General features: G+C 39.4%; 2 protein-coding genes across 3 annotated transcripts; one reads left to right on the forward strand and one right to left on the reverse strand.

Moving 5' to 3' along the window:
• Nucleotides 1–11,338: 11,338 nt before the first annotated feature.
• Nucleotides 11,339–57,698, reverse strand: tsc1b (TSC complex subunit 1b). Of its 2 annotated transcripts, none has more exons than XM_051938511.1 (22): nt 57,438–57,698; nt 49,611–49,826; nt 49,415–49,518; nt 47,005–47,157; nt 45,082–45,226; nt 44,668–44,822; nt 44,509–44,582; nt 44,240–44,418; nt 42,304–42,422; nt 39,230–39,395; nt 39,016–39,137; nt 37,852–37,945; nt 37,406–37,513; nt 35,785–36,424; nt 31,113–31,126; nt 24,916–25,082; nt 22,506–22,688; nt 22,234–22,344; nt 17,115–17,237; nt 15,131–15,318; nt 14,646–14,819; nt 11,339–13,640 (listed from the first exon to the last, which is right to left on the reverse strand). In XM_051938511.1, the coding sequence occupies exons 2-22, from the start codon at nt 49,717–49,719 to the stop codon at nt 12,944–12,946; spliced, it is 3,825 nt and encodes a 1,274-aa protein (XP_051794471.1). In that variant the 5' UTR covers nt 49,720–49,826; nt 57,438–57,698; the 3' UTR covers nt 11,339–12,943. The 2 variants fall into 2 exon arrangements, with proteins under 2 accessions (XP_051794471.1, XP_051794470.1); XM_051938510.1 differs by having other exon boundaries at nt 31,083–31,126; nt 57,438–57,697.
• Nucleotides 57,699–65,397: 7,699 nt separating this feature from the next.
• On the forward strand, nt 65,398–72,007 carry gfi1b (growth factor independent 1B transcription repressor). The gene is made up of 7 exons (XM_022221232.2): nt 65,398–65,719; nt 66,104–66,204; nt 66,603–66,770; nt 68,379–68,602; nt 68,737–68,874; nt 70,243–70,408; nt 70,734–72,007. Exons 2-7 carry the CDS (start codon nt 66,111–66,113, stop codon nt 70,910–70,912), a joined length of 969 nt encoding a protein of 322 aa, XP_022076924.1. The 5' UTR covers nt 65,398–65,719; nt 66,104–66,110; the 3' UTR covers nt 70,913–72,007.
• The last annotated feature ends 82 nt before the right edge of the window (nt 72,008–72,089 follow it).

Raw genomic sequence — 72,089 nt, forward strand, 5'->3', positions numbered from 1 at the left:
ATTTCCTAAATTTTAAACTAAATCTGCTTTTCGTTGTGGAATATTATTCAAATCTCCACAGGCTTCAACTTTCCCCGGAGCTCAAAAGAATCTGCTCATCTTCTTGGTGAAACCGCCCTCATCCATTGCTCATAATCAAGTCTCATGTATTTGGTTTTGAGGAGTTCGGATCCCCTGCTGTGCTCGCAGCGACAGCCGTCGTGTCATCCTCTTTATTATTCAGGTTTCTTGGAGCCAAACAGCTGTTTTGCATGGCAGATTGAATCAGAGCCTGTCATGACTCCTGACACTCAGGTGGCAGATAGAAGGACTGAGGTCGTGAATTATGGCAGAGTAAAAAGTAGATAAAGACAAGCTGCTATTGAAAAGTGATATCGGAATGCTCAGTGCACCAATGAGGAATTGCAACAGACTCTGGTTTTTAAACGTACTGCAGGGGTTGTTAGTTTGAAATCCTCGCAGTGTACATCTATACTTGTATATAAATTAAGTTTCACAATGAATAAAACATCCAAACTTCATGTGCTGGAATTTTTAACTACGAAGGCAAGCGTCAACGCACACAGAGAGAAAATTAATCGTTGCAGCCACTAACAATATTCTCCACTGTAACAAACTCCTGCAAATGGATTTCACGAGCAAGTGCGTGGTGAGGCAGCAGCCTTTATTAGACGGAGCTGAATGCATTGCTTTTGCTTGATGGCAAAGTCGGTGCACTTTATCACGGTCTGGGTAATGAGAGATAACTTCCCTGCGTCTGCGGGAAGCGAGTCCGGCACCACAACCCCCATGCATTTTTTATCAGCCGCAATTACTCAGAGCTTGTTGATATTTCCCATTCGTTTCATTTGGGAACATTTGCATCAGATAACCAGAGGCCTGCTGTAGGGCTAACTGAGCAGCACTGCAGTAAATTATAGGTCTCAGACTGTCCGACATTTGCTAATGGCCAGGCTGCAGCACGAGAGGTCATCTGCTTCCTGTTGACATGTGGTGCAGTGTCGACTCTCCTGGCAGAGGAGTTTAGTCCAAACTTGGGAATGCTGTGTTTATACGCCGCAAACTGCTCAGATGATGTGATCAGTATCAACACACAGGAGGTTCTGTCTGTCGGTCTGCTTGTTTGTTAGTATCTTAGAAAGTACTCAACAGATTTTGCGAAATTTGGTGAAGTTTGTTAAAGTTTGGGGCCAAAGAAGAACTGATTAGATTTGTGGTTCGTTTTCAGACGCATGATAAACATTTGCCTCCAGATTCTTTGGTTCTTTTGATTTGGTAAATGGACTGCACGGCGTTTTTTTTTTCATTTCAAAATACTTTACACACAGTCACACATCAGTGATTGCAGCGCTGGCAAGGCCATGCCGAGCGATCTGCGGTTGAGTACTTTGCTCAAGGATCAAAGTACCATCCTTGCATTTAATTAACTATTGAAAATCAGGAAATTGCATTCAGCATAAAGCAAATTTATCTAGTTTTCATCAAGTTTGTCCCATAAAATATGTGGATGAGCTCCCTAAAATTAATTTGTTCCACCGGTGCATCAGTTGTTTCCTATAAATTCTTGCCAAATTCATTTAGGTACAGACTATATAAACTGCCTTTACTCTCAAATGCTTCATAGATTTCTTGATGGATGTACTCTGTAATTAATCCTGCATCAATCCTGTCCTAATATTCCCAGACAATATCTAAACATTATCAAGACTCAGATTGAAAATGTGCAACTTTATGCAGAGGTTTCGGCTCTCTTAGTGTTTCTATTTTTTTTAGTCTTTTCATGGTTCTACCACTTAATAGAGCCCGTCTGCACATTTACAGGTGTTGCCTCATGCATGAATGAATTTGGGATCGATGAGACGGATCTCTGATGGTTTTGTGCGATGGATGGATTGCTGGTGTGTGTCTCAAACTATTTCCTTACAGTATATGATATGTGCAACCAGTGACAAGTGGCCACAATGCAATGACTGCAAACCACAGCTCTGTAAAAAAAAAGCGCTGTGTTGTGTTGCATTGTCTGTTTCTTTGCCGTGCAGCACTTTCTCTCATCAATTCTAATTAGCTGCAGTTCTGCTCAATTAATGCCGCAGACCTGATTCAGAGATGAAGGTCTGAATATCAATATCTCCCTGACAGGACAGGCTAAGATGAGAGCTGATTGACAGGCACACTTCTACCCTGATCAAGGTACAGAGACCAGGGTGGCTGCCTCCCGGTGTCTAAAATGTTGCTGTAATTGACAGTTGCAGAGAGACATTCGGGGGTCCTGGCGGAGCTCTGCGCCGTTTATGCAGATTAACACGTCAAAAGTACAAATGAATAAATAAACTGGTAAGCACGATTCAGGCATTTAGCCTGAGGGGATGCCATCATTAACAGATTAAACAAAGTGATTAATCACAAAAACAATCCGCTTCAGAAGTGGAGGAAGTCAAAAGACGCCAAAGTTTGAGGCTAAAAAGCTAAGCTATCTTAATTATTCAGCTATAGGCAAACAAAGACGTGAATTCCTAATAAACAGAGCACTGACAGGTGATTTTTAAGATTTTTTTTTTTAGCAGATACTGTGGTTTGATGAAAGGGAAAGCGCTCGCTCGTCTACATTATCTACATGACGGCATACATGCAGGAGAATTACATGGTTTTGACGATGAAATTTCAAAATTCAAACCAAAAATGAGCTTTGAGGACGGGATCACAGGGATGGCAACAAATTCCCAAAGCAGGCAGACAGTGTGGGTATCTGAGGTAGAGGCCTCATGGGAATGCTTTGGGTCAGTCTAAAGAAGAAGGTGGGATAACAGATGACGAACAAACGAGACCCACGCTGGGTGTTTTGACACTAAAAAGAAAATCCTGCTTCCTTTGAAACCCAAATGAGCTGACGTGAGGTCCTCATTCCAAACACACTCCCATGCCACTGCTCACAAGTCCTTGGATGTTTGAGGATGAAAACCTGATGTTTTTTCATGATAGATATGCACATATATACTGTATATACGCTGTGTTATCACCGAGTTGACCAGAGCAGCCGTAGCCTCGACTTCAACTTCCTTCATTCCTGGACACAACTCAGCTGTAAACACATCACTTCTCTTAAATTGGCCTAAAAGCGCCCCTGGTTTCCAGACTTCCCTCCACGCGCTGCGGACCCCAGCCTCCTTTGACCTTCACACCAAGCCATGGCCCGAAACCTCAGCTATTGATTTTTCTAACTATCTGTTTACTCCTCGTCTGCACACTTTCCCAGCTGCTTGGAGAGCATCGTTTGCCCCGAGGCGATCAGCAGGGCTCAGCTTGTTCCAGTCTTTGATCATCGTTCAGCCAGCGGATTAACATATGCACACTCTCTTCCTCCCTTTGTCGCTGAGCTTGATAATAAATCTACAGCCTCTTCCTCTATCTCTCTCTCCACTCTTTCTCGCTCCAATGTGGGACGAGCCATGAATCAATCACCCCGCTTTACGCCTCGTGTCCGACATGGATGCAAATCACAGAAGGATCTGCGGGTAAAGCTCTGCTTATTAAAACCCGATGCCTGACTCATTACAACCCGCTCATGCACATGCATGTCGCCAAGATGAACAGCAGGTAACACTCATGAAATACAGCAGCGCTGGTGGAGATAAAACACAGACAGTAAAGATTAACCGATTTCTAAGACTATTATCTCAACAGAGGCCAAAACTAAGCCTCACCCACTTTGCCAAAACTAAAAAGAGAATTGAAAGCTAATGAAGTTAATAACCGAGTCATTGTGGGAGGTTAGAGCGTCGTCTAAAAGAGGCTTAATCTGAGGGAAACTGCAGTGCAGAGGCTCGAGTTTGTACCTGCCCTCGCTGTGCTGTAAGTGTACTAATTAAGGTTGGTTTGAGCCTACAACCATCCCAGTTAGCTCAGTTAAAGGGCCAGGGCTTCTGGGGTTTAGAACAACACCGATAAGGACTCCGCAAGTAGGACACTGAGTAAATGTGTGTGAGCAGGAGGAAGAGAAAGTGTGTGTATTTCCAGGTAGACAGGTGACTTTTTTTTCTTAAAAAGCAACCTATGTGGTTTCTCTAATGGCCACTGTTGAGACACGCCCTCGCTCCCCGTTGCCTTTCTTATTTATTACGACCTAATTATATCAGCGTGTCAGCGAACGCACCCAGCTCCTTGCCCTAAATGCCGCAATGCTCTCGTGGCTGAGCTCGTACTCGCAGACCTTATGTTTCCGAGCCGTGTACCATTTAACCACAGCTTCCTCGAGGCTCGCAGGGTTGTTTAGCCTGCACTTTTTTCTCCCCCCAACTCAGCCCATCAAGAATGCGATGGACGAAGGCAGAGGAGCACACGCGGTGAATAAAAATACAGTAACAACATGAGCTCGGGACTGGCAGGAGGAGGAGGAGGAGGAGGAGGACTGAGTTCGGATGAGTTCCCCTCCTCATCATCAGCGTGTCGGCCTGAGCAGGCCTGCAAGGTGCCAGAGCTGGGGCCCTATTAAAAAAAAAACCACACGAAGCCCAGCTTGCTGAAAAAGATCCGTCCTCTCACCTCGGAAAACAACAACCCCACTCGCCCCGACAGCGAGACAATCAGCCGTGTGCTGCTCGGGGTGAGGCGGCGGTGACCTGGCGTGCCAAGATGAGGCCGGTTTCTACACACTGATGAGCGCTTTCACAGACATCAAACGTTGGTGCCGCAGACCTCCCCACGACCTGCCGGTGCTGCCTTGTCTCCTGCACTCCGCTTTTATTTGAGGTTGATGCGGGCAGACGGATCGGCAAATATCGATCACGGCTCGGCTCGGTAAAATTCTCCCTCCAGGTTTGAGAGGTGATTACAGGACCCAGCTGATGCAGGCTGGGTGTGAGTGTATGTGTGCACATTTAGGGTTTTTTTTCCCTCTCAGACAGGCTGAGGAGAGCAGCAGCCTCCTGTATGCTTTGGTTCGAGTGTCTCCAATCATCTGCAGAAGAAAGACATCTTTAAAAAAAACACCCAGACAGACAGGCAGGAAGGCAAGAAGGCAGGCAGGCACACTGTACAACACAGAAAATAGGTTATAAAGCACGGAGAATAATGCATGTGAATCCCAATCATCGAAATTCAAATGATTTGGATGCATCCCCAACCAGCCCTCCTCTCCTTGTCTGCCTTCTGTCGAGGCCTCAGAACTCACCAATAGGATCGGAGGGAAACAGGCTGCAGATTCAGAGGGTTTGCATTAGGAATGGCCCGTTATTAATTAAGCTCGCCGAGGAGAGTTTTTTGACAGCGGCTCCCGAGGCGGCGAGCGGTGTGGATCTTGGCGCTGACCTGGCCCAGCAGGGGTAGGAGCTGTGTCTTTGAGGTGGTGGTGGAGGGGGGCGGTGGGGATAGAATGGGTGGTGGGCGGGAGAGAAAGAGGAGGAAAGGCGGTGGGTACGGTGGGGTGGAGGGTGGAGGGCTGGCTCCATGCCGACAGCCAGGCCTGCCACGTCTGCGTGCCCGCTTTGAAGTGTCACCTTGAGGGAAGAGCCGATGGCCGGGAAGCCGGGAGGGCGGGAGCCACGGAGAGGAGTGGCACGGTTGGCATTGCCAGACATGGCGCTTTAATATTGCATGGGCTCCCGTCCATCTCTGTACACACTCAGGACATTCCTTCTGCTTGATTTAGTTTGAAAGTAGATCTTTGTTTTTTTTTTCTTCCTCTCCTTTCCCCTCCTCTCTCGCCATGCTGTGGCTCCACACCTGTGCTGGTTTTGTGCTCATTTCTGACTGAACAAATGTCAAGCTCTGCAGTCAGGGGAACTTTAACAACTGAGTGCGTTATGAAAGTTGACAGCGTCGCATTTGGCCTGCTGAGTTCTGTAAACGTGCATATTAAAAAATTATACTGCACAAAACATTACCATTTTCTTTTGAAAAATGTATTTTCCACAAAACAACAATAATCTGTTGGTGCAGAGAGAATATTCTAACATGTTTCCATTAAAAACCTATTCAGAGTGTTTATTTTGGTTTCACACTTAAAAGCACATAAGAAAATGTCTGTTTACTCCTTTCTGGGGGAGCTAAAAGAATAATGTAGAACCTGACGGATTTGACACACTTTGACACTCATGCCAACCCTCTTCTTCCACTCTATCCGTGCAGTTTGAAACAAGAAAGTAAACAGAAACCAAAATCTGGTTTAGAAAACACATGAGACGACTTCATCTGCATCTGAAACTGAGACACTTTCTTTCCTTGTTTAAAAAAAATACAATCACTTGCAAAAATCCCTTAATGAGAAGCACTTTATAACAATGTTTGGTGTCAGAATAATAAACACAGGAAGTGGTAGATTGTAATCGTTCACCTTACTGGCCGACTTTTCTGCAAAATCCACAAAAATACTTGCTTTTTTTTTTTTTTTTGCTAATTGCTAATGCCGCTTTCATCACTTCCTCAAATGCCATCTTCCTTTATGAAAACTAAACCATATCGCTGGGGACTAAACTTAAACTTTTATTATTTCTCTCCCGTCGTCGCGGCGGCGCTCGTCCTGACCTGCTGCCAGCACAGTTACAGAACGCGGCGGAGAATCAAACATGGCGTTAGTTTGAGGAGATGCATGAGAGGGAGTTTATCAACAGAGGCTGCAGGAAGGAGGTGTTTTGAAGTGAGGAAAAACGTATTTAAAAAAAACACTCACACTGCACGCACTTTCTACCCACTTTAACAACCGTCCCAGTTCACAAATAGCAGTTTTAACTCCCCTGATTAGCACTGACATCTGCAGCCTTTCATCTCTCCCTCCATCTTGTTTTTTTAATCAGATTAACCCAAACGGGCATCCTTTAATGGCCTCTTTTTTAGGAAAGCTGAAAGAGGAGAGATAATTAAAATAATTAAACCGCTGGGACCGGTCTGTGCACGCTCATCTCTGGCTCTTTTCTTTTCTTCTCGCCTTTAAGTTTTGATTCTGCCTTGCTTACTGATTCAAGCGGCACACAGAGAGAGAAAGGCTCATCATCCTCACTTAATTGCATTAAGTTGACTCTCGGAGGTCCAATTTTTCCCTCCAAAACCAAGAGCCAATGTAGGATCTGATCTTTAGGTGCATGTCAGCCATCTAAATGTGGAAGTAGAGGGGGGAGGGCACGTTTCTAAACAGCCTTTATGGAGCATATTTATTTAGTCAGTGAGTGTATTTTGCATAAGGCCGAAGATAAAAAAAAAAAATGGGGGGAAAAAAGTATCCTCTTTAATGATTATTTATTCATGGACTTTTAAGCTTTTAATGAGGACAAATGAAGCCGTTTTTCAGAGTGTCAGTATGTAGTATGCCTACCAAAAATATTCTTGTTTAGCATTTTCTTTTGCACTGTGTCCGTGAGGAATAAACACTAACATTTAAATATAACTAGGAGTTTGGAGGAAAGACTTTTAAGCAATCAGTTTATCTTGATCTTGCATGAATGTAAAATTTCCCACAAGTTTTGATCAGACTCCGTGATGCTGATGATTAATTAATTCTCTGTAATCCTCGTAATTGAAGCTAAATTGCTGAAATGTACTTGATGACCACTGCATGAAATATAGCGTGCTATAACGAATGTGGGTGTTTTTCAGAGCAGCCATATCTAATTTCTTTCCAACTACAACTCGCAAGGTAACTTTATCAATCAGCGGCCTCCTGAACTTGACAAACATATCCTCCTTTACATCAATTATTCACTCCTGTGCAATTTATTCTCATTCATACGAACACACGTGTCATAACTTCGACACTGACAGCTGCAGGAAAGAAAAAAAAACTAGGCTATACCGCACCATCCTAGTTATATTGTACATTATAGGTGTACATATCTTGAATATTATAATTACATGTCTTCAGATGAATTCAAACTTTACTTCCTGTCAAAAAGGGATCTAATGAATTCTTGCATGAGGATTTTACTGAGAGCAACGGCCCCGACATCCTCCTCGGAGCGCAGCCACGAACTTTACACAAGCTCGGATGTCTTTTTCCCCCCCTCATACACTTTCGCTTCATTCAGATCATTTTCACAGAGCTTCATTTCAAGTTGGCACAAAAAAGGGAAGGATCCCTTTGCTGGAAATACTTAAGATTTATATTTAAATTTTCATGGAATCTTTGAGAACATTGAGGAGCAATTTCACATTTGCACTGACATCTAATTTCTCAAGTAGAGTCTGAAAGCACAAATTGCCAAGGATTCCCTGTGTGCCCAATTATCCTGCATCAATTTCCTTGACCCTGTGGAATGCTGGTAAATTAATCATACCACTTTTTTTTTTTCTTTCTTTCTTTTTTTTTGGACACTCTCTCATGAAATACATATGCACGCATTTGATAAAGTAATCATACTTGGTCGGTTATACTCACAAAAAATGATTCGGTCCCGGAAGCAGGATGAGAGTTAGCAGCGAGGCCGAGGGAATTGGGAGCTGATAAAACACACACAGCAACGTATGTACATACAAAAACCACGCACACGAAAATACAAACAGAAAAAGACAAAATACTGTTGATGCAAAACTGTTGTTACTGCAATGTTCATATTTGTATTTTAAAAAAAGACACATTTAATTGTATAAATAAGTGGGCTTAAATGATTGTTGTTTTCTGCAGCCTTTGTAGATGGTTTTTCAACAGTTGTGATATGATTATGTCCTTGCAATGCATTATCAATTAAACTGAGCTCTGAAAGAAACATATATATAGTGTCAAAAAGGTGCATCAACAGCACTCCTTGTCAATAACTTCAATACTGAAACTGTATATTAACCTTAACTGCTCTGTGAACAGCCTGAGGATCTGAATCATCTTCAATCATCAACAGTGCAACACTCATATTTACCAGGCTGCCTTTTACCTGTTGATCCCAACATGGCTGCAGATCCTGGCATTAGTTTTTGGATCAACAGTGTCCTCTGGTGGAAACGGGACAACAAACAGAAGGATACAAGTAAATACAAACAACATAGAGGGACATCCAGCAGCTCTGAAAAATTGATCACAGAGATGTACTCACCTTTTGGAGTAAATAAAAAACAGGCAGAGAAGAAGGGATATTCAAGAAATGTCAATGCAACAGAGCTACAGCCTGGAAAAGAGAACATTTGAATTCATTACAACCCAATATAGAAGGTGTTCAAATTTACAATCACAATTATAAACTGCAATCAAGCTAGTAAATGCAATATTTTTTCCAAATTCTTACAGAAACATGAAAAACCCCTGACAAAATGCAGAAGACTGGCAGCTCGTTAAACCTTAATTAAATGTCTTCATGCTTGTAAATTAAATCATAAAGATGGCAGAGTGTATTTAAGTCCTAGCTTGCTGTCTGAAAACGTATCAGGACTGCAGGGGTTTACTCTTTTGCTATTTACTTTTGTTTAGCTAAATTGAAATACTAGTGCATTTGTCTTGGAGATTTAAACTTACCTCATTATTTAAAAATAACTTGCAGCTTTTGGCAAATGTGTTTTTTGTTAGCATAAATGCTAATAGCTGTGCATTAAATATGATGCTACAGCCAGAGGACAGTTAGCTTAGCACATGGAGCCATCATTTAGCTAACAAACACACAACCAAACACACTTGTTATAAAACCATAAAGTGTAATTTTTACACATTTGTAATAACTACGAAAAAGTGTAAATTACACACAAGATATTCATTAAAAGCTTTAGAACAGCTCCATCTCCCGTAGATAGACTGACCTTTGGGCAAAATAGGACGAGCTGGTTCTCCGGTCGTTTTAGCTAAACTAAGCTAACGGCTTTGAATCATGTAGCCATCTTTCGTCTAACAAATAGTTTGCCATATTACCCTTTTTAAAACCACAAAGTGTCATTTTTACACACTTGTTATGGCTGCAAAAACTATATATTATACGCAAACCATAATTGCGCTTTAGACGCTCGTAGATGGACTTACTTTTAGGCGAAATAGGGCTAGTCGTGTCTCCAGCCACTTTAGCTAAGCTAACGGTTAACCGTTCAGATGAGTCAGCCATCATTTGCGAACAAATAGTCTAACATATCAGCCCTTACACAACCACAAAGTGCTGTTTTTATGCACTTGTAATGAGTAGTGAAGTATAAATTACACATAAAATGTTAGGTGCTAGCAGTTAGACTGGCCTTTGCCTCTCGAGCCATTTTAGCTAAACTACGCTACCGGCTAACAGTATGCAGCCATCTTTTGGCTAACAAATAGTCTGCCTACCATTCCGCCCCTTATAAGACCACAATGTGCTGTTTTTACACACTTTTAATGACTACAAAATTATATATTACACATAATGTTAATCAGAAGGTTTAGAAGAGTTTTAGGTGATGGTAGGTGGACTTACCTTCAGATAAAGTCAGGCTAGCTGTTTTTAGCTAAGAAAAGCTAATGGCTAATGGTTTATCAATCTGATTGTTTTGGTTTCTCAGTCTCTGTCAATGCTTATAATTTACTAAATATTACACTACTCCCATTAACAGTAGCAAAACTGCATAAACAAATTTTCAAAATGTATATTTGCTGTAGATTTGCATTAATGTTACACAGTATATTTGTTATATTTTCCGCTTAGTGTCAGTTTCTCTTTCTTCTGTTACTAAGAGTACCAGTACTTCTATTAACAGTTGGAATAAGGTTGGTTTTGTGTCCACTAGGACCCTCAAAAACAACCATACTGGAAATATCAAGCCAATTGTACTTGGCACTAATGTGTGTATTATTGCGAGACTGTTCACACTGAAGTATAACTGGTTGGGAAAAAATGGGGCAAATTTTCTAAATTAAAAAAAGGTCATTTGACAGGTGACTGTGGACATGGAGTTTTTTGGTCCACTGAAACTGCAGTTGTGGTTCTTTCCCCATTCTTGTAGAGACTTTTTGGTCCCGTTTGCCCCAAATAATCACCCAGCGGAGTTTACCAACGGAGTTTGAGGCAAGACTTGCCTATGCATAGTTGGATTTGTGGATCATTTGTTATTGAAAAAGAGCATGCCAAACTGCTCCATGAAACTGCAGTAAGTGAGAACTTCTAACTCAACAAAATGCAGCAAATGCCAATTTTCAACATTTGTCACTGCTTCAGACACATCTTAGCTGGTGGTTTAATTACCAGCCTTCCACAAGTTGGTTTTAAAGTGCTTATTAGGTTTTGAACATTTTGTTCTCTTATAGCCCTACTTGGCTAAAATAAAGAGAATTCCCATTAGGAATTCAACGGTCGACCAGTTTTTAAGTAAATTTAAACGTGAAATTTCAGTCAGAACTCAAAGAAACAACAACAGTCCAAAAACCAAATATCGGTATCCACAAAATTCACCAGCAAAAACAATGGAGAACTCAGAATTGTAGTGCAAAACATTGAAGACGATCTTTATTGTTCACAGTTAAACACAAGCCACTGCTTTAAGAACTTCCGTTTTTGCCATTTTGTCCCAGATTCTCCAGCTCCGGTCAGAGTCCTGGTTTCTTCAGTTTGTGCCGATTGTACCTTCTGTCTTGGTTTGCTGTAGTTACTACGGTTGGCATTTAAAGTGGATTGTTGAACATGCTTTAGATAGCGAGGCAGAAGGAAATGACAGCAGGAGTTCCCAGTGGACAACAGGATTTAGACGACTCTCACAACCGGAGTTTACCTCCAACGCTTCAAAGGAAAAAAGAGGTAACTCCATGTTTATCAGACCTGCAGAAAGGAAAGCCCATCGGACGAGACATGTTTGGTTTCCCTACGCTGTACATAACAGCTGAATGTACACGCAAGTTGAGAAACAACACTTGTGTCTACATGAGTGAATTCAGCCAAATGTTTGCATGGCACTTTTCAAAATAATCAGCTGGTTGTCTTGAACAGAAAGGGATGATTTTTATTTTGGGCTTGTATCATTTGCCAGGTCTTATTTAAATTTAGGAAAATATGTACCTGTGAGCACAGTTTGTGTTTGAACAAATAGAAAAAAAAATTAATGCAGAGAATGTGATGTTTATAAAAATGCATAAAATGTTGCCAGTTTCTAAATTTCATACGCCTCGCTCTTTGCTTCTTTGTCCGAATGCAAGAATTAAACCCATTTTTGCAAACATGTTCTGTGTTTTTTTTTTGACAAAACAAAGGTTTAAATGGAAATGCTCCAGTGCAGTCCATCAATAACACTTCAAGGTCTCCCCAGAACAAACCTCTGAACTCATCATGAACTCTGACATCCAAAAATAATAAACCGGTGTCCCATTTTTCATTTCATTAATGGTGGTGACTTTTAAAGAGAGATTGAATGAGCTGTCAGTTCACCCAAATTGCAGATAATCTCATGTTTGACTAGCAGTATTGAATAAAGCGGATAATTAAGGTTATCACAGTATTGAGAATTCTATGATTTCTGCCTTGATAGCCAACACAATGGAAATAGACAGAATTTTGGTTGTGGTGCTGATAGCATTAGAAAATGCAGCAAATTGTCTTTCCGGAAAGTTTCCCTATGACTTCATATAATATATATTTCTACAGTGTAAAGTAACCCCAATGGAAAGTGAATTATCCCAAATAATTTGTTCAGGAAGAGCAAGTTGCCACCAAATAATGTCAGCACTACAAGCACCACAACCAGAATTTAATTTATTTTTTGTAATTTAGGTGAACTGACCCATTAAACTCATAGTGCAGGTTTTTGTGGGTGCTTCTTTCATTATCTTTGTCATATATCCAAACTCCTACGTCGAGCACTGGTAACGCATGGTCAAGATTCTTCATGGTAATCATTTAGTATGGAAAGAAAAGGAAGTAAAAGTAGAAAAACATTTGGGGGAATCCTGTTGTCCACTCAAGAGGACCCTCAGGGGCATGGAACAAATAACACTGAATTCCAAAGTCGCTGACATGTTTCTCTTTAGCTGATCTGTAGCTCTTCTCCATCGATAAACTTCAGTCCCTCCTTGTCTCAGGTCAGTTCTGTGTCCCTAACTGTGCTCATGATGTGTTTCGTTGTAGTCCATGATCTTTAGCTGCTGCTGCCGGGGGCGACCAGGCGCCACCTGACTCCTGCCTCCGCCCGGCCCGGCCACTGCCTTTCTGCGGGGGCTTTCCTGGCTAGAGACCCGCTGCTTGGGCTCAGAAGGGGGTTCCTTAGTGGGCACAGTGAGAGGAGCAGTGGGGGCACCGGGGGCACAGGGGGCTGTGGCTGGGGGAGGCGCAGAGTCGACGGGGGCGATATAACCTGGACAGGCCGGCGGCGGCTCCACGCAAAGCTCAGTCTTGAGGCCGTGGGCAAGGCCAGCCAGGCGGGGCGGCGGCTGTTGTTGCTGTTGCTCTTCGTCGCACTGGCTCTCGCTCTTGTTGCGGAACAGCTCGCGCGCCCTCATGCCCAGGAAGCTCTTGGCGCTGGGGTAGGAGCCCACGGTGAGCGGCGCGTCAGAGGCGGGCAGGGGCGTGAGGGGGTTGGCGTGGGGACAGGATAGGGACGGCGGCTCCACCAGCAGGGGAGGGGCCAGGTCCTGGCTGCCGTTGATGGAGTTGGCCGTCGACTTGGAAGAGTTGCTCGCCTTTGGTTGCCCTGGCGATAAAGTGCTGCCGTTGCCACGAGGGGAATCGTGAGGTGGTCTGCTGTCTGTCTCCTCGTTGGTGTGAATTTTACTTGGTCCATCTGGCACCATGACACTGTAGAAGACACCATATTTACTATAATAACACAAAAATGTTTAATTCAGAGTGCATCTAATATGTTAATAACCAATATAAGCAGTGGAAACTACAACAAGCACCATTTAAAAGTGAGTGCCACAATTTTATGTTCATCTGGGTTGACATTACTGACTAAAATGTACCTCAAAGATCCAACCTCAATATGCATTCTTGTCAAATCAAAAATTAAAATCACATTTATTTACACAGCACGTTTTAAAACGATTTATACCCAAAGTCTACATCCAGTCAGTCAGACTAAGAAGATAATTGACCCTGCTTAGCCTGAGTAGATGGTCAAATAAACTCTACTATACTGAGGTGTATAAAAGAAAAAAAAAGGACGCCAGCAATTTCACTAAACACTCAGTCATGCTAGCAGCACTTTAAGGCTAGTGTGAGGATAGCAGTGATTTGATCTAAATGAAGAAACAGCATGCTAAAATGCTCACAGTTACAATATTACCAAAGTAATGTTCAGGATTTATAATGTTCACCATCTTACTTTAGCATGTTAGCATGCTAACCTTTGCCAATTAGCCATAAACACCGAGTACAGCTGAGATTGATGGGGATGCTACTCGTTTTGCAGATATTTAGTCAGAAACCAAACAACATAAAGTGAGAAATAAAATTATTGAGCTGCAGTCGGCGACTCGCTGAATTTATTACAATTTATCTTCAGGGGGCATGAATATGCATCTTAAACTTCACGGGAATCCATTGAATAACTGTTGAGATATTTAATTTTGGACCAAAGTGGCAAACAGACAGAAAGTTTCATCCAAACCAACCACCGCTGGTTTGGTTTGAAAATTACAAAGTGCTAACAAGGTAAATACAAAATCTGCAATTCCTTGTGGACTCCTAGCAAGCAAATACACCAGACCGACTGCATACTAAGTGAAGAGTACGTCCTCCGGTAAGTATTTTCGAGAGCAACTTTTGGATTGTCGAGAAAACAACACAAAATATTCTGACCTGGAGTCAGCAGGAGTGTGTGGGTCAGCTCTGCCCCCTGGTGGAGAGCTGCTGGTGCTGCTGGCCGGAGCCTCCATCTCCACTCGGCTGTAGAGCTGCAGGAGTTCAGTCTGAAGCAGCTGAGTGATTCTCCTCTGAGCCTGATACCTGCTGTCGGAGGCCTGCAGCTCCGCCCTGCAGATAGAGATGAGACGAGGACAAGGAGAAAGAGAATATGAGAACGGATACATGAGCTGTGATGGAAACTTTTAAAGACACTTTAATTGCATGTACAGGTGATGGAGCTTTGTACCTGCTTCTATCAATACAGACTAAATTAAGCAGCGTCTGATCTACTTAGACAACTAGTTTATATCCTGCTGATTCAGATTCTGTTCCACTGATGTAGAGATGCTAACATATCTGCCTCACTCTGGTATCAAAGCACATATGTGTTCATTATTATTTAAAGGTTACGCTGAGTTCAGACTAATCCACACACTCACTTTGCTTGACACTTCACGTCTTCCAGGAACTTCTTTTGCTCGGCGATGAGGTGCTCCTTCTTGGAGAGGTGCGTCTCCAGCTCGGCGCTTCTCTGCTGCGCCGCCTCCAGCTTCTGACCCTGAACCAGCAAACTCTGCCTGAGCGCCTCCACCTCCTTCCCATAAGACAGCTGCAGCATCTGGGCCTCCTGGTCGGTGGTGTACAGGAGAAGAAAGAGCAGGAAGGAGCAGGAAAAGTATGAAAGTGTGAACAAGACAGACTTAGATCTATGGAGATCTTTATTTTACAGGAAATGCTACTTGATTTACGCTAATATTGACTGTACAGACGTAATTATACGCTGCACAGTGGTTGCTATTCCAGAGGTTTGGCTTTGTCATGTTTTTAAAATCCAGAGGAATAACTGTGCATCCAAAACTTTAAAGCATGTACTGCTAAACAACAACGACACAGAAAAATGTACTGTTCACAGGCTGAAATTTGTTTTGATCACAGAACTATACTGCGTTGTTTTACATGCAGGTAAAGACAAACATGAGGAAACATTTAAATGTCAATAAAAACATCTACAGAAAACAGAAATTAAGGATCAAAAAAACACATGAAGACATCAAACTCTACACTAAGTATAGTTTGTGAAGTGCTACTGTTTGCTAAGTTCACTAGTCTTTGGTATCAGAGTTCAGCAGCTGAAACAAATTATTGTATCAAGTGCTTTAACTTCACTTTGACACTGAAGTTTTTCCTGATAGAATTATTCAGAGAATCTGCGATGACTAAATACAAGCTATTCCATTTACAAGCTAAATAATCTGCTAACTAAACTTAACACATGCAGTTTGAGTTAGCACATATACAGCAGCTTTTTCTGCATCTTTTAGACCTTTGAATTCAGATAGTTTCCAACAACACTCAAACGCAACACAACTAGTGTCGGATAAGAAGACAGAGCAGTCCACAGGTGAAGTTCTAAACCAAGCACGGGAAAAAAATACAAAAAAAATGTGACAATACTTTTAAAATTGTTGCTAAAGATTGTTGCTCAAGAAGGTGTTTAGAAGGACCGCAATACTTACCATAAGGTAAAAGATAATTTGATTTTACAACAAATCTGATCTTACGTTTTCACTGCTACTGTCTTTGGCGTCGGCAAAAGTTGAGGTTTAAGCTTCTGCTGCTAAACATTATTAGTCATATTGTCTGCACAAAATGCACCAAATCACATCAGATTTCTTGGATGTTAAAACCTACTTGGGCATAAAACAGATTCAAATATAAATAAGATAAAATGTTATTCATTTTGAAAGCTATTCTTGTGCCAGATACTGGGGAAAGAAATGACACAACATAAGAAATGCAGTGCCTAAAAAGCAGAAAAGCAGTAAGATATAAGTGGGATACATTACAAAAATAAAATAAAGCAGCTAAACTAAGGCTAGAATAAAATGTGAGCAGCATTATGAACTGGCAAAATCCACTGATCTGTCTACTAATAGAGGAGATGAATGAACCAAGGACTTCTATCATCATACTAAGGATGTAAACATTTGTTTAACAGCTGACGTTGATGACTCATCGATATATTGGGGGAATCACAGTAGAATTCCGCAGAGAAACATTAAAATGTCACAGAATTCAGTGTAAAAAACAGGTATGGACTCTAAAATCTTCATGTGAGTCAGTTCAAATGAACATGACATTTCCAGCACTTGGCTCCACTTTTACTAAACCTTAACCTGCCACATTTAGTTGAGGTCAAAACACAGAATTCAACAAGATGCTCTTTGGATTTACTTTCACATCACACAACTTCTGCTATATTTAGTTAGAAGCTGCGGCAAAGCTGGAGAAAAAAAACGCCTCCGTGATATAGTTCGACTTGACACCCAACAAACCCAATTAGTGTCCCCTTTTTCACCTCAGTACGTCATCTCTGCAGCTCCTAAACAAACACACACAAACACACACTGCCGTCCACAGTACCTTTGTGTTGTCGGCGCCTGCATGCTGTAATTCCTGCATGGACAGCTTATGTGCCTCCCCGAGGAGCAGCAGCTGCTTGTTCAGGAAGCTCATCTGCTGCTGGGTGCTCTCGCTGTTGCTCAGCTGAAGGACAAACGAGACAAACAATGATGACGGAGGGCAAAGTAGCAATTATGCTACAAATAAACCCTGTCCAAAAGTATCTGGGAAGACATCGACGGTGAGTTAGTCATTACTGGTGTTGGAGGATTCATCGGAGATTCAACAAGGTGCTACAGATACGTCAAAAGGATTCTGGATAGCCACTCTGTTAGGTTATCTCAAGAAATGAACTCTCAGGCAACGATGTTGGGACATTGAAGTGTACATACTACGCCTATATAACCCAACAACTAAATGTAAAACTGTGTTTTCTCTCTACAGCGCTTCATGTGAAATAACATCAAGAGTAACAGTGGTTATAGTGTTTCTGACTGCAATAACAGAACTGTGTGTACATTAACCTCCATGGCAAACCTCTACATTACTACCTCTACCATTCAAAAGTTTGGGTCACTTAGAAATGTAATTATATTTGAAAGAAAAGAAGCTTTTTAAAATGAAGATAACATTAAATTAATCAGAAATCCAGTCTAGCAATTGTTATTGTGGTAAATGATTACTGATGATTTTTAATGGAATATCTCCATAGGAATACAGAGGAACATTTCCAGCAACCATCACTCCTGTGTTCTAATGCTACATTGTGTTAGCTAATGGTGCTGAAAGGATAATTAATGATTAGAAAACCCTTGTGCAGTTATGTTAGCACATGAATAAAATTGTGAGTTTTCATGGAAAACATGGAATCGTCGAGGTGATGCCAAACTTTTGAACAGTAGTTAATCAAATCACATCTGTACGTATCTTTTTTTTGTTTGTAATTTTGAATTTTTTATTTATATTTTTTATTTAGAAAGAAAAAGAAAAAGAAAAAAGAAAAAAATGTAAATTAATCAAGTCACATCTGTACGTATCTTTTCTATTATTTATAATTTAATATTTATTTTATTTATATTTTTATTTAGAAATAAAAAAAATGTAAATAATCTAGTCATATTGTATGTATCTTATTTTTATAATTTTGAATTTTTTATTTATAAATAAAAATAAAAAAATGTAAATTAATCAAGTCATATCTGTACATATCTTATTTTCATTTCTAATTTTATATTTATATGTATTTGTATTTTTATTTATAAATAAACATGAAAAATTTAAATTAATCAAGTCATATCTGTACGTATCTTATTTTTACATTTATTTGTATTTTTTATTTATAAATAAAAATAAAAATGAAAAAATGTAAATTAATCAAGTCATATCTGTACGTATTTTTTATTTTTATTTCTTTTTTATTTATACATAAAAATAAAAATGAAAAAAATGTAAATTAATTAAGTCATATCTTTACTATCTTTTATTTCTAATTTTATGTTTATTTTTAGTTTTTTTATTTATAAATAAAAATAAAAATGAAAAAATGTAAATAAATCAAGTTACATCTGTACGTATCCATATGTCAACTCAGTCTGTCATGACTGTACTTATCCATATGTCGATTCATCATGCCTGGTATATTGTCTCTGAGTTTTGTTTATACATCTTTATTCTTTTTTAGCCCTTATTGTACTTTAATAATTCCTGTCTTGCTTTTTTCATGTCTGATCCGTATCTAGCTGCTGCAACATTTCAGTTTTCCTGGTGAGGGATCAATAAAGTTTATCTTATACAGTTAAAGATTTGATAATAGCTGCTGAACAAACATGCAACAAAATCTGCCAGTAAGGACGAGAGCATGAACAAACAGACTGGGAAACAGCTTTTTCATTATTAAATACATAGAAATATATCCTTTTCACAATTTTGCATGTGTAAGATCATTATTATTGGCTTCTGCCACAACAAACATCAGTCCTGAAATTCTTCTTCAGTGCAGCTCTATTAATTCTGTCCAAATTTCACCAATAAGGACCTTTAGGTGACGCCGTCTGAGTCGAAATGCCACCTCCCTGAATCAACGGCTCGCCGTTTGCCAGGATTTGGGTTCAGTCTGGGTCAGGGGAGGGAAACAGACTTCAGACAAACCCCCAGGAGGCAGAAAAACACCCAGACCCCCCGCGTCGCTGACCCAAAAATAAAGAGGGTGACACAATGTCTCCAAGGCAACCGAGCCCTGGGACAGTGTGCAGTCTGCATGGAGGTGGCAGGGCGAGGACGGGGGCATGTTTCATGGACGCTGCCCGAGTCTGACCCAGCTGTCTGCCAGCTCCGCCACCCTCCTGCCCAGTTCTTCCATTTAGCAAAGCAAGAGAGAACGTATGTAAAATCTGTGGTGAAGAATTTAGACGAGAAATGATAATCTAGTCGTGAGTGGCTCCATGTTGGTCTTATTTTAACATCAGCCCAGGTGATGAAAGATATAAGAATGTAAGATCTTAGTGCGGTCCAACAGAATGTCTAATGCAAAAAAATAAGGTTACCCGCATTGTAAATATAAATAATAAGTAGGGTAATTCCTAACCAATCTTAGTGATTAGTATCTGCTCGATCAACTTGATTAGAGCTATTTATGGCCATGTACTTTAGTTTACTTGTATATTTTACTGCTGTCTGTTTAAAGTTATTGTATTGTTTTAAAGTTATTGTCTTGTTTTTACTGCAAAGCACTTTGATCACCCTTTGACCTGTTGTAAACACCTATATAAATAAACACTGATTGGTTTTTTGAAAAACTAAACAAACAATTCTGCACTAAATGGAACTGTTATGAGAGCTTTTTCGGAGAACATAATTTGGTTTGTTTACTTGGTTATTTAAGACAAAAAACAAAAAGAAAATGCTGCACTTAATTTAATTGTGATACGTCGGCTTGCTTTATTATTTGGTAAAATAAAAATAACATTGAGAAAGAGCTTGGACGCATTTGTTTTGTTCATGCAATGCAAAAAAAGAAAATCTCTTTTCAAGCATATGCAGTGGATTAATTTTAATAACAACAGTTTAAATAGTGTGCGCACTCTGCAAGCGTAATATTTTGGAAAATAGCATCAGTTTGGGGCTCCGTATCGGCTCCAATAATAAGACCTCATCATGTCTTTTTAATTCTTCTGGATTTTATAAAAATCGACAGGAATATTCTCTTCAATATCACTCTTAATTGCGACTTCATTGGCAAAATAAACTATAAAACGCATCAGTAATGCAGCCTGTGAGAAAACTAAACCACTACTCTTTGTTTACATTATCATTCGTCATCACAGCAGTTCACCAACAGCGACACCGTTCTTTTTGGGCTGCAGTCTCCAGGTCAAATGATTGATCAGTATACTCTCATTTCACCAAATTATCACTGGCCAGATAAACTCTGATTGTATTTTCACAAGCAGCAAAAAGCTGCATCAACAGCCTTCCAGGATTAATCTATTATTTGTGGCAGAGAGAGGAACAGACTGTCTGAGCTTACCGGAGGTTTACTCTGCGTCGGCTGCGAACTAACTGACACCATGTCAAAGAAGTCGTGGGGGAGGCTGCATTTTGTTCAAACGGATGGCCAAGAAGTCGAGTGTAAGCTTTCGCAAATCGCAGTTTACACACGACAGCTCAACAACCAACATGGCATTTCATCTAAAATCTATAGACTGACTTGTCTGTGTTGTATTTCTCAACAGTCAGAGATAACTTGCAGATTGTTTTTTTTTTACTCCCACTGATTGTTTGACGAGTCCCAATTTCAATGACGACACACCAAAATCATCTTCAGTTTGACTGGTATTTTTCTTACAGTGGTGAATATAGACAGGTAACACGAGTTTTTGAGTTAAAAAAAATCCTTTAAAAAAAAAAAGGGTGGAGTCATGTCTACTGTTGCATATTTTGTTCACACCATGGTTTTTCTTTTAGTAACATTACAGAACTCTAACCATCATACCTGCTCAATGATTGTCCTAATATTGGCCATAAATGCAGAAATCTCTTCTCTTATAAAGTTTTCCTCTGACTGGCCCCATACTCTATATTTGTGAAGCTCCTATCTGTGCCAGTCGTAGGAAAAAAAACTACCTCTTATGGTGAAAAGGGAAGGTTTTATGGTTGGTGTAGAAGACAGAAATATGGAAATTTTTGACCAAACTTCCATCATCTTATAACTGCTTATTATTCTATCAAAGCACGGTTGTACCACTGAAGACCAGATGTACATGTCAATAAGCCTGCAAAATTTCTGGACTCCAGCTACATTATTTCTCAAGTTATGACACTTCAAACGTTGTGCGACAGAAACCTATGCAATAATGGGCCCAACTCCACCTTCTTTAAGAATTATTCACTCAAAAACCAAAGTTACTGAATACCCCAGATTTTATAAATAATCAACTCAATCAATACTCAAAACTTTGAAGATTGTCTGGCATGAACCTTTTCCAAAAATTTGGTGGACTGAGGTGGAAAGACTCAAATACAAATTCAGTTGACCGCGGTTTTCTTTGGTTGATGACACTTGTTGACCATCACCTTGTAGCCAACATTAGCACCTTAGTTTAAATTGATAAAACACTAACAAATGAAATCCAGCCAACCTTTTTTGCACCATGGACCAGATTCAAGCAAGACAATTTTGCACAGACCGGTCATTGCGCACATAACAAACGATAATCTTATTTCTTTTGGTCATTATTATTTTTAAAAAAGTGTCCTAAACGAGTATAAGTACTTTTTTTTTTGCTAAATAAATATTTATTTTGTACTTACTTCTGCCTCAGCCTCTCATCCTTTTCAAAGAAGCTCTCCAGAGACATTTGTTTTTGTTAATTTTGACATTTTTTTGACATGAAAACTGACAGTCAAGTGCAGAAAACATGAACAGGCTGAAGACAATCTAGTCATTTTTCAAAATAAAACACCCTGCAGACTTGCACCATCCTGCACCAGAAAAAAAAAAAGAAAAGAAAAAGAAAGCGTATTTTTTATTTCCTCTGTGCAGCCCGGTGGTTGAAGACGCTGGTGTAATCTATTTAAAGTCTAAGATGGGCTTTAGAGTACATTCTGTCACCTCATTAACCATATTCAGGTACTTCTTTACCTTGATAGTCATCTGGTTGAGGAGGTGACCAGTGTGGCAGACTTTGTTGTTGGCTCTCTGAAGCTCTGCCTCTAACTCATCCATCCTTTTCTGACACTCCTGCAGCTTGCTCTAAAGAGACAAAACAGATTCAGACTTGTTATATTAGGCTCTTATATGTAGCTGCAGTGGACAAATGTATTTATACTGCATTATTATTGTGACAGTGTACGGTTCTTGTGCGTAAAAGCGACTGCAGGTGCGTTTTTAGACCAGTGGGAATGTTTGTGCACCTGGAGCTCCTGGTTCTTGGTGTAGTAGTCGTCTCGGCCCTGCTGCAGTTGTCTGATCTGACTGTGCAGCCTGGTCACCACCGTCTCCCGGTCGTCCCACAGCTGCCGGTAGCGCTGCTGCTCCACCTGCAGACTTTCCCTCAGGGACAAGATGTCGACGCTCTGCAGGTTCAGCTGGTCCTTCTGCACACAGACAAGCAGACGCACAGGCTGAGAACAAAATGTACAGCAGCTATCTGGACCAGAAAAGCTCAATCAGAGGGCAGCATTTTTTAAATGTTTGCGGGAAATGTAATTATTCAGCTGATTGGATGAATGTGACAGCATCCCTCAGCGTTGTTTACATCGCATTCCTGGACACAGAACAGCTTCCACGGCTTCTTTGTAGCCACAAGTTGATGCAAAGTGAACACTCTGAGCTGCTCTCAACAGCTTCAGTTACATTTTCACTGTTGTGCTGCAGATGACATCAAACCGATGAGAGAGCTGGTTTTATGGAATGCTACAAATGCCTCAGTGATCACTGAGTGTCTCCGAGGAATTTAGATGCATTTTCTCCTCTCATTGTTGCTCGAAATGAAAACACACTGCTGAAGAACCTTCAGTGTTAGGAACAGCTGCACCACCCTTTTACCTAATTTTGTCTGTTTCTAGAAAAGTAAGCCATACATGAAGGTGCTTTAAATCACTGTTAATCACTGAAAATGAGCATATGTATAGAATGCCAAACGTGTCATCATCCTCCTCAGCTGTCACTTAATTCAAATTTTAAAAATGCTCGCAGCACCTGAGCTTTACAACAAGCTTCCTGACCACCTGCAAGATCGTTTTACGGAAGCAACTGCAACTGAATTTATCATTTTGAAGTGAAACTGAAATTTGTCTTTAGCATATAAAGTTGACTCTATTATTGCACTGCTACTTTATTTGTTGCGACTGCATGTTATTGTAATTCATCATTTCAAAATGTAGTTGTCACTGTACTGCTCATTTTGAGTGTAGCACTACATGAAATGGTAATAAGGGCTATTTATAAAGATATATTTCAGTATGTTTTGTTGGTTATTTTGCATTAAAAAAAAAACAAAAAAACAATGTTGCACTAAGTGAAACTGTAATAACTTATTTTGTAAATCAAAAATTACATTAACAAATGTATGGATGACATGCTACAGATGCAACTTATACATGGAGGTGCCTCAAAATAGGGTCAATCACCAACAATGAGTCTCTGTATAGAAAGTCAAAAGTGTCATAATTCTCTTTAGTTTGCACTTAAATTCAAATTAAAACGCTGCTTTTATGCGTGCGAGGTCTTTTAATGGATGTGACTATTTTTTGACTTAACCATTTTGATGTGAAATTGAAATTTCTGTCGAACTTTTCAATGGAGTAGTGACTGCATTACTCATTTTGGGTGTGGCACTACATGGAATTATGATAAGGGCTATTTATGAAGCCATATTCTAGTTTGTTTACTTGGTTGTTTTGGTAAATAAAAAAAAAGAAGAAAGAAACCAATGCTGCACTAAGTGGGATTGTAATAACTTTGTCTACTTTATAATTTGTAAAATAAAAATAATATTAAGGAATGGTGTAAAATGCTACAAATGCCTCAGGGAGCAGCAGACAAATTTACGTGCATTTTCTCTTCTTGATGCTCAAAATGAAAACACACTGTTGAAAACCTACTCAGTGTAAATAGCATCTACACAACTCTTTTTCTCAAGTTAATGTCTGTTTCTAGAGAAGGAACTCATTACATGAAGGTGTCTCAGAAACGCGTCAATCGGTGAGAATGAGCACTTGTACAGAAAGCCAAAAGTGCCACAATTTTTCACCGTTTGCAGTTCATTTAAACCAAATCAAATCTTTCTCTTGATGCATGTAATGTCTTTTATTGGTCACAGTCACTGTTATTAACTTTACCTTTAAAAAGAGAAACTGAAGTTTGTGTTGTTCGTTTTCAGCATACTAGCTCTACTACAATGCTGCAATAAGCAGCAGAAACGTTGTTTATATTTGTTGTGAATTTTATCCTAATTCATCATTTTATAATGGAGTAGTGACTGGATTACTCATTTTCAGACTTCTAGTGTCACTGCTGCAACGTAACGAAGTACTGTAGTTTGTTTACTTAATAAAACAGAAACCAATGTTGCACTAAGTGGAATTCAATAACTGTTTACTTTTTATTCTGTAAAATAAAAATAACAAAGGAATGGTATAAAGTGCTAACAACATGTCAGTGATCATCAAGTGTCTGTGGAATTTAGATGCTTTTCTCTTCTCATTGTTATTTGTTCATTCTTCAAGCTTCATCACCTTCTTATCTAGTTTTTGTCTGTTTCTAGAGAAGCATCTCATACATGAAGGTGGTTCAGAAACGGGTCAATCTGTGCAAACTTGCCATGGCATTGTTCTGCTCCTCCAGCGCCGTGGCGTTGATGATGCGTCGGAGGAGGCGTCGGTTGCGGACGGCGTGCTGCTCCCTCTTGTAGCGCTCGTACAGCAGCTGGTTGTGCAGCAGGAGCAGCTGGCTGCGCAGCGTGTGGAGCTCGTCCAGCGGAGCCGAGCCTGAGGAGGTCGCCGTAATAATAATGTAATTAACACAGACACACACCTGACACGTATGCACATCACACAAATGAGATTAATTATTGTTTAAGGGTGCAACAGCAGAACAGCAAAGGTAATGTCAGGAAAGTACAACAGAAAAATATTAGTGTCTGTACATATGAAGCTGTGACTTCAATGAGGCTGACAGAGGTTAATGTGCAGGTGTAGCTTTCATGACATTCCACCAAGGCTGCTCAGTTGTTGTATGATTTATGACTGCTGAAATCTTGAAAAAAATTTGTGGCAGAAATCACGACACCATATAATGTGGTCATTGAAGGTAAATGTATCCGCAAACAAAATGACCCTGTGCTGAGCAGACGTGTGTTATGCATCAATACCGAATCGAGTAACCTAAATACACTCAACAAAAATATAAACGCAACACTTTTGCTTTGCTCCCATTTTTTTATGAGATGAACTCAAAGATCTAAAACTATTTCCACATACACAATATCACCATTGCTCTCAAATATTGTTCACTAATCTGTCTAAATCTGTGATAGTGAGCACTTCTCCTTTGCTGAGATAATCCATCCCACCTCACAGGTGTGCCATATCAAGATGCTGATTAGACACCATGATTAGTGCACAGATGTGCCTTAGACTGCCCACAATAAAAGGCCACTCTGAAAGGTGCAGTTTTATCACAGCACAATGCCACAGATGTGGCAAGATTTGAGGGAGCGTGCAATTGGCATGCTGACAGCAGGAATGTCAACCAGACATTCCAGACTATAAGTTACATCACTGTCAAAATCTAACCAGTTGGTCATTGTTTCATTTCTGACCTCTGAAAATTTCATCCAAATCAGTTAGTCCGTTTTTGGGTAATGTTGCAAACAGACAGACAGACGGACGGACAAACGTACGTCGATGGTCACATAACTCCGCTGCGTTCCTTGGTGGAGTAACAATATGCGGGAAAGAAAAATGTTGCAATATGGGTCACAATTTTAGCTTAAATGGTAATTTTTCCATTTCTTTTTCAACAAAAAAAATTGTATAAATGCTTTTTTCCCCCCTGCAGTCTGTATGAGTATGCCCCCCTATATTTGGACAATTGGATTTACAAAAATAATAAGAATCTTGATTTATGTGACACATCTCAGGTGCTGTATTTTAGACACTGCATTTCCATAGTAGCGCAATGTATTATTTATTATTCTGTAGCATATTGTAACATAATGTAACTTTATCAAAACACTGCTGCTCTGGGGATTTTGATTTTGCACTTATTTTGATATGTGACATGAGTCAGCTGCATGTCTTTGAACTTCACAAAAGGAGCTACATTTATTGACAGTTTATTTAAAAGAACAAAACCATCTTCTAACTTTGCTAAATCATTGCAGGTGGGTTTTTCTTCTCCATCAGAATCAGTCTCAATACAAACAAGACAAAATGAAAGCCGAAGATTATAATAATAAAAAACTTTCTGAACACAAAAGCCTGATATGCAAGACTGAAGATTTCTTACTCTCACTAAGTACTTTTCTATTACAAACTCCTGTGCAATCAATATAATAGCACTCCTGTTAATTCTGCATTTAGAAGATTTACACAATTTGCAGTTTTTGTTGAACATTATAAAATATTGAAGGCAGTTCCTGTTCTTATGACTTATTCGGCATGCAAAAAAGCACTGTTTGATGTTGGTAGTGAAAGTCAGAAACAGTAATGACACAAGTACTGAATATTTTAAAGGAGACACAGCTGTAATAAGGGCTTTTCTTGGCTCAGAATGAGATGTACAGTCGAGGTCAAAAGTTTACAAACACTTGTAAAGAACATAATGTCATGGCTCTCTTGAGTTTCCATTTATTTCTACAACTCTGATTTTTCTCTGATAGAGTGATTGGAACAGATACTTCTTTGTCACAAAAAACATTTATGAAGTTTGGTTCTTTTATCACTTTATTATGGGTTAACAGAAAAAGTGATCAAATATGCTGGGTCAAAAATATACATACAGCAACATGCATTAGCAATTTTGGTGACTTAGAAAGTTGTGTCAATGAAATGAGCTTCATAGCATTGCCTCTTAACTTCTTGTGAGTGATTATGAGTGACTACAGCTGGTTACTTCTCTGAGGCCATTTAAATAGGGCTCAGTGGATACAAATGCCCACAAACGCTACAACGGGAATGTCTAAGGAGCTCAGCATGGATCTGAAAAAGCGAATCATTGACTTGAACAAGTCAGGAAAGTCACTTGAAGCCATTTCAAAGCAGCTGCAGGTCCCAAGAGCAACAGTGCAAACAACTGTAAGTATAAAGTGCATGGCACTGTTTTGTCACTGCCATGATCAGGAAGAAAATGCAAGCTATCACCTGCTGCTGAGAGAAAATTGGTCAGGAGGGTTAAGAGTCAACCAAGAACCACCAAAAAGCAGATCTGCCAAGAATTAGAAGCTGCTGGAACACAGGTGACAGTGTCCATGGTCAAGCGTGTTTTGCATCACCATGGACTGAGAGGCTGCCGTGCAAGAAGGAAGTCCTTGCTCCAAAAGCGACACCTTAAGGCTCAACTGAAGTTTGCTGCTGATCACATGGACAAAGATAAGACCTTCTGGAGGAAAGTTCTGTGGTCAGACGAAACAAAAATCAAGCTGTTTGGCCAAAATGCCGAGCAATATGTTTGGAGGAGAAAAGATGAGGCCTTTGACCCCAAGAACACCATGCCTACCGTCAAGCACGGTGGTGGTAGTATTAGGCTGTGGAGTTGTTTTGCTGCCCATGGAACTGGTGCTTTACAGAGAGTAAATGGGATAATGAAGAAGGAGGATTACCTTCAAATTCTTCAAGATAACCTAAAATGATCAGCCCGAAGGTTGGGTCTTGGCCACAGTTAGGTGTTCCAACAGGACAATGACCTCAAACACACATCAAAAGTGGTAATGGAATGGCTAAATCAGGCTAGAATTAAGGTTTTAGAATGGCTTTACCAAAGTCCTGACTTAAACCCCATTGAAAACATGTGGACAATGCTGAAGAAACAAGTCCATGTCAGAAAGCCAACAAATTTAACTGAACTGCACCGATTCTTTCAAGAGGAGCGGTCAAAGATTCAACCAGAAGCTTGCCAGAAGCTTGTGGATGGCTACCAAAAGCATCTAATTAAAGTGAAAATGGCCAAGGGATGTGTAACCAAATATTAGCATTGCTATATGTACACTGCTCAAAAAAATTAAAGGAACACTTTGAAATAACATCATATTTCAATACAGGGAAAAAACTAACTGGATATTAGCATTGATATGGACTGGATAATGTGTTAGGAATGAAAAGTGCCACATTGTTTGATGGGAATGAAAATTATCAACCCCCAAATTCAAGACACCCCAAAATCAAATTGAAAAACTGATGTGGCAGGCTAGTCCATCTTGCTGAAATTCCTTGGCAGCAACTCACAATGGTATTTAGTAGTTTGTATGGCCTCCATGTGCTTGTATGCATGACTGACGATGCCGGGACAAGCTCTGAATGAGACGACAGATGGTGTCCTGGGGTATTTCCTCCCAGAACTGGACCAGGGCATCACTGAGCTCCTGGACAGTCTGAGGAGCAACCTGGTGGTGTCAGATGGAACAAAACATAATGTCCCAAAGGTGTTCTATTGGATTCAGGTCAGGTGAGCATGGGGGCCAGCTGATGGTATCAGTTCCTTCATCCTCCAGGAACTGCATGAGTTCTCTTACCACATAAGACTGGGCATTGTCGTGCACCAGAAGGAATCCAAGACCACTGCACCAATGTAGGGTCTGACAATGGATCAAAGGATTTCATCCTTATACCTAATGGCAGTCAGAATGCCATTGTCCAGCCTGTAGAGGTCTGTGCGTCCCTCCATGGATATGCCTCCCCACACCATCACTGACCCACCACCAAACCGGTCATGCTGAACAATGTTACAGGCAGCATAACATTCTCCTGGCTTCTCCAGACCCTTTCATGCCTGTCACATGTGCTCAGGGTGAACCTGCTCTCATCTGTGAAAAGCACAGGGGACCAGTGGTGGATTTGCAAATTCCTGTGTTCTATGGCAAATGCCAGCCGAGCTTCACACCAGTGGTCTGCTGGAGGTCATTTTGTAGAGCTATAGCAGTGCTCATCCTGTTCCTCCTTGCACAAAGGAGCAGATAGCTGTCCTGCTGATCGGTTGAGGACCTTCTGCAGCCCTGTCCAGCTCTCCCAGACTAACTGCCTGTCTCCTGGAATCTCCTCCATGTGCTTGAGAATGTGCTGGGAGACACAGCAAACCTTCTGGCAATGGCACGCATTGGTGTGCCATCCTGGAGGAGTTGAACTGTCTGTGGAACCTCTGTAGGGTCCAGGTATCGCCTCATGCTACCAGAAGTGACACTTACCCTAGCGAAATGCAAAACTAGTGAAAAACAGTCAGAAAAGATTAGGAAGGAAAAAAATGTCAGTGGCCTTCACCTGTAAACTCATTCCTGTTTTGCGGGTTGTCTCATTGTTACCCCTCTAGTGCATCTTTTGTTAATTTTATGAACACCAAAGCAGCTGAAACTGACTAAAAACCTCCTCTGTTATTTACTTGACCAGATCAATATCCCACGTTTGACTGACTTGATGCAATACTTAGATTAAAAAGTGTTCCTTTAATTTTTTTGAGCAGTGTATATTTTTGGCCCAGCATATTTGGTAACTTTTTTCTGTTGACCTAGAATAAAGTCATAAAAGAACCAAACTTCATGAATGTTTTTTGTGACAAAGAAGTATCTGTTCCAATCACTCTATCAGAGAAAAATCAAGAGTTGTAGAAATAACTGGAAACTTAAGAGAGCCATGACATTATGTTCTTTACAAGTGTATGTAAACTTTTGACCTCGACTGTAGGAAGGGGCAATGTAAGACAATAAGACAGCCATAAAGGCACTGAATCTATGTTACTTAATATGTCAAAAAATCTACACCTTTTCCTCATTTTTGATCATTCAATGTACAAAAATCTCTATTATTCTGCACTAGATGATACCCAAATTAACAAAATTGGTTCATATATTTATTAATTTCTTATCTTATTCTCAATTCTTTATCGTTTTGGCGCTGATGACTTTTATTTTGTGAAAAAAAAATCTCCTCAGAAGAGCCTCAAACATTCCTATGTGCAGGAAAAAAAACAGCAACCGAAAAGGAACAACCTGCAGGACTCCTGATTCTCTTGACATTATTCCTGAATCGCCAAATTGTAATGAAATCTGCAACGTTTTAGAAACATCCTGGTGAATTAAACAGGATGGAAAATAAAGCCTCTCAGCTGCACAGCTTTCTGCTGACTACGAGGAAGCTTGACCTGATATCTTGATGTTACGAAATCAAGACCCACAGAAGATCCATATCAACCAGACATGACCCTAACCCTGTTAGTTAGGCTATAAAGATATTTAAAGTAATAGAATGAAAAACAGAAAACCTATGACTGAACACCCTAACTCTGGATAGAGGGACTCCTTTGTTAATATGTACAAAGACGAACAGAAGTATTTATAGTAGAGAGTGCAGTCGTCCAGAGAAAGTGGATTTTTGTTTTGGGTGCAATTGAAATTACATGACTCCTATCAGTCAACCAGGGGTGACGGTTTACGTTCTGAGTCTGAATTACAACTTGGCAGAGTTTTATTCTGCTTGTCTGTGTTGTTGTGGAGAAAATTAGATTCCTGTGCTTGGCATTTAAATGAAAACCAGAGAGCAGATGTCTCTAAAAGGCAAACTTTTGAATTTCTGAGTCGAAGCGGTCCTGTGTGACTGTGGGAACCTCGCGTTTTGATAAGCCTCGGCTGAACGAATTACCGAGCCAGCTCGGTAACATTTTAACACGCTGCTCATGTCTCAGAGCTCGTGACAAATCGCTAGTCATGCCAAAATAATGCTCCGTCTGCAGTCTTTATAATAGATTCTTTTATTGGCTGCAGTGTGGTGTGAGTGCGTTACCTCCAAAGTGTGTCCAGTCAGCTGACTTACTTGGCAAAGGTAATCTGCAAAGGGAGAGAGAAAAAAAAACATGGTTCAGACTCATAGTTGAGCATATTTTTCTGTTCTGTGATTCTATCAAAGTGGCTTTTTCCTGTTTACAACAACTGCTGTAACAAATACGGAAAGAAACACTGAAGTTACTGATGTCAGCAAAGGCAGCGCAGCTTAAACTCTGGGTCAAAGGTGCAGAAAGCCGGTCAGCAAACAGAACAGATTTGACAGATTTTAACATTATGATGCTGGAAATACACTGCCGTTCCAAAGTTCAGCGTCACTTAGAAATGTCCTCATTTTTGAAAGAAAATCTGTTTTTTCAATAAAGATGACATTAAAATCAATCAGATAGGTGATCTTTAGCTCATTTAGAGCAACTTCAACAAATATGGAGCAACTTTCACGAATATAGACCAAATTTAACTAACGTAGAGTAATTTTAAATAATGTAGAGCAACTTTAATCTAGAGCAACCTAAACTAATATTATCAACTTTAGCAAATGTAGAGCAATTTTTAACTAATTATAGATCAAGTGTAATTCATGTACACTACGTTCAATACTTTAGGGTCACTTAGAAATGTCCCTATTTTTCAAAGAAAAGCATTTTTTCAATGAAGATAACATTAAATGAATCTATTCTAGCTGGAAACAGCTAATTTTTAATGGAATATCTCCATAGGGGTACAGAGGAACATTTCCAGCAACCATCACTCCTGTGTTCTGATGCTACATTGTGTTAGCTAATGGTGTTGAAAGGCTAACTGATGATTAGAAAACCCTTGTGCAAATATGTTAGCACATGGATAAAAGTGAGTTTTCATGGAAAACATGAAATTGTCTGAGTGATTCCAAATTATTCAATGGTAATGTACATAAAAGTAATAATCTCCAACATGTAAAGGAACTTTTAGAAACCCTGAACCTGCAAATCCAGCTTAGTAAACATTTTAAAGTATCTGACTATTTCAATTATCGTCTGAATAATGAGACACTAAATTTAACAAAATCTATCATGGCGTTAGATAGATGTGGCATCAAAACAAGGCTATGGAGTTAAATAATAAATGATCAGGAAGCTCCTATGTCATTGGTTCAGCTCTCAGTAATGGAGAAATTAAGAGACGCAAATATCACACAGTCAGTAGGTTAAAATATCCAGCAAAAGATCATCACATGAATCACACAGAATCCATATTTACATGTTATCTATGCACCAGACTGGAGTCCACACACAGAGTTGAATAAATTACAAAAAGCAACCATTGAGCAGCTGATTTTTTTGTTGGTAGTGTTCATAAATTCAATCTGAAATGGTCACAGCATCAACGAAACTCCAGTAAAGCAGGAGGATTTAGTGATTTAGAGGCTGCAGACAAACAGCATTTGTATTTTCATCAATTATCTAATTAAATGCTGGTTTTGGAAAAAGAAAAAGTTCTGCCTTCAATGTTTTGTACCTAGAAGTGAAGAGCGTGGATTTAAAATTTCGAAAACTGAATTTTTACACTTGAAATTTGGACTTTTGAATTTGTAAGCATTGAAAAACAAAAGCGAAAACTGGATATTAATATTTAATGAGTGACATTCAGACATAAAAAAATTCACATACATAATTTTGATGCAACAAACTTCAATAGCCGTTAAAATTAGAAGAGTCACATAGAGGAAATTTAAAAAGCAAAAAAAAGGAAATGCAGTAAAAAAAAAAAAAAATGTAATCCAAAAAGAACCAATAAGAGTACCACTAAAGTACCAAAACAATAAGCAGCATCTATTACAGTACTATCATACGTATTCCTCAGATCATATGCTAACGTAAAAACTTGACATTTTAATAAATCTGTTCATTTTCCTTCCACATGTAGTGTCAGCGGCTAATTAGCTTCACACAAAGACTGTCTAAAAGCACCAAAATTAAACCTTCCCAGCTCCTCTAAAGCCTGAACTTTGGTCATGAACAAGTTACATCAGGTTTGTTTAAACAAAATCAAAAGCACAAACCCTAATTCTCAACCATTTCCTGGAGATGGATTCTTAAAACCTTTGGGACTGAGTCAAGTCATATAACTGCTCCTTTAAATAATGCAGCTTAGAAACAGGATTTAGGTCTAAAAACCCTCCTCTTTCAGTCACATTATTGTCTTGTGCACTGTCCAAACTCTACAAGTGAACATAAGGTGAGAAGTCGGCTTGTCGCTTGTTTATCTCGGTCACACTTTGATCTTGGCCGACTTCGCCGTCTCAATCTGACTCCAGCGCCTGATGAAGAAGGTAAAATGTGGCGATGACTCGAATGAGTGAAGCCAGATTGTTTTGAGCGCCTCGTGCTGACTTGACAGTCTCTGCTGTCGTATTATTGGCCGCCTCACCGTGTCTGTGTGTGTGTGTGTGTGTGTGTGTGAGAGAGAGAGAGAGAGAGAGAGAGAGAGAGAGAGAGAGAGAGAGAGAGAAAAGAAGGGGGTGGCAGATTCTCAACAATGTCATCCTTGTTCTGAACTGGGTGTTTCCTTTGGACTGCAGTTATAGAAAACAACCTACACAGGCTCTGCACAGTGAACAGCAAATCAAAACACACTCCAGAGTCTCATAAACATGAGCTTCACACCCACATTTTAACCTCTGAAGCAGGGGTGTCAAACATTAGGGTGGCAGGCCAAAACTGGCCCGTCAGAGACTTCAATCCGGCCCGTGGGACGACTTTGTAAAGTGTAAAAATTACGGAGGTGAAAATTGTGCATTGGTGCATTTTTATGTATACATTTTATACATTTATAAGACAGGGAGATAACTTAACCTTTTCTTTCAAAGTTCCCACTTTAGTGTTGTGTGTGGTGTCATGATTGCTACACAGATGTAGAAAAAAAAACTAGATCTTGTAAAATACCATATTGTTCATTACCAGACACCTGCGACTAAATGTTTTGTGTCTTTGTAGATAAACTGTGATCTATAAGTTGTAATGTCTAAATGCTGGACTGAGGCATAACACTGCTAAAATTTCACTTATTTGTCTTAAGAAGTTTCGGGTTGTTCATAATGTTCTGTAAAAAGATACTTCATTAAATGTGAACAGCTTCAGAATGTACTTTTTTGCACTAAAACAAAGGGACAAATTGGGAGTTGGTGTTATTTACTGGTTACTACGTTAAATTTTACTGGTTACTTGAGATCAAACTGGGCTGAATGTGGCTGCTGGACTATAACGACTTTGACACCCCTGACCTAAAGCTACAAAATCACCCAAAGTTTTACTTCACATACGGAAAACTGAAATTGTTCATCTCCATCAAAACAGCCTCTTCCCCACAAAGAGCTGAGCCATTCCTCCACACCTGTACAATAGACCAATTTATATGTACATTATTTTTTTCTCTGCTTTTTGCACTGTATTATCATTCTACCAATGGTCATTTTGCACTACTGTGTTAATATATTTTGTTCTAGATGAGTAAATATCTGTGTATATTTTCTTCTTTTTTTATTTGGATTACTACTATTTTTTCTCTTCTTCTTTCTATGGTTATTTTAAATTCTTTTTCCTTTTTCCTCGTGTGCCACCAAAAGCCAAAACCAAATTCCTTGCATGCTGTGTACATACTTGTAAATTAAAGCTGATTCTGAAATATCTAAAACCTTATGAGCACCTACAGCAGTGGTGTCAAACACGTGGCTCGCGGGCCAAAACCGGCGCACGGGACGACTTCGCAAAATATAAAAATTACAGAGAAGACATTAAATGCAAATTTTGACAAGTTGTTTTGCTCATAAAGTTCAGTTCCAGATACCTGCGACTGCATGTTTTGTGCTTTTGTAGAAACACTGATTTGTAATTTGTAAGGTGCAAATGGTAAACTGAGGCATAATATTGTTGAAACTGAACTTAATAAAAATAATTTTTGTGCTATCTGTATGTTGTATCATTTTTGTAATACTCTGTTCTTCTGTTATATGCTACCACTTGCACATTTTTTGTACATTTTTGTGGAAAAATTTCTACTTACTTCACCATGTAGTTATTTTTTACTCTTATTTTATTTTCTTAACTTATTTATCTTGTACGTTTAAAAGCCAGAAATGTCATTGTAGCCTGTGTAGAAGGACAATAAAAAGCTTTATTATCTTACCTTTAAAAAATTGTTCATTAAATGTGAACATTTTCAGAATGGACTTTTTTGCACTAAAACAAAGGGAAAAATCTTAAACTGTGGTTATTTATTGGTTAGTATGCTGTGATTTCACTGGTCACTGGAGATCAAATTGGGCTGAATGTGGCCACTGAATTAAAATGAGTTTGACACTCCTGATCTACAGCGTCAACTCATGATCAGAGCGTTTGAGACTCACTATGCTCCACTGGTGCAAACTGCAAATGAAATGCTGTCAAATTTTGTAAGACAACTCAGATTTGGTATATTTCAAACCAAATCTGTGAGATCAACAGCAGCAGCGTCCATGTGTGTCTACACAGGGTGCGTTCAGGCACAGTATGAAGCGTAGGTCACCCAAGTTTTGGCAGCGTGTGGAGCTCAATGCACAATCACTGCAGTTAAAAATGGAAAAAAATAAACCTGAAGTGCAAAAAGTACAGCATCTCCGCATCATGAAAACTGGCAGAGGTAGAAATAAAAGCCAGAAAACAGCAGTCAAAGTCAAAGGCCCTCACCTCTTGAGAACTTTATCGTGGGCGTCACTCCCCTGCTGAACAAGGCGATCCAGCACCTCCAGTGGTGAAGCAGACACTACGCCCTCCTCCTCCCCGTCCTCCAGACCCTCCTCCCGCTGCGACAGCCTCTCCAATGTCGCCTTGTGCACCGCCTCCGACGTCTTCTGGCCCACAAACAGCGACGCCGCCCTCGGCAGGGCCAGATCGAAGAACGACTCATATGGCACCGGCGCCGGCGTCTTGCTGCAGGGGCTCGGAGAGAACATCCCGAACTTTCCCACCTCATCGTCCGGGGCGGAGGGGCTTCGGTGCAGGTGGTGGTCGATGGGAGTGAAGCCCGACTGGAAAGACCAGGGCTGCTCCAGGCCGAGGGCTGAAGTCCTGCTGTCTCCTCCTGCTCCTGCTCTGTCGCTGCCAACGCCGCCGCTATTCGCAGCGTTCTCAGCTTTGTCTGGTGTTGATTCGGCGTGGTGGGTGTCTCGGACGAGGCCTCCAGGTTGAGTGCTGGAGAGGGTCTTGACTTGTGTCTGACAGCCAGTCAGAGTCTCGGTGGTGTGATAAAAAGGCGAGTCGAAGCCCCTCAAGCCCAACGGTTCCTGCTTATCCTCGGTGATCTTCAGCAGCTCTTCTGTGATGGCAGCTGCAGCAGAAACAACATATGGAGGATTGGGATGGACTTAAACCTGCATGTATATTCTGAATGTCAGTGTCTGCTTAAATATTTTTGGAATCACAAACGGGTACCAAATGACGGCAATGCTGCTGGAAAAACTGAGGTTTTCGGGGCTTCTGTTTATTACTTAAGTCTAAGCAGCTAGCTTTAGCAGCAGAGCCGGCGCCATTTGGCAGATGATTTTCTTCAAAGTGGTTCACAGCACTGTAGGTGCTTTTATTTTTAGTACATGTGGCTCGAGTGGGATTTAAACCAATAACAGTGCAGAGCTCAAGCTAAACACACAGGGATATAAACAGGGATGTGATAACATCCTGGATATTTAGCCAAAGCCCATGAGCTCACATTCATTTAACTTCACAGCAGAAGCAGTTTACTTTACATAATTAAAAATGAGATTCATTTCAAAACTTCTTGGTTCAGTTAAAACAAAATAGTCGACTGGCTCACCCCGCTCTGTCTTTTCATGCTGTTATTTCCAAGATTTCATTATTACGGCATCTGTTTTTCACTGAAATGTTTCTGTTCCTGAAAATCTAATTATATTACATAAAAATCTGCAGCTTAGACTCAGGTCGAGAATAAATTTGTTGGGTGACAAGGTGCAGTTTTATTTCTTCTATTCACACTTTCTTTCCTTTTTAATGGAAAATCATGTGTTGTGTTTTATACTGTGTGTGTCTAGTTGGTTTATTTTTGCTGCAACTCGTAAATGATCTGGATGAGCAGATCAGACTGAGAATTGTATGATTTGTCTGCTTAAAAAAAATATGACGACACTAACGTACATGTTTGTTTGTCGGCCATAAAACACAGTCAAGAGCAACAAGCTTGTTAAATAACGAATCACAGGACAATTTTAATGAGTCATTTAGTTTTTCTTTTGGTGGATTATATTCTTGAAGATATTAACGTGTCTTAATCTGGTCCTACAAGCTCAACACTCACCCTCCTCCCTCTCTTTTTCTGTCCTCAGCTGAAGCTCCAGCTCCTGTTTCTTCATAAAAACCGACAGTTCTGTCAGAGTCATGGAGATGTTCTCTGCAGCTCCTGCATCTGAAGAGGACAAATATGCATCACAACTGTGGAAAATCGAAAGCTAAATAGTCCCGAAAGAACAAACACCACACACCTACCGATTACATAGCCGTTACAGTGAATTTTGAGTTTGCACCTAACTAGGATTAACACTGATTATTCTATTCCAGTTTACTTGAGTCCAGGTATGCCTTTTGTCCCTTAAAGTGAATTTTCTATCAGCTCTGATCACTTGGTCTGTTCTAATCAACGGGAACAATAGCAGGGTTGTGTTGTTTTCCTATTGGTGCATTCTAGATTTCATCCAAAGACTTCGAAATTGAAATCAATGAAAATAAATCACAGTTATGTCTCACCTCTGCCTGGTGCCACGTCCAAACTCTTCTCCATATCTTTCACAGGTTCCTGCCTCACCAGCGCAGGTTTTCCGCTTTCTCCTTGTCGCCGATCCTGAGGAGTCCCACAGTTTATAGTTTTATCATGACTTGGATTATGAATTCATGTCTGGAAACAAACCAGCGCTTTTACTCCTGCTCTCTCCGTTTCTTGTGAAATTCCTTGTACAATTTAAAGACATGCAGATCTTACACAGCATCGTTTTGTCTGTGAGTCACTGTTAAATCAGTTTGCCTCCTTCTGTTTAAAAGCAAGATAAATTGAACTGCATGTCGTGTCTGTTTAGAAGCATTCTGAACAATTCAGCTACCGGGAAATTCAGAAAAAGTGCACTGGTAATGAATAATCTTCCCTTGAACCTTTTCCAGCTTTGTTGTAGTGAAAAAAACGTTTCATAAAAGCAGAAAAAAAAAATCCACAAACTAAATTTAGCAGCATTTCAAACCCTTTCAGCAACTTTTTCGCTCAAAAAACAAACCTAGCAGCTAATTTAGAAAAAGAAAGATGAGCTAAAACTATTTTTCATAGAAGATGTTCACCAGTATTGACTCACAAACGCATCGACCCACATCAAGGAAAGAAAGATGTTTTTGTAGGGGTAGGGGGATAGTGTGTACTGTTTTATCACATTTTATTTCTAATATCTGTAAAGCAATTTGTGCCGCAGATTGTACTGCAGTTGTATGAAAATGCTAATATTTATTGATTATGTATATGGTCATTTTGTCAGACAATATCGTGGTTACAAAATCAAGAATTTAGCAGTGCAGAGTGACAATTTTTGTCAATTGTTGATGCTTGTTCTGTTATCTGACAACAGAAACAATAAAATAAGTAAAAGAGAGCAACTTAATTGGAAGTCAGTCGTCTTAAAATAGAGTATACGTCAGCACAGAGGGCAGGAGAGAAGCTGACGAATGTAAAGAGCTGAAAATAGGCTGCAAGCACAATGAACTGACATTAATATACCAATTAGTGCATTAAGTCGTCTTTTTGAGCAGCGTTTTAGCTCATTGTCATTGAAATTATTTGCCAACAGAGCAGAAAACTACCCAGCTTAAATTGACTGGGAGGAGAAAATGTGTACAATATTTAATCTGTATAATGTTGTGGAGGGAGCATACCTTTCTCGGTGGACTGGACTGGACTGTGTTGGCTGGTAATGAGATTATGGGGAAGTCATCTGATAGGGTGGGAGGTGGGGAAGAGGTGGCTGGAGTGCTGGAAGCCGGCGTTCCTTTTCCTCCTGCTCGGACCAAAACAATCGCTCAAGTACGACGTAAATAAAAACATTACAGTGCTGTACGCTGGCATGTTTCCGAGTGACGCAACTTGTACCTGATGTGCAGTGGAAGCGGCTGGGAAGGTGTGAGGCACTGTGGGAGAGCTCGAGGTTTGGCGACATGCCCCTCGAGGAAGGGGGCGTGGCCATGCCACACAACGAGGAGGGGCTCCACAGAGGGTCCTTCCCCCCACAGGAAGAGTTGAGTTCACAGGTGGAGTTCTGGTGGGGAAACCAAACGGAAACGAAAACAATCACAACATGGAACAAAAACAGGAATTAAAAGTCATAGGTTGACATTTTGGGAATTAGACTGTAGCGAGGAGTCATATACACTAGTGTTCAAAAGTATAGGGTCACCCTGACATTTTCCCAGTTTTATTCACATGCTAACATAACTGCACAAAGGTTTTCTAATCATCAATGAGCCTTTCAACACCATTAGCTAACACAATGTAGCATCAGAACACAGGAGTGATGGTTGCTGGAAATGTTCCTCTGTACCCCTATGCAGGTATTCAATTCAATTTTATTTATATAGCGCCAATTACAGGTCAAATTGCCTCAAGACGCTTTACAGAACCCATATGCCCCAGAGCAAACCCTAAGGCGACAGTGGAAAGAAAAACACCCTTTTAATGGGAAAAAAAAAACCTTGAGCAGAACCTTTTTATGTGGGGGAACCCATCTGCCTGCTGGCTGGTGGGTTGAGAGGGACAGAAGAGGTAAAGAGGTAGAGAAGTAGAAGGGTAGAGGGGTGGATAGGGGGAGGGATATTCCATTAAAAATCAGCTGTTTCCAGCTAGAATAGTCATTTACCACATTAACAATGTCTAGACTGTATTTGTGATTCATTTAATGTTATCTTCATTGAAAAAAAACACTTTTCTTTCATAAATAAGGACATTTCTAAGTTACCCTAAACTTTTAAACAGTATTATATGTTGTCTTAGCTTCAAAGACAACTAAATTCTCTGGAAATGTTGACAAAAACCTGCCTACCTGCTCGTCTAAAGCACACTCATAACCCACTATGAATCTCAACACAATATCTATCATTTAACCAACCAATTATGCAACATGTTTAGCAACTAGGCTACCTTTTCCCCACTGCTTTCAGGCTTTAAGTGAAGCTAAGCTATGCTACCTGACCTGCTATATTTCATGCTGAAGTGACACATTTTCCAAAACAACAAACTTGTTCCTGGCTGCTGTGGTTAGACACCACAGGTTTTCAACTTGTGAAAGTTTTGAGGTAATTGCATGGGAATCTTCACCCTTAGTACAATGGAGGTAGATTGAATATTGCCAGCACTGCAGATATCAATGCAACTATGTCTATTCAAGCAGCTGATACTTTCTGGGGAACTGATTCAAGAAGTACACTGCAAGTTGAAGACACTTTCCTTGATTCTTATGGTGAGCCACTGAAGTCTCACTGACAATGTTTTGACTTTCAAACCTCAAAAAAAAAGCCTCACAGATACATAAAAACATTCCAGTGAGCTGGAAAGAAGTTCTGCTATTAGGTAGACAAATCAGAATGAATGGGTTCGTTGATTCTGTTAGACTGGATCGGCCGAGCAATTTTAGCGGGGAAAAATAGTTCTCATTCAGCCGCAGAGCCAGACTCCAGCTTGTTTGGCAGTTTGTCTATCTTGGTAAAAGCATGAACCACATGCTGCTTTTTGGTAACAAAAATTACGATTAATGGTCTGAAAACAACATTATACTGCAGTTCAAAATGAATTTAAATTGGTTCAGGTCAATTGTGGCTTTGTCAGGATTCATTTATTCACTTTGGTGAAATTTATGACTCCAGTATGAATCTACTGAGCAGCGGCAGTGAAGCAGGTGGATTCGGGTGAACTGAGCCAACGGAAAATGCAGTTTGTCCCAAAATGGCGCGTCTCCCATGTTTTCCAGATTTTCCGTCTGTCTGGGTCAGTGGGAGTCTAATGCAGAGACAAATCCTCCGACATACCCCAGGGTGCAGACAAACACCCGGACCCCTCCCTCATGTGGCTGGCCCAATAATAGAAATGGAGAGATGGTATCTCCACGGCAACCAACCCTTGGTAGTGCCTACAGAGAGGTGGCGGGGGGACGACGGGGGTACAAGATGCAATTCCTCACTGGAAAATATGCCCCTCTCAAAACAAGAAAAAAAAAAAACTTATTTCAAAGAACTTTTACCTTGAACTAAGCAAAAAAAATCTGCCAATAAAACAAGTGAAAAATGGCTTGGTAAGATTTCTTGAAAGAAGATGTGCTATTTAGAATATTGAGATCTTAAAATTAGCTGGAAAAACTTATTTTAAGCTCTATTTTACCAGGATTGTCAAGCTTAGGTGTCGTAATCCTCCTGTTGTCCTCATTTACGGGCACCAAAAAACATTGTTTCCTTGTCTGAAATAAATCCAAAAATTCAGCAAAAAATTCTCCAATTTATAAAAATTTGCAAAATTTTCAGGAAAAAAATCCTTAAAAGTTTCCCTTAAAAGTTAAATAATAAAAAAAAAATTGGCAAGAAATAAAAATTTCAAAAATTGAAATTGCAAATATTTTCAAAAATTGAATTACAATCTTCCAAAAAAATCCTAAAGTGATTAAATATTTATCAGTAAAACTTCTAATATATTTTTAAGAACATTCAGGAAAAAAATAAAATCAACAAATCCTGCAAAACTTGCTGGATTTTGGTTGATTTTTTTCTGAATGTTCTTGAAGAAAATTCTTTTTCAACATTTCTATTTTTCCATCAAAAAATGTTCAAAAATTTTCCCAAAAAAATGTCACTTGTTAAGTGAATTTATCTTATATCAAGTGGGATGAGACATTTTGACTAAAAGTATGACAAACAGACTTGGTAAGATTTTGAGATTTTGCAGTGCTGAAGCTCGACTCAACTGCTTGCCGGCCCGGAAACTCACTTTGTCTGTGCATCTTTCAGAATGAACTTGTGGGTTTTTTGAGACAAATAATCAACAAATTGCATATGACAGGAAGCACAAACATGACCCTGAATGTAACAGCTAGCAGAAGTTTAATGACACTGTGCTGTGGCGTCTCTCTCCGATTATCAAGCCACGGTTTTGGCAGCGTTTGATGGCATTATGGATGATCTTACCTGCCGTCTGGAGGTCTGTGGGCTGCGATAGGAGGACTGTGTCCCTGAGAAGGGGGGCAAGGACAGGGGAGGCGGTTGTGGCTGCCGTGGAGTCGAGAACGGTGTCGAAGAAGAGCTTCCTGTTATCAAAAAGACAAACAGTCTGATCAATCTATGTGGATGTATCCAACAACCTGGGCCTCTCTCTTTGTTTTGGTTTTTGTCCTTTAAAACAGCTAAAAAATTCAATGTTTGATATCAAAAATACAGCGGGGTGACGAGAAAAAAATGCATAAGGTCACCTATTAATTATTTTCATCAAAGATTAACACGTGAATTAATTTTCCATTTCTGCTCCATGAATGATTAACGGTTTAAACCAGCTCTTTATGCATCAAAAGGTGGTCCTGGAGACTTCAAATGTAAAATTAACTAGTTGTGCGAGTTCAAGCAGGAAAGATGACAGTCTGCCAAGTTCAATAATAACACCAACACTCCATCCAGGGCTTCTGTACTTAAAGGCATTTTCAACTTTATTAATGCCACAGTAAACACGACAAACACCGTCCTGTTTAAAAGTCATGACTGCAAACAGATGCTTTTGAAATTGTAACTTCCATTTGTAACATTGCATGTGCAGTAACAGCTTTTGTTTTCCTGTTGCATTTTGTTTATCACGTTAAGGAAAGAGAAGACTGATGAAAACATATTGCGACAGCTTCTTGTCTTGTCTCTCAGTGCTTATTAATCTGATTAATTTTGCAATGGCCTGTAGCATGGAGTGAATTTTAGATGATGATGAATACATTGCTGAGGATTTTCGTTTTTGCATTTTTACAAATACTAGTGCAAGAAACAGCAATAAAGATCGCCAAAAAATATGATTAAGGTAGTTTAAAAGCATTACCCCTATTGCATATTTTATTTCTTGCAGAGAGCACAATTTTATTAAAACACTAAATACAGTAATAGATAATTAGCATATAAATCAGAGTCAATAAGTTTGTTTTCTCTGAATGAGTCAGTGATGGAGGGAACAACTTTCACTTTTTACAAGAAACGCTTGATTTTAGGTGAGTTCACATAGAATAAGTGATTTGGGTGTAATATCATGATTTTAGTTTTAGATTTGGTTAATTTTCCTAATGACATCAGACATCATAGGTGATGCGTTCAAGTTCTGCCTGAAAGTTGAAAATTTTCTGATTTTTTTCAGTTTTTACAGTTTCTTGCTCTGATTAATGGCGAGATTTTGGCTTTTATTTAAAAAAAACAAGACGACATGGTCATCAATATCCCCCGCCACATGTGATGTCTATGAGTCTATATCCAAAATAGTGATGAAGGGCCATAACTCTGCTAAATATTATCGCACAGGTCTCATTTTCGAACTTGATCAAGGTGTCCATGGTGTGAAGCTACACACTAAATTTCGTAATCCTAGCTGTAATAGTTTCCGAGAAAAGCGGTCCCCTTCATCTCGGGCGGACGGGCGGACGGACGGACGGACGGACGGATGGACGGACGGACGCCAAACCTATATCCCCCTTTTCCACTTCCTGGAGGCGGGGGATAATCAATATCTTTTGAATGGTTAATAAAATGAACAACAGGACAGACTGGTGTTCTGCTTTCTGAATGTTCTGGTTTTTAGGGGTCCTTTAGCTTCTCTGTCGGCTCCTTTTAGCTCCCGACCTCAGAATGTGGAAACCTTTAACACAAACTTCCAAGTGGCCTTTGCGGCCTTCAGGTCTATCCAGTCTGCTTTCATTACAATTAGTCATTTTACTGTTATTTTACACTTTATAGGAAGCAACCACATGTTCTTCTGCAGCTGCATTGGATTCATGGTTGACAAGCTTTAGAAAAAGTACTTCATTATTAGCTTTAAGAATATAATGAGAGTCATATGGTGAGATTTGCTCTAAAATATTAATTCAAAGAAATGTTTTCTGACCATAGCTGCTGTGGAGGTCGGCGTAGGGGCTGGAAGTGCAGTCTTGTGGTCGCAGGTGGATTTGTGGGTAAAAGTTCTCAGGCATGGTGGTGTAACCCTCCTCACAGGAGGCCTCCTTGGGGTCTAGAGACACTTTGGCACATTCGATGACGATATCATGGATTTCATACTTTTTCCACCTACAGAAAAGCATCACACCATTAGTCCACGCGCTTCAGCAAACACTAAACTCTTCTCTCTCTGGGATATAAATATAAAAATAGACGTACCTGGTGGGGTCGAGCTCATGGTCCTTGGTTCCTGTCACCAGTTCTGGGTGGATACGAACATGTTCAAGCATCGGCTGAAAGTCGGACAGAAAATTCATGTGAGTGATCATTGTGCTTATAAAGAGCAACAAAGCAGAACAGCAGCAGCATTGTCTTCACCTTCACTACTTCCTCAAAGGTTTCCATGTTCTCCTTCATGCTGTAATGGGAGCGTAGGTAGGACACGAAGTTGCACGGATACATGCCATAGAGACGGTGAAAGAGTGAGTAGACGCTGGCGTGCAGGTGGATTAGGTAGACCTCTGAAACATGGCCTGAATGGGACAAAAACAGACTTAAAAACACTTACACAGCAGATACAATAAGCTCCCATATTATAATTCTCAGTGCAGGTACGTATTTAGTTGGTGCAACTCTAAACACCCTTATAGAAGCCTATGCATAAGTGACTACGTTGCCAAACACATCATCCCATCATTAATCTACCCCTGATGCAGTTTCCATGTCTCTGTACCGTCTTCAGCACACCTACACACACGATGCACTGATATATTTTTGACGCCAAGTTCCTACCTGGATTCTTAAGGTTCCAGGATGCCAGGCGGCCAAAGATGTCAAAATACTCCCACAGGTGTTGCTTCCCAGCTTGAGGGATCATCGGCAGCAGCGTGATCAGCACCAGCACTCCGGTTATGAGCACCACTACGTCCGTATCCGTCTGCAACAAAACCAAGGGAAAAGCTGTAAAGATTCTAATAAAGAGACATTACAAGAACAAATAAAAGCATTTAATCTACTGTACAAGATCAAATAAACCTCCAAATGTGGATTTAGAGGATTTTTTTGGGATGGCGGCAACAATACTGAGATTATATTGTACACATTTTGTTTACAGTCTTTGTTTCTTTATATAGAAGAAATAGCTCTGTGATGCTTTACAGAGGCTGCAGTTGACATCACTGACTTTCATTTTGACTTTTAGGTTGTTATGCCTTTACAAAGTGCATATGTTCCATTTGGTGCAGTTTGCTCACAACTGGGAGATACTACTTCATCACAACATCGTGCCTCAAGCCTTATCTGTGTCGCTCGTATAGCCGTTGCAGTCTGTGGTGCGAAACGAGCTGTCGTTTGACTTGTTTATACTCGCACAGGACAATGTGAAGTATGTGACAAATCTTCTGCTGCACAGAGGATTGTGGGCCAGAAAAACATGCTGGCTTTCACACTGAAATATCTAAACGGATGTAATTTGACACCAGGGAATTTTTTTGTCATGCTAAATTTCACATATTATGAATTTAAACAAAATCTATTTCCGGTGTACTACATAATATAGTAGCATGGGCAAGAAGAAAAACACTCAGACAGCACAAGGACTCCACCAAGGTCGCTCAGTCTTCGCATGATTTATGACAGATGAAATCTTTAAACAATTTGTGGTACGTAGCGATCAATTTGTAGTCAGATCGCAATCATGTGATCGTCAGCAGGCGTAGCATTCACGTATAGTCGTAGTTACAGTGACGCCGTGTCGCTATCTTGCAATGACACTGAAGTCTTGAAGAAATCCATGGATCTAGACAAGAAGCCACATCACTTCCAAAATCTAATCATTTGGTCGTTGTGTCATTTCTGACGTTCCCTGAAAATTTCATCCAAATCCGTTAGTCTGTTTTTTAGAAAAGTTTCTAACAGACAGAAACAGACAAACCAGCGCCGATCATCACATATCTTCGTCCATTTCCGTGATGGAGCAATAAAACACACCACGAGTCATGGCAGTGCTTAGAGCTAAATGCTAATACAGGCATGCTAACAGTGATAATGTTAGCAGCTAAAGTTTACCATGTTCACCATCTCAGTTTAGCGTGTTAGCATGCCAAGTGTGGTTGAAGTTCATGGAAATGAGTAAAATTTGTACACGTGGTGAAAAGCAAGCGTTGGACACACTGAATTGTGACTTAATGATGCTAGATTAAAATTTGAGGACATTATCACACTTATTACAATTAGGGAGAAATGACTTCATGGAAATCCATCAGACAGATTTCAGCGTGGACCAGAACAGTAAACTCACCACCCAGCTGTTAATAAGAGTAAATAAATATGACCTAATGGAGGATTTAATCAGCCCACATGTGAGTAATAACACTGTAAACCTGCCTCTGTCCAATGTGAGCAGACAAACTGAAGAGGACTGACAAAGCTGATCAATAACATACTGGGTCAAATTGGAACAACAGCACACTGTCAATGCCAGCAGCATTAAATCTCTATTCGGTAAAACCTACATCTCCAACATATCTAATTTTACAAAAACAAAAAAGCTTCACAGGTAGCTGTCAGAGATGAGGACACATGAAATAAATCCAAACAAATCTAAAAGGGTGTTAACTGATGTGCCGCCACATCCCAACAAGATGATGAAATGCATCTTTACAGAGGAGTCACAGCGGCTGGGTGAGAAATCGCTGGTCCTGTCTGGGTCTTTACCTTTAGGCATTTGAGCAGCGAGAGCAGCAGAGGGTATCGAGCAATCTTGTGGATCCAGGATGGCTGCTTGCGGATTACATGGCCGAGCAGAGTGAGGGTGGGCAGCCGGCAGGCCTGTTTGGTCATACAGTCGTTCATCTTGTCTAGAAGGTGCTGTAAAAGAGGAAGCGTGGATTTAGACTTGTGTCCGACACGATCAGTCCTCAGGAAAGGCGGCAGGGGTTGTTTTTTAAAAAAAAAAATAAAGGTACAGTAAACATATTGGTGTATTTTATCTATGAAAAGACATGCATAAATATAGAGATATGCAAAAATAAGCACATCTCATGAAAGTTGTGTGCTTTTTTGACAATACTTTAAATTTACATTTTGGAGTCACTTTTAGTCACATAGAAAAAATAAATGCATTTATCACACATTTAAATCCATTCAATCACAATCAGGCCTTTCAAAATTAAGCATCAATGACCAAAACCTCTTTAGGAAATGACAAAATTTGTCTCGTTTAAACCTCTGACATTGAGGCCACAATAATCTCGTTGCTAATAAACTTATGGCAAGATCTAAAGAACTCTCTTAATGCCCTCCAAAAGAAAAAAAAGGTTGTGGATTCCTGCGAGTCTGGAAAAGGGATTCAAAAAGATCTCCAATTATTTGAATTTGGGAGGAAAATTCTCTCCATTTGGTGAAGATTTTAAAAAACTGTTTGATGCAAAAATAAGTCGTCAAGAACCCTAAAATTTCACAGAAATTTTCCACAGAATCTGCAGGTAACATGAGTGTCCAAGTGTACCCATCTTTTGCTGTCCTAAAGGAACATTAAAGCAACTCTACAGTCTGCCTGTTAACAGATAAAGAGCTGGCTTCTTGGTATAGTGTGCTCTGGACAGATGACTTTAAAGATAAAGCTGTTTAGTCACAGTAACAGCGGTTATGTCTGGTGCCAACCAAAAGCAACATTTCAGGAAAAACCTCAAACCAACCGTGACGCTCAGTGATGGAAATGTTACGGGTTGAGGCTGATTCACTGCTTCAGGGTTTGCTTCAATTTGGAGTTATTTGTTCAACTACGAATACTGCATCACATCAAAGAACGCTTTAACAGATGATGTTATGACCGGACTGCAATAAAAATTGGAGGGTTACCAAAAAAAGCGTTTGATTTCAGTAAATAAATATTTTTGTTAACTGTGGGTTTATTTTTCATCATTGACAAAGACCGATAGTGTAAATATTATGGGCTGAGACTTCAACGCGTTCATTTCGATTAATTAATAACAGAAAAATAACACATTTAATCACACCATCCTCACTTCCTGGTAACACTGACACACACTCCAGCCCAGTAGGTGACAGTAATGACCCTAAAGTCTGTTTTCCAGCCACGAAGAAGATGCACAGGACGCACTGATTGATGTCAGCGCACAAGAAACTGCATTGAGCTTGCTGGCCGGAAAGCTTTCTTTTAAAAATCTTCCCGATGGCAGCTTGGATAAAAGTGTGGTTGTGTGCAAATTGTGCAACAAAGAGTTTTCTGATCACCTCAATGCAAAACACGTTGCTGTTAGCACCAGAGCTAACGTTAGCTACGACTGTCCTGGTACAAGCAAGCGTTGTAGCCATCCCACAATAGACTACTTTTCAAAACATTGAAAGTCTTTGAGTTCACAAAAAGTCTTAACATGCTTGACATAATCGTTATAATTGCACTTTGAGTTTGCAGCAATCTGTGAATGTAGTAACAGATGAAAAATGCAGATAAATAGAAATGAAACAAACACTTTTCTTGTTTAAGTTCAGTTTAAGTATACACTACCAAAAGTTTGGAGTCACTTAGAAATGTCCTTACTTTTGAAAGAAAACCATTTTTTTCTATGAAGATAACATTAAATGAATCAGAAATACAGTCTAAACATTGTTAATGTGATAAATGACTATTCTAGCTGAAAACGGCTGATTTTTAATGGAATATCTCCATAGGGGTACAGAGGAACATTTCCAGCAACCATCACTCCTGTGTTCTAATGCTACATTGTGTTAGCTAATGGTGTTGAAAGACTCATTGATGATTAGAAAACCTTTGTGCAAATATGCTAGAACATGAATACAAGTGTGAGTTTACAGGGAAAACATGAAATTGTCTGGGTGACCCCAAACTTTTGAACAGTAGTGTATATATCTATTCATGGATGCAGTCATCAACCAAACATTGTTGAATAGAAAAGTTTTACTTATTGTTTCAAACATTGCTATTTGGCAAAAAATAATTACTAATTCAAATTATTTATTAATTACAAAGCATTTAGGTAATTAGATTTCATTTTTTTTTAAATGGCGTCTCACACCTAGTAAATATTTGCAATGCAGTAATATTGAAGAGTAAAATATATGAACGGGGGTCGTTTCATACTTTGTCATGTGGCTCTCTGACAGATGACAGGATATGCATGGCCTGGGCGGAGTTGGTTTCCAAAAAGTAGTCGACCAGCCCGTTCAGCAGCATGGACCCTCGCTCTTTAGGAAAAACACAAAGAAGATTTTGCAAGAGTCTGTAGCAGAGGTATGTTTTCAGGAAACCCGTTGTGGCGCCAAACAAGCGGCCCTACCTGTGCTGAGCTGCTCGTTGATAAGGCCTCTGATCTCTTCTAGCTGGTGGAGGTCGGAGGTCTCCAGGAGTGGGAGGAGGTCCCCCACGTTGGGCTGCTCCCTGGCCATGGTGGTGGCAGTGCTGGAGGTGGAGGCAGCGTTGCGCTCACGGTGTCCGTCCCTGCTTGCCTGGAGGACTCCTGGGGCCCATCCACCAATACAGTCTCCAGGCACCTCTTCATCGCACCAAGAGAGCAATACGGAAACATTTCCCAGAATTAGTAGAAGCTCCAGTCTAGGATTAGTGCTCACGTGACGTAATGGGAAGCAGGGTTTGTGCTGAAGGCATTTCTTTTAAACAGAATGAATAGGAATGTTGTCCTTAATGAGGTAACCGCTCTTTCATATGATCTACCCTGAAATACTAAAAACTAAATAAACTCCATTTTTCAGTTATATAATGGCTCTGACATGTCATTAAATCAGTGTGAGGTGTGTTGAGTTCATGTGAGGTCAAGTTATGAGTGGTATCACACACACTGTGGCCGTATTTCTACGTAATTTATGGCTGTAACAGACATATAAACTCAGTGTTTCTGCCGTAAACACATGCAATGTAATCTCTCAAGCTCACATTGTGAGAAAGCTGTAAAAACACACACTGTACACCACCTGCCCAGATAAGGCACACAACAGCAGACAGAAAAGTTAGCAACTAGCTGGTGAACATAGTGGAGTATTTAGCAGCCAAGGAAACACATATTTCCCCCAGGAGTTGGTGGAGGATGAAAAAAAAATATATATAAGGAGAGCAAGACAGCAACTTTATCAGCATTGTGTTTACAGCTTACACCAAGTTGCAAAAACAAAAACACTTAATGTAGGTTTAATGACACCTGGAAATACAAAAATGATTCATTTAAATAGCTTTGTTTCCATGTTTCCACATACTTCATAATTATAATTACAGTTAATGTGAGCTTTAGTCTGAAATGTGAAAACAACTATGTTTGTGCCTGCCAAGAACAAACGATGTTATTTATCTAATGGCATATTTGGTGATTTTTATTAGTTTATATGCATCTATTGGTGTTTGTTGTACTGATTTATTTTCAAATCTTGAACTATTTCTCCTCTTCTGTTTCTCTGGCCTTTTTAAGCTGTTATCCCTAATTAATCTGCTATTTTTGTGAAGCAGCTTTGCAGACTGTTCTTTTAAAGGTGCTATATAAATACAGTTATTATCAAATATTATTATAAGGTAATACTTATATGCTGCTGTTTTGTGAGTCTGAATGGTAAGAAAAGGGAGAGTGATTCTCTAGTCACATCCTGTTTTAAAGTACACATGAGTTGTTATTGCTGCTGTCCCCGCCCACTTCAGGAAGAAGACACTCTCTGTGTTTATGACTTACAGCCCGGCAGGTGACACAGAGGTGAGTAAGTGTAAGGCAAACACACATCCAACTTCTGAGTCATCATTTTAGGTAGAAATATTGCAAAATTCACAACACAGCAGTTATTTGTAACTCATGTACAAGTTGAATTTGTATAAAATGAACATTTTAGCAGTGCAGAAGCTCTGAGGTGACTGGTAGCTAACATGTATCAGTAGGTTCTGTTTTAGTCTCCATTTTAAACTTATTCTGTTCTCTGACAACAAAAACAGTAAAACATGCAACTTCTTTGGGAATTCAGCTGGATTCAAATGTGGTATATGTGAGCACAGAGAGTGAGTTCAGTGAGTTTAGGTTACACTGAGGCACAACAGGCAACATGAAAACACACCCAGTGCTTGTCTATTGGTTTTAAAGTTTCTACCATCTCTGAATGCTTTTCAACTTCACAATTTCCACAGAATTCTGACCTGTGAGCATACGATCAAACCTAATCACAATGTTAGCCTCATTAGCTGCACAACAAGCTAACAGTAAGGATTTTCTGATTATGTTTCAGCATTACCGTCAAAAAAATAAATAATCTTTAGTTCCTCAGATGTTGGGAGTGCATGAAGACTTTTAAGCTGCAGATAATAGCAGAATTTTTGGCGTTTCAACTTTTTAGAGTTCAGGGATTCAAGGATATTTATTCTCATTGCATTTCTATGACGAAATTTTGTTGGCGCTTTAAAAAAAAAAAAAACCACAGTATAGCAGACAACAATAAACAGCTTTATAAAAACAAGTATTAAAAAAGTGCAATGAGGTAAAATGTCTGCTTTAAAATGTCTGATGCAAGTAAAAAAACATGCTTAGAGTTAGCACAAACAGCTCTGGAAAGTAAATACTGCTCATTCTGAATGGTTCACCTAGAAGCAGGCAGCTGTAAAGGTACAGGACGGTGACATTTTATAGCTGGTTATGACGGCTTTTATGCAGAAACTGAATAAAATTGACACTGGCTTAGAGTTGAGGGAGGGTCAGCAGGACGGCAGTAGCAGGAAGCTTTATGTTTTCACAGCTTTTACTTTGCAACTCCTTATTTTAAAAGACACACAACATCAAAAACTGTTTTTTTTCATCACATGGAACCCTTAAATGTCTGTAATTATAATGCCTTTTCTGTTGTGGTTAAATTTAACAATCAGCTGCCACAGACACAAGCAGATTTACCAACAGGACAGTAAATCAAACTACGTAACCACACAGACTAAACAAAGAGGAACTCTATTCACTAACAAAGACTGACAGCTCATAGCAACAAAATGTTTTATAAGAGTCTGTGATATTATCAGCGCCAATAGTAAAGTTAAACCTTTTTAAGTTCATTTTTAATGACTACAGACCTTTTTCAAAGCACACATTTTGACTTGTAGTCAGAAACGACCAGGTGCTGCTAATAATAAGCAACGACAGTTTCACAATGAGCCAATCAATGGTATTACTTACACCCGGGCTTTTACTCCAAAGAAATGGCAAAATTTAAAAATGGTCTGTATATTTAGCTTTTTAAATAAGAGAATGAGGTCGTTTCTTATAGAAGTACTAATTCAACAACTGTCAGAGCAAACCCGCAACACAGCGTCTCCATTCTAGCTGCAGTGTTCAGTTTATTCAGATTATTACAGCTGAGCCGCACATTAAACTGCCACAAACACACTGTGGAACAAATAAAGACAAGTTCAGAGAACAGACTTGGAACAGATTAAGCAGTGTGATGCATGACCTGCACCCTATCTGAGCAGAATCCATTCCAATCCTATCCAATGAAAAAGCTTCTTTCAAGCGCTCGATTCTGATATTCATTACACCGAAGCAGAAGTGTGCTTTTAAATAAAACACAACCACACCTAATGTGTTTATCATTTCTGGTTATTAGCTTGTTTGTGATACGTTTAGGCTAGACGCTGAGTCAGTCATTCAAAGTAGAGGAGGCCAAGGGAGCCCGAGCAAATCTGCATCTGAAAAACAGGCATAAATAATCCTGATAGGCAGGTCATTATCGTCAGGGTGTCTGCACCCAGCAGCTTATTCCATAACAGGAGTAATGAATCAGCTGCACAGATCTCATCAGCTCTGAAGATCTCATTGCAACACTTTGACCACAACACAGTAGAAGATCAGACTCCAAATGTGACCATAAGCGGTTGTTTTTAATTAGTTTAGAGTACAAACTGTTACATGAGTGAGTCACATGCCGCTACAACCAAGATAACAGCAGCTAATTTGGTGTAAGAAGAAATTCATCATAATCTAGAGCAAGGGGTGTCAAACATGCGGCCCGCAGGCCAAAACCGGCCCACCAGAGGGTCCAATCCGGCCCGCAGGTCCACTAAAAATTACAAAGACATTAACTGCAAATTGTACATTTTTAAAACTATAAATTTAAAATAATTTCTAGACCTTAACAAGTTGTTGTGATCACAAAGTAAAATACCAGATTATTCACTGTCCCGTTGTCATTTTGTGTCTAACTTTTGGAATATTTTGTCTTGTTTTTGTTTGACTTTCGATGCTTGTTTCATGATTTATCGTTTTGTGTTTCCTTTCTGTCTCACTTGTGTTTTTTTTGTCTCTTTGTGTTTTGCTTTATTTGTTGTTTTGAGCATCATTTTAGTTGTTTTATTATGGTTTTTTTGTCTCACTTGGGTTGTCTATTATTTTTCTGTTTTGTCTCTCGCTTTTGTCATTTGTCATCTCACTTTTGCAATTTTGTGTCTCATTTTTCTAATACTTTGTCCTGTTTTGTTGGGGTTTTTTTGCCCTTTTTGTCTGACTCTTGTTGTTTTGATCATAAAGAAATAAAATACTATATCATTGAGTTTTAGATACCTATATATATATATATATATATATATATATATCAACTGTGATCTGTAGGTTGTAATGGGTAAATGATAAACTGAGATAATATTGCTGAAATTGAATGTATTTTTTTAAAGAAATTTCAGGTTGTTCATAATGTTTTGTAAAAAGGTAATTCCTTAAAGGTGAACACTTTTGCACTAAAACAAAGATAAAAATTGGATTTATTTATAGGTTATTAAGCTGTGATTTAACTGGTCTGGCCCACTTGAGATCAAACTGGGCTGAATGTGGCCCCTGAACTAAAATGATTTTGACACTCCTGATCTAGAAGTATTTCCTCGGCAGTCACATGTCACACAAAAACACCGATCTCTGTGAAGACACAATATCAGCCTGTCCAGGTCATCGTCATTCGTAGCAACATAACGTTTGCAGATGTTGATTCACAGAAGTCGTCACAGCACAATTGTCTTCCTGTTATCAATTAACTGCTGAGTCACGGGGTTGGGAGTCGGGGTGTGGAAAGCGGATAAAAACATCTTGCAGGAGCAGGTCAGTGGAGCAAACATGAGCTACCCTCAGCGTGATCTCGGGCAGTATGGGAACGCTCAGGAGCACACAAAGAATCTTTATGCGGCCCGAGCGCTTCCCTGCAAACACTGGAAATTACATTTGGCTGTGTGTTACCAGCAGCCTTCTACTCTCCTGCCTGAATATTTAAAAGCGTCGTGATGAAAGAAACAAACAGCCTGTTTGGATCCATCTGAATAAACGATTTTTGTCAACCTAACCGCCCAGCTGAGTGAGCCGACAGAGGCTTGTTGCAGAGGTTTACTGGATTAACACAGATAACATTATTTCCATTACTGATGACTCTAAATGTCTGGAGATAAAGAAATAATGCCTCTCAAACTACTTGAAAACCCGGTAGCAATCTAAAAATCTCTTCTTTAGTTTAACTAACAGTTGGAACTAAAAAGTTTTCATGATTTTTTTCTCCCCATTACTGGTTAATTTGCTTAGTATTTCTCTATATAAAACACCAGAAAACTGTGCAAAATATCTATCTAGAGTGCAAGAAGACATTTTTAGGTTTATTGTTTTGGCTGATCCACAGTATAAAATGCCAAGATGTTTAATTTATTATAAGATAAAAATGAGCAGAAGCAGCAAATCCTCACATATCAGAAACTGGGACCATAAACTGCTTTCTTTAAAAAGGTCAGCTTACAGTATATGCCAGTTAATTATATCTGGCTTCAACTGATTAGTCAACTGATTGATGCAGCTCTATTTTATTTGCCACCGTTAAACTGGAACACAAGTGGCTTTTGCATTCTGCTTAATAAAAGCTTAACATGATTATCAATTCTGCAGTTACATCTGATTCTGGCTTATAGAGATAAATAACTTCATAATTACCCTTAAACTAGCTTTATAAAAATGAGTACATAATTTGTTCATTCAAAATGCATGAAAAGTCAACTACATGTAAACATAAATTATAGGAACAAAGAATGAGAAATATTACTGAGAGGCGGCATTCTCTGTTCCATTTATTTTTTGCTGCACAGCTGATGAAAGCTGAGGAAAAAAGACCCTACAAGCGCTAGAAAAAGAAACTCCTGAGCCTGACCGGAGATCACTCTTAAACTTCCCACTGCTAGAAAACAAAACAGGCAGTATGAAGACGTTGGGCCCTGGGAACTTGTGGTAAAATTCCCTGAATTAATCTGAAACCAGATGAAAATCCCTGGAAATCCAGCAGATCTTCGCTCACCCTGACAGGCTGGTTCAGCTGCTTTACCACCGCAGGACCCATTTACATCAGAAGTTATCCGTCTTGTGTTTTATCGGGGCTGAACTCTTGCAAGGCTGCTTGTGTCTAGAGGTTGTTTTGTGTTTTGTTAACAGATTAGATGAACTACTGTTCTTTTTTTTTTTTTTACAACAAAAAGTCAAACTTCTTGGATTCCAGCTTCTTGAATTCGAATATTTCCAGTTTCCTTTGCTCATCTCGTCACAGTAAACTGAATTTCTTCGGGTTGTGGACAAAACAAGGCATCTGGGGGAAACACTAATTGCCATGTTTCTCAATTTTCTAGCATTTTTGAGACCAAACAATTAATTGATGAGTCCAGAAAGTGATCGACGTATTAAAAAACAATGAAAATATTCAGTAGATGCAGCTGGAGTGGAGACAGCTTTGAAATTACAAATATATCTGAATACATCAAACACAAAAATATGTGCAATATTTTAGATACTGTTAAGGTGTCTGGTCAAGCGGTAGGTGTTATTGACATTTTCCTCAATTATAGAGACCAAACAACTAATTGATTAATCAGGAAAGCAATCAAGAATGGAAATATACATTAATTTGGGAAACACTAATTGACATATTTCTTAAATTTTAGAGACCTAACAACTAACTGATGAGGCCAGAAACTGTTGGTGTGTTAATGAACAATGAAAATAATCAGTAGGTGCAGCTGGAGTGGAGACAGCTTTGAAACTGGCTATGAAATTACAAATAAATTATAATATATGTAATATTTTAGATACCATTTAGGTGTCTAGTCAAACGGTGGGAGTTATTGATGTTTTCTTCTATTATAGAGACCAAACAACTAATTGATTAATCAAGAATACACAGTTTCAGCCTTAGCGGATACAAATTTCAAGCTGGTTTTGAAGCTCCAATTTTAGCCGAATATATAAAACATTTACATCATACAAAAGTCTAACATTCATATCTGCCTTTTAGGTGTCTGGTCAGGTGCTGTGTTACGGTGGCATTTGAACAATCCTGGCTACAGGCCTGCTCCCGGATCATAGCCTTTTTCACAGATTAGGCGAAGTGACAGACAGACATGAGACACGGTGACAGTGTGACTGGGAGGTCGAGGAGGTCAAACTGCGACACTTGTGACCCAATTCGTCTTCCTGTTGGCAGGGGAGGCTGGGGGATGACAGGCCAGTGAACGCATGCTGACTACAGAGTATTAATGATTGATATGACAGGAGGTAATGGTTAATTGCAGATCACAGATAAAAGCTGCAGGAAGACCGTTCACTGAAATGCATAATGAGGTGTTAAGTAAAATGCATAGAGGTCACAATGATCCAGTGAGGTGATATGCATAAAGGGAGCAGTGCAGAGCCCGGACAGGCTGCTGCTGTATGTGGACTGACCACTGGCTGCTGCCTGTCGTAAACAACTCGCAGAGAACAATGGGCAGGGTTGGGTTTACTTTATCCGATTATAAAAAATATGTAAGCATCTGTTCTGTGGCAAACTGGGAACCGCGATCAGTACCACGGACACACTCAGCTGAAACCGCCGGGAAGCGTTCAAAGCACCGACCGTCTACTAAATCCATTAGCAGGTCTTCCCAAAAACAAGTCAGTCCCACCGTCGAGAGCTAACGTTAGCTGGGAGCAGCGACCCACACTCGGTGGGGAATTAATTCCGCCTGTCTGCCGCCTCCAGTAAGCGGGGAAGCGAGCTGAACAAGTCGGGTTCAGTACAACATGACATGCCGGTAAAGGTTCGGTGTCAGAAAAGGACATTACACGTGAATAATCGGAGCTGTTTACCTGTTAGAGTAGCTGCACTCCACAGGGCGCCGCCATCTTGAACACCTCACAGCCCATCCCACCGCAGTCCGCCTCCGCTGTCAGACTGCGTGCAAACTAATCCCATAAGTTAGCTCCTTGCGCGGCGGAACGACAACTTTGATAAAACCGAAAAAACAAGAGAAAGTTTCTCGAATCACATTCGAAAACGCCGAAGTTGTGTTTTCACGCGTATCCCGGCCAACTGTCAGCTGCGGCGCTGAGCTAAGAGTGTAGTTGCGGCTCCGTGTTGGTGGAAGGATGAACTGTGTGTTATGCGGTTTCGCGTGACCCACATGCGAACGGCGCACGCGCAAATTATACATACATATTATATATATATTAGTATTGAGGATCGATATGGAAGATCAATAGTGCCAAGAAAAAAATGTTTTAAAAAGTTAGACATGACAAAATAAAAAGATAATGTTGTAATGCAAAAATATTGTAAACCAGTTCAAAATTTCCTACAAATAATATCTAAAGATAATATATAATAATGATATAATAGAATAATAGTAATGATACAATATACATATATTACCTTTCCAGATACTTAAAGATGCTTTACAAAGCAGGCAAGAACACAGAGGATAAAATGAAGAATGGAACTAATTTATACATATGTATACATACACTACCATTCAAAAGTTTGGGGTCACCCTGACAATTTCATGTTTTCCATGAAAAATCACACTTTCATTCATGTGCTAACATAAATGCACAAAGGTTTTCTAATCATCAATTAGCCTTTCAACATTAGCTAACACAACGTAGCATTAGAACACAGGAGTGATGGTTGCTGGAAATGTTCTTTTGTACCCCTGTGTAGATATTCTATTAAAAATTAGCAATTTTCGGCTAGAATAGTCATTTACCACATGAACAATGTCTATATTGGGCTGCACAGTGAAATAATGGCTAGCACTTTCGCCTTGCAGCAAGAAGATCCCTGGTTCAAATCCCGGCCTGGGATCTTTCTGCATGAAGTTTGCATGTTCTCCCTGTGCATGTGTGGGTTTTCTCTGGGCTTCCTCCCACAGTCCAAAAACATGCTAAGGTGCTCCGATGTGGCGGCCCGGGTTCGATTCCTGCTGGCGGCCCTTTACTGCATGTCTTCCCTCTACTCTTCTCCCCATTTCCTGTCACTCTTCACTGCGACTATCACAATAAAAAAGGCAAAAAAAATTAAAGAAGAAATGGACAGCATGTGAGTTAAAGATGAATGTCGCTACAAAGGGTCTGAATACTTATGACCATGTGATATTTCAGTTTTTCTTTTTAATAATTTTGCAAAAGGTTCTACATTTCTGTTTTTTTTTTCTGTCAAGATGGGGTGCTGAGTGTACATTAATGAGAAATAAAATGAACTTTTTTGATTTTGGCAAATGGCTGCAATGACACAGAGAGTGAAAAATTTCAAGGGGTCTGAATACTTTCCGTACCCACTGTATATACACACACAAGTTAAAATTTACTTAAAATGATTCGAATCAGACTCAAAAGTATGAGACATAACACATTCAAATGACAATGACAATAATAATAATAATAAAGTTTAGAAAGATGAGTCTTTATGTACAATGCTTTTTACTATTAAGAATTCTATGGAAGATCAATACTGCTGAGAAAAAGATGGCAAGAAACTTGTTTTACAAAAATTTGATATGACAAAATTAAAAACAATGATGGAATGACAAAATATTAAATAACAAGTCAAAATGTACTCGGAACAACTGGAAACTGATTCAAAAAAGTAGAAGGCACAATCCAATCACAGTATAATAACAAGAAGCACTCAGAATAAGTCCTGATAAGTCCACAGCAGTTGTTACGGGCACTGCCATATGCGGGGCTCCTCCTCCTCCAGGTACTTGTGTGCATGTGTGATGTGTTTGTGTGTGCGTGTGCCCTATCTTGCTCTCAGGCTGCTGCTGATTGCCAATCCTCTTCACCTGTGTCAAGAGACGAGTAATTGGAAACAGCTGAGGAGCAGGAGCCAGCCAGTCCGGTGCAGCCGTGGACCAGCATAAAGACGCCAGCCAGCATACAGATGAGGAGCTCGTCGCTGTATCCAGCCTTGCTCCTGTGCCTCGCTAGATTTGGAAACCTTGTTAGATTTGGAGATTTTGTTGAGATTGGCACTTTGTTTGACCTGTGGAATCTTGTGACCTTAGAGGCACTAGTCTTTTTGTTTGTTGTTTACACTCGCTACGCTACGTTGATTGTTAAGTTTTTAGGTTAGGATTTGTTTTTGATAACTCTAAGTTAGAGTCTCTTTGTGTTCCCGCTTGTATTTTTATTTTGGGTATTTAAGGAGTCGTTGCCTCTCTTTTTCTGTTATTGTATCTTTTTTCTTTTATTTTATTGTAAATAAACCTCTTAAAACGCCAATTTAATATCTGGCCTTTTTATGTTGCCACCCTTAACCCACTAAACGAGCTGGGGTCGTAACAGCAGTCAATTTGTAGTAGGATCATAATCATGTGATCGTCAGCAGGCTAATGTTAACTTGTTGTCATAGTTACAGTGACACTGTGACACAATGATGCAGAAATCTTTTAAAAAGCCGTGGATCCAGACTATAAGCCGTGTCACTGCCAAAATTTAATCACTTGGTCCTTGTGTCATTTCCGACCTTCCCTGAAAATTTCATCCAAATCCATTAGTCCGTTCTTCAGTAATGTTGCACACAGACAGACAGACAGACAAGCGTATGCTGAACGTCACTTCACTCCACCACGTTCCTTGGTGGAGCAACAATACACGATTCTTAAGTACCATTTTTCAAGACACTCTACAAAGTCGGCAAGAAGACAAAAGATAAATACAATGCAGAAGGAAACATAGAAAAAAAGTGGCTTTGCATTATATTGAGTGATGGGAAGATGTGTGTTTATGGACAGAAGTTTTTAGGTTTTTGGAAACATATGAAAGATCAACACGGTCAAGAAAAAAATGCTTACAAGATAGTCATGACAAAATAAATAAATGAATGGTGGAATGCCAAGGTATTAAATACCAAGTCAAAATTTACTTAAAATAATTGGAAACCGACTCAACTGTATGAGGCACAATGCAATGAAAATTTGATGATAACACGTGATACCTAGGACTGCACAATGGATAGTGGTTAGCACTTTCGCCTTGCAGCAAGAAGATCCCCAGTTTAAATCCCGGCCTGGGCCTGGGATCTTTCTGCATGGAGTTTGCATGTTCTCCCTGTGCATGTGTGGGTTTTCCTCCCACAGTCCAAATACATGCTGAGGTTAATTGGTTACTCTAAATTGCCCGTAGGTGTGAATGTGAGAGTGATTGTTTGTCTGTATATGTAGCCCTATGACAGACTGGCGACCTGTCCAGGGTGTCCCCTGCATTCGCCCGAGTCACCTGGGATCGACTCCAGCACCCCCTGCGACCCTAGTGAGGATAAAGCGGTGTATAGAGAATGGATGGATGGACATGATACCTATATAGTGACTTTCGAAATGTTAAAGATGCTTTACCGAGTAGGCAAAAACGCGAAAGATATATAAAATGCAGAAAGGAACATGAAGTGAAAGTGGCAATAAGGTATATTCATTGTTGAAAAGATGTGTGTTTTTGGTATTGAAGAATATGTGAAAGACTATTACTTCTAAAAAAATTTAAATGTTAGAAATGAAAAAAAAATTTTTAAATCGATGTTTAAAAAATAAGATATAATGCAAAAATTTACTCAAAATAACTGGAACCTGATTCAAAAGTATGAGGTACATTAGTATGTAAGTAAGTATATGAGAACTAATACCAGTATACGATATAATCCACTTTTTATGCAACCTTTGATACTTTTTGAATTGCTGATAAAGCCTGTATAGAATTATACATACAAAATGCCAGAATCCCATTTACTTATTGTATAGGTTTACTGATAGGCTAATTGATGACTCTAAATTGCCCGTAGGTGTGAATGTTAGTGTGATTATTTGTCTGACAGAATGGCGACCTGTCCAGTGTGTCCCCTGCCTCCACCCAAGTCAGCTGGGATAGACTCCAGCACCCGCCGTGACCCTAGTGAGGATAAAGCGGTGTATAGAGAATGAATGGATGGATAGTCAGAAATGCAGCCTAGACATCGTAAATGCGATAAATGATTATTCTAGCTGGAAACGTCTGATTTTTAATGGAATATCTCCATAGGGGTACAGAGGAACATTTCCAGCAACCATCACTCCTGTGTTCTAATGCTACATTGTGTTAGCTAATGGTGTTGAAAGACTCACTGATGATTAGAAAAACATTGTGTAATTTTGTTTGCACATGAATAAAAGTGTGACAAAACAGGCACTTGTCTGGGTGACCCAAAGTTTTGAATGGTAGTATATACATATTTTTGGTCTTGTATTCTAATCATACACAAGTAAGACTGCCAGGTCAAGGAATATGATTATTAATAAACTGTATATTAACCTTTTTTATGTAACCTCCAACTGAATAAATGTGAATAAGTTCTACTTTTGGAGCCATAGACAAAGATAATTAGGATTTAAATGACATAAACAAAGTACACGTACGACTTTTATGTTGAAAATGTCCTATTTCTGCAAAGGAAACTTCATGTTTCTTTGAGTTTTTAGTTCAGATGTTTGTACCACTTATTTTTAGAGCTCCACAAAGACCCAAAGTAAAGAAAAGCTTGAAATAAATCCCCAGCTGAACCAATAATCATACAAACTGCTACAAATGAAAACATGCGCTAACATATTCTGTCTTTACATGTAACATAAACATGCATTTTATACAATTTCTCCGTCTGTTGCTTAGTCATTGTGTTTAAAATGGTCAGAAAAGTGTTTTTTGCAGAACACCATGAGGCTGATCATTTACCCTTTGGATATGAAATCACCTGATTATTTTATAGTATTAGGACATTTGTGTGAATTATCGTAAAGATTAGTGCCTGAATTCTTGAAATATGGGCAAGCATGTTTTGTTTGACCACTTATTTATTTTTTTAATTTGATTTATTTCTGGCATGCCACAGTAAAAGAGAAAATAAAACACAAAAAAAGAAAAAGAGCAAAACAAACTGACACATAATGTCTGAAAACACTCTTGACTTTTACCTGCTACCTTTATAATCCAACTATTTGTTGGGTATACCTAGTAAATAAGCAAGTATATGTATTATTTACCAACAATGACACCTGAAAGTTGGCTCATTTGGACTTTATATTGCAGCCTGTTATTTACAAGATTGGAGTCCTGTTGTCTGAAATCACCATTAAACCTTTATCCTATAATAACGGTATTATTAGTAGCACCAAACAAACATCGCTAAAACAGTCACCAGCAGCATTAATGGCAGCAAATATGATACAAACAAGAATAACACCAGCAGTGTGCAGCTCAGGGGACATTTTACTGCAGAGCCTCTCCGATTTATTACTCAATATTGGCACACAGTCACTGAAAGAGACCCAATATTTGTAGGACTCTTCAGGAAAGCAACTTAATGATCGCAACTGATGTGATTGTGGCCGACTTTCTGCACTTTGTTGGCTCAGACTGGGGCTAATAAAGCTGCAGCCGGGTCTCCCAGATGACTGGAGTCTCCTCAGTAAACTGTCTCCACACTCTGTGCTGCATTTCCTGCTCAGAGTCTCAAAAATAAGTTCATTTAAATTCATTTTTCAGGGGTTTGAAATGGAAAATGACTTCATGTACTTGTCTGGATGGAATGTCAATAATTTTGCTTTCTTTAGTCCTGCATGTACACAAAGTAGCAACAACCTCCAAAGCAGTAAACTACATGTTGAAAATGTGAAGTTTTGCTGGTAAAATGAGCCATTTTATTGGTATTTCTTGGGTTTTCAGAAGTGATCTAAAAGTTACTGACTCTGCCAGCCTCATCTCTTCAGGCAGAAGTATTAGCTAGTTTATTTCATTCATTGACAAAAGAAAAAAGCTATTAATACAATGCAATAACAAAAATTCCAAACTTAAAATGAAAAAGAGCAGAAAGAAGAATACATTTATGTAATCTGCACCTTTATAACTACCAGTTTACAATGAGCATTAAAAGCAAACAACAAACAAAATGACTGCACTGTCTGAGAGGCCTGCACAGCCACTCTGACTCATATAACAGTTTTCACATAACAAACACTATGAAACTCTCATTTCATTTCTTTGTATTTTAATTATCTGCTGGTTTTAATTACATTTTAAATGCTGTGAGTGATATAGATTCTATCGAGTCCTCATCTGGATTGTTCCATAAATTGATCCCTTACACAGAAATGCAACATTCCATTAATCTGGTCCTAAATCTTGGTTTTGTGAAGAGCTCTGTTCCTTGTAAGTCACACTAACTTCTCTTTTTGCAAATCTGTTCTGGATATTAAAAAGCATAAATACAGTTTAACAATAAAAAAAAAAAGTTTTGTCATGTTGTAGCAAATAGCTCCACCTGTGGGCAGTAAAAGGAACTGCAGTGTAAGTTTCAAACCTGTATAATGCAGAAATGCTTTGGTTTGCATCATAGACTGTATATAAAGATGGATGTAGCATCTGGCTCCAAAATTGAAGCCCACCAGGAAGTGTCACAAACTTGCAATATCACGCCGTCCGCTAGGGTTGGCTCCAAAAAGCTTTTGCTCCATAGACCCCAATTCATTTTTGGAAAAAATAAAATTTGATAGACTGATTTTCTACATGATTTGATGATTCTGATTTCCTGTTAGTTTTCATGGTCAAAATGAGAGATCAGGTGGCCGATCTTAAAATAAATCAATACTGAATTTTAAATAAATCTTTAAATTGGCGGAGCCAGGGGGCGTGGCTATACTTGATTGACAGTCTTGTCTGGAATGATTGACAGCAACAGAAGCCTCTGCGGTAAAATGTGGGTGGGATAAGAGAGTCTTCAGCTCTCAGTCTGGCCCGCCCATAGACTGGTCCTGCCCCTAGTTGCTCTCCGGTTCAGCCTGTTTGATGACGCTTTTTAAGTCACTGACTCCAAAAAATCCAAAATGGCGACCAGGAAGTAGCAAAATCCGGGCTTCATTTTCTCGGCGTTGAAACCAACGGGTGACGTCACGGTTAGTTCACGCCTGGTTTGCATGGCTTATTCATATATAGATCATTTAAATCGTAGCACTTGACATTCATTGGACACATTATCATGCAGAAAAACATATATTACATACAGAAACTATGCATCTCATCATGCATATACATTTAAAAAGTCTGGATAAATTGTCCCAGAAACTTTTATGTCCATTTAAATTGTGCAAAAATTTTAATTTAATTTCTTTATGTATATTGTTTATTTCTTTAAAATTTAAATCATTTATGAACATGTAAATAAAATTAAATGCCCCTAAAATTCTGTAAAGTGGCAAATTTCAGATGTACCTTTTGTCCACAAGGTGTCGCTCTTGCACCTTTTCACCCAAGCAAATTTTCACAGTTTCTCACCTTTTACTCACTTATTTAAATGGGATTTGACAGGCAGATATTAGTGTTTTTAACAGCTTTTCCTCAACAAACTACTCAGTTTCCTGTGTGTGTGACTCTTCAGCAGAAATCTGTCACGTCTGAAAACATCAACATGGTTTAATAAAAACAGAATAAAGAGTCAACAGAGTTAATCTCCCGGACAGGTTTGGTTTGTGTGTCTTTGGAGGGGCTTCAGCCTCATGTGATGTGTTGGTCATTTAAATCCTGCAGTTATACAACATGACTTCGAGTAAATCCTGTAAATCAAACATTGGAACATTGGAAATATTCACTCGGATTTTTTATTGGAAGTTCTGACATGTATTTGTACTTTTTTAAAGTTCAAAATTCAGTTTATTCATGTTTTTCACATGTAAAAAGGCAGGTGGATATAAATTAATTAACCTTAATTTAGGATTATTGCAATTCTCTAACAGTATCTTAATTAGCAGGTGTTTTTCCAGTCTTTTTCTCCTCTCTGTGGGTGTTTTGTGTCACTAACTGTTCCGCAGCTTCAGTGTTTTTCTAAGCAAATTCTGCAGCAGCTTCGTGGCCTTTTCATTGGCTGAAACCACAGTCAGATTCTCCTGCGGAATTATCTGATTGAAAATCAGGGAGGAGAAAGACAGAAAGAGCAACAAGTGGAAGTTTTAACGCTGCTTTGCTTTTAGAACTTTGAGGAAAAGGATTTTTTGCGATGCGTTTCTCCTCAACTGGACAGATTTTTTTAATAAGGAAACTTTGTTTGTTTTTGGTGTTGGGAGGCTGTTCAGTTAACGGTAAGTAGCTGCAGTTTGACTTTTGCAGAGTTTTACAGGAGGAAATGCTTAATATCTACTGTAAAGGTGCATTAAAAGCACTAATTAAAAGTTTGTTTTATCTTCATTAATGTTAAATAATCTGAAATATATTAAAATGTGTTCAGAATATGTTTTAAATCAGCATAAATTAAATTATAAGAAGGTTACTCAATAGAAATTAAAGACAGAGGATGTAAATACTAATTTTTGTAAAAATTATACACATAAAATGAGCTTAAAATTCTTATTTATACACATAAATTGACAGTTTTTCTTACAGTATTTATCTAGAGCATTGTTTTACTTACACATATACAATATTTTTAAATAACTTTACAAGCTTTTCTGTATTTTTCTTTGCAGGATCAACATGCCTCGTTCATTTCTGGTGAAAAACAAAAGGTGTACATCTTATAATGTCCACAGATCCTATGAAGACGAGCAGAACCTCTCCATATGTGCTGGTATGTCTTAAAAAGTAGTAAAATTGTATGTAAATATGTGAATTTAAATGACTGCTGCCCATTTTAACTGCACAATATCATGAATTTAAAGCTACTTTTGGTAGAATTTCGACTCCATTCATGCATCTCTTATTAATTAATTAAGCATTTAACATGCAGCATGTTTCCTATTTAAGGTCTAAAAGCTTCAGTAAAAAGCAACTAGACTTCTTTTTTTGGTTCCTGCTTTTTACTGAAACTTTTAAAAACACCTACATGACTAAAACTCCATACAGATATTTTCCTATTTTGACCAAATCGATGCACTTTATAATCACACTTTGTCTTTTGTTTGATTTAATCAGCACTTTAATTTATTTTGGCTTGTTTTTTGTTCTTTTTTTTTTTTTTTTTTTTAGAAATCCCAGCAGAGGTTCAGACCACAGACTCTTCAGAAAGGCGTCCGTCTTCACCTGCAGGTCATTGCTCACCTGAAAAGGATGAAGCGGAGTGTGAAGGCACTCTACCTGTTCACTCAGAGCCAACCAGACCTCCGGTAGCTCCCACACAGCCCTACTACATAACAGGTGAGCCGTGAAAACTTTACATTTAATATTTATGGGTGCAGGTTTGGGTCTTGGGGTTGTTTCTTCTGCATTCTGGTGACATTTCTGATGCAATTCATGGTGGAAACGTGTTTATTTATGTAAATGAACTCAGGGCTCAGGTGTCAGTTCAAACATGAATGCATGTACTCATGAAGCAGAAAGGTTTAAGACAGTCTGTGTTGCTTTCTGTGTCACAATAAATGCTAAATATTAAGAGAGATGTATCTCGTGCATCTTGTCTTGTGTAACAGTCCAGCAGAAGATGACAAACATCCCACTTGTGGATCTAAAACTGCCATAAAATCCAAAAAAATAGAGCCTATAATAAATCAGCTCAAATAAAAACAAAGCTAAAATCATAAAAGTTTAAAGGAAGTATACAGGGTGTCCATAACGACACCTGAGGGATGTTCTTGGTCGCTCACTCCTCCCTTTATCCAACACTGTCCCTGTCTCCATAAATTTCCTGTGCCATGCAGGAATTGAAGGACGTGAAGGTGGATCTCTTCCATACTTAGTATTTGTATCTGTAGCATCTGTAGTTTTGCTGAGTCTGCACATCCCATTTCGTCTCAATAAACCATCACACACATCGTGCTTTCTCTTGAGGAGTAGCCATTTTTTAGAGTTTCATTTAACAGTACCTCTTTCACCAACAGGATACCTGAAACACACAATTTCAAAGTGATTACAGACTTTAATAAACACTGATTACAACAAAACAAATCTGGTTAAGATATCTTACTGACTTTGTAATAAATTCTTAAAACTGTAAAGAGACTTTATGGACACCCTGTATATAGAACTGCCCAGATACACATTCTTTACATTTTCAATCAGATAAAACAGCTTCAACTGAACAAAACGAATACAAACAAGGAAAGCACTCAGAGTGCTTTCCATTTCCGACGGCAGAAATCTTGAAAAAAAAAACTGTGCCAGAAATCCCGACAACTTAGAATGTGCCCATTTAATATAGATATACCCACAGGAAAACAGCCTTGAGCTGAGCAGAGGCATGTGTTATGCATGTGTACGTTATGTATGGACACCGAATCACATGGCCTGAATATGTACGAATTGATGGGACTGGGAAACACTCCCACGATTTAATCAATTGTTCCTTGTTTCATTTCTGACAGCTAAGTCCCAATAAGTCTGCAGCGGCTGATTTGTAGTAAGATCGCAATCATGTGATCATCAGCAGGCAGCTGATGTAGTGTTCACTTGTTGTTATAGTGACAGTGATGGTATCTTGTAAGAAAAAAAATTTAACACATTTTTGAATCCAGACTATAGACCAGATCGCTGACAAAATCCAATGAGGAGGTCCTTGTGTCATTTCTGACCTTCCCTGAAAATTTCATCCAAATCCGTTAGTTTTTGAGTAATGTTGCTAACAGACAGACAGACAAACGTATGCAAATCGTCACATAACTCTGCCGTTCTTTGGCGGAGTAAAATCCAAATCACACTGGGCTGATCTGGATAAATACATTACTAGCACCTAATAAGAGAATATACTTGAGGAAATACTGCTTGGACTTCAAACAACAAAACATAGACGTGCTTCTTCGTCCCTTTCAGAGCCTCACATGGCCGAGTTCCCTCCCTACTATAAGTCCACTTTCACCTGGGAGTCTCCGTCCTATGACCTCCGTCAGATGAGCTTCAGCCCCACGGTGTTGCAGCACGCCAGCAATCTGTACGGAAACCACATCCGGAGCAGCCCTCAGCCGGATCAGCCTCTGGACTGCAGCACCCACTACTCCCCCACCTCCAACACCTACCACTGCATCACCTGCGACAAGGTACGGCAGCATCACACACTCAGGTTGAAGTTGGATGTGCAGCTTCTTTTTCCTCCAAACGTCAAGTCTGTCAGGTAAAAATGTGCCAAATGTGGGTGTGTTTCAGTTTTGTTGATGTTCTGACTTTGCTTCAGGTGTTTTCGACGCCTCACGGACTCGAAGTTCACGTCAGGAGGTCTCACAGCGGCATGAGGCCTTTCGGATGCAGCATCTGCAGGAAAACCTTCGGTCACGCCGTCAGTCTGGAGCAGCACATGAACGTCCACTCACAGGTACATCAGTGCCCCTACAGACAGCAAAAGCCTTTTTATTTTTTTGCAAAATGCTGAAGTTAGGGGAGAAACAGAAGCCAGTATATCTTAGAATTTACCCTCTGGAGTGGATTAAACTTCAAAGCTGTCAAATCCTACATTTCTCATGATTCAGTTCACCTCATTTTTACATCTTTCAATATTTATTTATTGAAAGATTCCTAGAATTAACACAATTCTAGGAAATTCACCTCACAATAATGTTTCATTTGAGTATTACGAAGGTTTTTGAGCTTGAAATACTTGCATTTTGGTGGATTTTTATGCAAAAATTCTGTCTTTTCTGCCATTTTTTTATTATAGCAGATTTGCCTGTTTCTTTCATGTTTCTGAGGGCAACAAAAGCAGATAATCTATGTATTAAAATGGATATACAATGCATCCTCCAAGAAAATCTATATTCATACCTGTAGGCAGTATTCTTCACAATCAGGCAGAATTTGAATATTCGTAAGGTTTTTGAGCTTTAAAACATACATGTTTTGCATTCTGATGGACTTTTACGTAGGAATCTGGGTCTTTACTGTCTTTTTTTTAAATACAGATTTTGTCATGTTTTTATGAGGCTGACAAATGCACATATTTTGCATGTTGAGGAGGACTTATCCCATGCATCCTCTAAGAAAATCTATGCTTATATTTGTGTTTTCATGTCTGTCTCTGGGCTGCACAGTGCCGTAGTGGTTAGCACTTTCGCCTTGCAGCAACAATATCTCGGGGTGGGCCTGGGATCTTTCTGCATGGAGTTTGCATGTTCTCCCTGTGCATGGGTGGGTTTTCTCCGGGTACTCCGGCTTCCTCCCACAGTCCAAAAATATGCTGAGGTTAATTGATCACTCTAAATTGCCTGTAGGTGTGAATGTGAGTGTGATTGTTTGTCTGTATATGTAGCCCTGTGACAGACTGGCGACCTGTCCAGGGTGTCCCCTGCCTTCGCCTGAGTCAGCTGGGGTAGGCTCCAGCACCCCCCGTGACCCAAGTGAGGATAAAGCGGTGTATAGAGAATGGATGGATGGATGGATGTCTGTCTCTGGGCAATACTCCTCACAATCACGCTTGCATTCTGGAGATTTTTTATGCAAAAATGTGGACCTTTGATGGAATTTAAATAACACAATTTTAAAAAGAAATATGATTATAGAAATGAAAATAATAGAATAAAACAATTGAAAAAAAGCACATCTATATGAAAAATGGGCAGACTATCTGTTGATTAAGAAAAATGTTTTATGATCAAAAACTCATCTCTTGGAAGTCACCCTGACACACGACTTTTCTGTCATCTTATTCATGTCACTGATGGCGTTTTGTGCTTTTATTCTTTTCCAGGAAAAAAGCTTCGAGTGTAAGATGTGTGGGAAATCCTTCAAGCGCTCGTCCACTTTGTCCACACACCTGTTGATCCACTCGGACACGAGGCCGTATCCCTGCCAGTACTGTGGGAAGAGATTCCACCAGAAGTCGGACATGAAGAAACACACGTACATCCACACCGGTAGATATGCTCATTATTTTACTGTTACGGTTCAAAACTGGAACTCCTCTCTACTTTCCAGGTGCAGCAGTTTTCCAGGAGCAATATAACTGCTGATAAATCAGAAAAAGAAGCTTAAACAAATACCCTGCTGATTTGCATATCTGGTTTTCCTGCTTCGCTCAGTAGAAGGAACTCAACATGTGTTTGACAAATCTGAACAAAGGCACGATTCTTCCTCGTGGCTGTTCATGCAAACTCTTTCTCGCCACCCTTTTTTGGTAACAGAGAGGAATCATACGTAGAAGGACAGATTTCTTACTGCTGTCTGTGCTTTATGTTGCAGGCGAGAAGCCCCACAAATGCCAGGTGTGTGGCAAAGCTTTCAGCCAGAGCTCCAACCTGATCACACACAGCAGGAAGCACACGGGATTCAAACCGTTCGGCTGCGACGTTTGCTCAAAGGGCTTCCAGCGAAAGGTGGATCTCCGTCGGCACCACGAGAGCCAACATGGAATGAAATAGCAGCTTTGAATTAACATTTACAATAAGTTTCTGTTAAATAAAAGATCTATGAAGATTAACCACAGGAATAAAGTTCACTGAAGGCCTGTTTGAGATAATATATAGGAAGAAAAATGCGTTTACGTGTGGATAAAAGGGAGAAATGTCATTGAGATCCATTGTAATTTTGTATAATATATTTAAATAAGCTGTGTGTGATGTAAACTGGTTGATAAATGCTGAATAAAGGGTGAACCGAGAAGCAGAAACTTTGTTTTTTCTTGAAGATTAAGTGAAATACAACCGTCAGACCTGCATAGCTACAAGGTAGAACATGCTGTTTGTCTACGATGAGCACTGTAAACACAGTTTTTCTCCCTGTTTGAGTCTTTCTGTGTGTTTTTCTGACTCATTTTCCTGTAACAGCAGGATGTAGAATAATGGCCCCGTGTAGAAATCAGCAGCAGATAGTGGAGTAATAATCCTGCATTCAAATGACACACCTGGAACGCCATGCAAATCTGAAACTAGGAAGATATCCAGTCCATGGAGTCGGCTAGAAAGTCGATGTGTGATGTTTTGTTCTACACTCAGCAGTGAAAATCAGCTCCATAATCTCAGTTTTTAAGAAAAAATCCCACTTGCACAAACTGTCCGTCGGTCAGTCGATCCAGTGGAGCTGCTCGGCCTCACATTGATTTTATTGGGATTAATGGGAGCCTGGTGGAAAAGGCGTTGATGACTTAGCCAACTGTCACCACACCCGGCCGGCCTGCTGGATTTAACTCCACAAACAAACGAAGACTCACCTCCTTCCTCAAACACCGAAACCTGTCAGGACGCTAAGCTGCTCAAGGCAAATCAGATCTTCACCTGCAGCTGTTAAATCTGACGACAACGACGAGAAACGCAGAACGAATCTGATGCAACACGATAAAAGCTCAGTTTTTCATAAAAATAATGACTTAAAATGAGCCAAATCTTTATCATTGTGTTTAACTTCACTCCTTAATGCTGTCATGATATCAGTATTTCACTACAACTTTATCAGGACCCAAACAAAATTATCATAACAATAGTATCGCAATGTTTCAATAAAAAAATCACAAAAATTTGCTTTTTATTTTGTCTTTGTAGTCTTTTTGTGTCTATGTGGACATGTTCTGTGTATTTATGGTAGTTTGACACGATTATAGTC

Source organism: Acanthochromis polyacanthus, chromosome 18 (assembly GCF_021347895.1).
Source record: "Acanthochromis polyacanthus isolate Apoly-LR-REF ecotype Palm Island chromosome 18, KAUST_Apoly_ChrSc, whole genome shotgun sequence".
Lineage (NCBI taxonomy): Eukaryota > Metazoa > Chordata > Actinopteri > Pomacentridae > Acanthochromis > Acanthochromis polyacanthus.

What these genes read in the sequence shown, in the direction of transcription:
- gfi1b (XM_022221232.2), top strand. Translation starts at nt 66,111, where the DNA reads ATGCCTCGTTCATTTCTGGTGAAAAACAAAAGGTGTACATCTTATAAT. An exon ending in ACAGCCCTACTACATAACAG is followed by an intron (nt 66,771 to 68,378) that starts GTGAGCCGTGAA and finishes CGTCCCTTTCAG; the next exon opens with AGCCTCACATGGCCGAGTTC. An exon ending in ACTGCATCACCTGCGACAAG is followed by an intron (nt 68,603 to 68,736) that starts GTACGGCAGCAT and finishes ACTTTGCTTCAG; the next exon opens with GTGTTTTCGACGCCTCACGG.
- tsc1b (XM_051938510.1), bottom strand. Translation starts at nt 49,719, where the DNA reads ATGGCCAGGGAGCAGCCCAACGTGGGGGACCTCCTCCCACTCCTGGAG. An exon ending in CCTTTGAGGAAGTAGTGAAG is followed by an intron (nt 44,583 to 44,667) that starts GTGAAGACAATG and finishes TCCGACTTTCAG; the next exon opens with CCGATGCTTGAACATGTTCG. An exon ending in CATGAGCTCGACCCCACCAG is followed by an intron (nt 44,419 to 44,508) that starts GTACGTCTATTT and finishes GCTTTTCTGTAG; the next exon opens with GTGGAAAAAGTATGAAATCC.